This window comes from Salvelinus namaycush, unplaced genomic scaffold (assembly GCF_016432855.1).
Source record: "Salvelinus namaycush isolate Seneca unplaced genomic scaffold, SaNama_1.0 Scaffold1082, whole genome shotgun sequence".
Classification (NCBI taxonomy): domain Eukaryota; kingdom Metazoa; phylum Chordata; class Actinopteri; order Salmoniformes; family Salmonidae; genus Salvelinus; species Salvelinus namaycush.
Window position 1 is genome coordinate 16,250 of NW_024057767.1, and position 72,089 is coordinate 88,338.

General features: G+C 44.6%; 2 protein-coding genes across 2 annotated transcripts; one reads left to right on the forward strand and one right to left on the reverse strand.

The window, feature by feature from the left end:
• Nucleotides 1-8,172: 8,172 nt before the first annotated feature.
• On the forward strand, nt 8,173-19,374 carry LOC120035659 (parathyroid hormone 2 receptor-like; the record flags this gene model as incomplete). Its single annotated transcript, XM_038982234.1, has 4 exons — nt 8,173-8,267; nt 10,731-10,869; nt 17,974-18,015; nt 19,000-19,374. Coding segments are annotated over 4 exons (651 nt in total), but the record flags the coding sequence as incomplete, so codon positions are not given.
• A 20,572-nt stretch (nt 19,375-39,946) lies between these two features.
• LOC120035660 (1-acyl-sn-glycerol-3-phosphate acyltransferase gamma-like) lies at nt 39,947-52,334 on the reverse strand. The gene is made up of 10 exons (XM_038982236.1): nt 52,054-52,334; nt 46,678-46,736; nt 45,992-46,216; nt 44,198-44,367; nt 43,918-44,079; nt 43,231-43,384; nt 43,048-43,150; nt 42,874-42,949; nt 42,559-42,757; nt 39,947-41,007 (listed from the first exon to the last, which is right to left on the reverse strand). Exons 3-10 carry the CDS (start codon nt 46,167-46,169, stop codon nt 40,916-40,918), a joined length of 1,134 nt encoding a protein of 377 aa, XP_038838164.1. The 5' UTR covers nt 46,170-46,216; nt 46,678-46,736; nt 52,054-52,334; the 3' UTR covers nt 39,947-40,915.
• Between the last annotated feature and the right edge of the window lie 19,755 nt (nt 52,335-72,089).

The following is a 72,089-nucleotide window of genomic DNA, read 5'->3' on the forward strand; positions in this document are numbered from 1 at the left end:
TACACCCCATCAACATCAATGACTGTTCTAACTTATATCAGAATTATAACACTTCTATTAGGATTTTCGTTACAATCTTCATTAAAGAAACAGTCTATACATTGAAACATGTAACCGTCTAAATTCTCTAAACATCAAATACAGTCTCGTCCAATCTCGGTTCCTCATAATTAAAAGATCCGGAGTCGTTTTCCACTAGATCCGGGCCCATACATTCATCCTTCCACTGGTCAGAGCTTATGATTGGTCCATACTTCATCATCTGTTGTGTCATCGATTTCTCCATAATCCTGGAAATGAGAACTTTCAAACACGGAATCAAACCACATCCACACAAAACTAACACAGTCACACAGGTGAAGGTAGCCCATAACACAGTAATCATGACATTTTTCCATTTCCCAAACATACTGTCAAACCAATTAGTCAGAGAAGTATCCACCCCTGAGTTCACTGCCAACTCGTGAGCTAGGGTGGTTAAACCTCCAAGGCCTTAGTCACTGATCCATCCAGAGCTGTGTTACTTGGGATAAACGTACAGCACATCGACCCGAATAACACACAAACCCCACCCTTTTCTGCCAATAACATATCTATCTCGATTCTATTCTATTCTGCCAAGCCATTCATTACATCTCTGGTATAATTGATCTAGTCCACATTTTTATTGAGAGTGGACCACTAGAAAATACTTGACTCTAATCCTGCTAAGATCTAATTCCTCGCTTTGAATTGGATCTGAGTAAGGGTAAAGAGCATGCCTAACTGCACTAGTGCATAACTACCGTTCCAATTGGTAGGCAGGTTAGGTCACAGCTTCATACCTCCACACTCTAAACCTTTTCATCTGCCAGTCAGGTCTCTCATTGTCTTCTCAGTTGTAACATTCTCAGTCCTATTGCATGTACTGACTCCCCCTACTTCCCATCCGTGTGTTATGTAGCGATCCATAAAATCCTGTCACTGTGAAAGAGAAAATCTGGATGTAATCGGCACCTGGGGACACATATCACAGATCAATGCAACTGTCATAGTTCAGCTTCCTGCCCTCTTGAACCGCTTTATCATACAGGCCATTTCATGGGTGTAGCAATTCCATCAAATGGAAAGGAAATGGTTATGAACTGAGGTTTTGCTGAGGCATGCCTAACCATAGGTTAGAATCCCATAACAGTTTCCACCTCAATCACTTCCTTAAAATCTTTCATCTGAACCATCCACATCGGCCTTGGCTCTGGACAACTCTACGGTCAGTATCTGCTTTGTCTGGGGCTCTGCTTGTATTCTGGTTGACTATCATCTGCTCTAACTTCTCGTATTCGGAATGGCACTAGGTTGTCAACTGAAACCCTTACTTTCACTACTCTCCATCTTCTTCCATACTGGGTATGTAGATTTATGTATCCCTCTCTCATGATGTGAGCTATAACCTGTTTCCATGAACTACACAAGGACTTGCATAGATGTCTTCCACAATGGCTGCTCTTAGTCCTAAACTTCCAAGGAGTCAGAGGCCCCATTTGGTCTACATAAAACTCCACAGAGACTTCCTTCCCAATCCCACTCTCACTTCCTGTTTATCCAGATCAAGTGATCTCTTATGCTTGGTTAATACAAAATCCTCATTGTCTAACTATGTGTCAATATTACCCTCTGGCCTTCTTGGGGTTCATGGTGTATCAGGAATATGGCTCCCACAACCAGACAGCTCAGGATGGACCGCCCACCTATAAAGCCCCACCCTCTCCCAGAGAAAACATCATCAGCAAGAAGCCAGACACACTTTCACTTCTATGAACAAACACAGGGATGAAATGACGGGAAAAGGAAATTTTCATCCGAGAGATGGCCCCCAGAATTCTGTTAATTCCAGTTCTCCTCTCGGACACTGTGCTTGTTCGACAGTGTCAATGTGTCTTACCCCTCCCTCAGTGTGATATGAATCCTGGTAGCTCTTTCAGCTAGCTGTTACCAGGAGTCCCTGGTATGGTCCCCTCAACAGGCCTCAGGGACTGGATTGAGTGACTTCACCTGTAATTCACCTGTAGTGCATAAAATCTTGGACATACAGGTTTGGTTAAACAAACAACCTTTTCATGTAATTAACAATACTTCTTTCTATTTCTATATCTGCTTGTTTAGCTAGATTTTTTTTATTTATTAGTTTATCATCCAATAGGCCACATCCTATCCTAGACCAACACTTACCCATCCCCCCTTTGTTACCTGTCTCTGCCAGGTAACAACCTTGCCTAACCTAACCAATGACTTAGGTAAAATTAGTGTAAATTATCCTTATGTCTGACATTATCATGTAGGAACGCCCCTTTCATTCGCCGCATGTCCAATTCTCCCTTGGGCGTCCATTCATATCTATCCTTTTCCAATTCTCTGTCAAGTGACTTATCTACTTTCAAAGGTATCTGTGCTGCTTATATATGTTCTTAAATATATATATTTATTGATTTAAACCGTATCCTTTTCCTCACCTAACTTATTTCACAGCCTACCTTGCTCCTGTCCTGGTCCCCCCTCTCCACTCTGCTCTCAAACCTTCAAGATCTCAACAGTGCATGGCAGACCCCTCTGTATGCCTTTTTCTCATAATAGTCAATAACAACTATGTGTTCCATCCAAATATTAACTAAGTGTCTCACTGTTTTGGCTTTAAAAAAAACATGTCTTATAGTGTCAATCTCTAAAGCCCTTACATAACCTTAATCAAAACTAAACCCATCCTATCAATAATCCCAAATCACCTCATATGCCATATACCCCCTGTCAATTTTAATACTATTTAAATAAAAATCTTCTAATGGCCAAAACAAATGGTAACCATATCAAATCCATTCTTTACTAATAAGCTCTCTCCCCCAGGAGTCCACTGTTTTTTACACAATAATAACATTGGCTAACCTTAAACTCAGTCTCATAAATAATTAATATATGTTTTACAGTGTGGAAACCTTATCCACAGTAAATTACCACTCCTAAGAACTAAAACTTATTTCTTCTCATAAATAATTTTAATGCTTACGTATTTTCCTGCCCTATTGGCTTAAAATATCTCCTGTCCAAACCTCAATGTATCATATCTTCCCTAATTTATTATTGATGACAAAGGAGATTTTTCCTGTTGTAATACCAAATCAATAATAGTCAATTAATTTACCTCAAAACTAGTATCCCAAATAACCACAAATGCATTATCTACATGGCCCTCCCCTGAAGCTGATCAGACTTCAAGAGACAGCCATGATAAAGGTCAAAGGTTATACCACCCCTGTATAGTCATGTTCCTAGACATTTTAAAGAACCCTTTATCCTTAAAATCAAAAAATTCACTTGTGAAATTAAAACTCAGAAGATAAAAACTCCATATGTGAGCATGCCCCTTTAAAATTCCTTTGCACTAAAACAAATAGTCCTAACAAAGGTTTTATGTGTGTATATTTGCAAACCTTAATGAAAAAACAAAAACCTTTCAGGCCCTTCCCAATTTGGTCGTTTATGACCTCAATCTCAAACTCCATCTCTCCCCGAGATAATAGTCCCTTTAAACATTCAAGAAGACAATAAAACTCGCACTCTCCCAGGAAAAACACAAAGCGCCTAACTAGCATTCACTGTGCTACATCGATTCAGAAACTCAAAAGTGAACTATTAACCAAACCTAATTATAATTTCCAATTTACCTCAAATCATTAATCATAAGTTTTAAACAACGTCCATGTATATGCCTACTTAAGTGAACATGCTAGCCTTATATGCAATTAACCTGATATTTATTATCTAACCGTATTACTTTTTTCCTCTGTCGCAAATGTCGTACATTTCTCAGAGTAAGAAATCAGTAATTTAATCCCAGGTATTTAATAAAAATGTAAACGTATTTTCCCATGGCTTCTTCAACTTACATATTTTAGATAACTTCCATCCGTCCCGGAAGAAGGAATCCTACTTAAACACACCAGAATACAATGTTTATAATCAATAACCATCAGAATCCATTATTACTATGTTTTACGATTCAGACATTCAGATCTCCCTTCACACAGGTGAATATAGTCCAATAAACACCATAAATCAATGATGCCTACCTAGCGAATCTGTTGCTAGTTTTTAGCATCTTTCCTAACTACCCTGACGATTTACAGCTACTTTTAAAAATGTATCTGGAAATGTTTATCAACTTCTGAAAAGTGACTCAAAAACATAATGGACGTATTTCCCTTCTAAATGTCACAAACACTTTTCTCTGCCACACCCCAGTCACAACATCATTGCCGTGGCGACAAAAGTGCATTGTGAGTGATGTCATCAACATGCGCTCATCCTGTCTCCATGCCACAGCGACTTTCAACGAATTGCACAATCATACTTGACTGATTGTAGCAGCAGTTTTACGGGTTCGTTAAACCAAACCCAACTTATCACAAAAATGTTGGAACTTGTATAGAACTTACAACATCAATCAACATCTCCCAATCCAAATTGTACTTCCAGAAGTACAGAAAAGAGTGTACCTGAACAATGGCCAAATAATTATAATATTCCGATGGGCACAACTTTATCGTATTTCTCCGTTATTCTTTAGAATTCATCAGATTTAGTAACTATCTCTTCCTTGATTCAGCATTTTAATTACGACTATATTCCCAATACATTAACCAAAAACATATAATTTAGGCAACAGACATCGTCTTGCATCGAAATTCGCTTCGTTATTATTTTAAGTGGAACGAATTAGTCTATTAATTTAACCTATACAATCTATTAAAACGTTCAGTTTATATCTTATACAAACACTAGCAACTATAACTTTCTAAGCAAAACATACAAATAGTTTAATTAGAATCAAAAACTCTGATTCTAGTCAAAGCATTTACCGGGAACCGAACCCGAGACTCTCGCGTTCCAGGCGAGAATTCTACCACTGATCCACCAAAGCCATGTAGATAATAACACATTATCCTTATTTAAACCCACTTTACCTTTATCTGTATTCTTGGTGACAACACAGAAACTACAAAAATAGCCTTAATTTAAAAGCTACAAGCCTTATTCCGGCTATATTTCCCCCATGCCAAATTAATAGATTAGCAGTCAAACAATAAAATCAACATTTATAGACTAGGAAACAGATCTCGTGCCTTTTAATAAATGTAGATTATGTTTACTCATGTAACATATTTCTTCCAGCACCGCCATCAAGAACTCAACTGTTTTTTCTCCCGATAGTCGCGCCTGACCTTTCCCTTAGTTATATTACAATCTCGGTGATTGTGTCCAATCCTGTCACAATGTTTGCAGGGAGTGTTACACTCCCGGGCGAAATGTCCAGTTTCATTACAATTAAAACATTTTCTCTTTTTCTTTGGACTCGCATTTCCCACTTTTCTCGACTTATTTTCTTTCTCTACACCGACTATTCCTCCTTCGGCTTCAGCAGACTCCACAATTTTGGGTGGTTGTACCGTTATCTCCTGCAGCCGTATTCTCACCAATACTATCTCATCAACAGTATTACCTCTGTATATCTGGTCTACTAGAGAAGGACATAGTATTTGACTCCCACCCCCCTCCATTCGGCTAACTTTTTCATCTGTGGGAGCGGAGTGCAGCGTATTTTGGCTCTCTTTAGATTTCTTTCTGTTACCACCCTCTACTCTTTTCCTAGCTTCCGAAAGCCAGACTCTAGCTGTGTATAACCCCTGTTTATTCTGCTTCTTCTCATCCTCACCACACTTCTTATGTATCTGTTTGATAAGCAATTCTAGTTTTTCAACATTTAGCCTACCATCAAATCCATAATGCTTACTCCATTTTGGACAGAATTCTAAATTACTCTTATCTTTCAGTTCCATAAAACGCTGGTCTCCCGTTAATACCGGGACCTCCTTGGAGGATTTACTACCCATGTTTGATAAATCCTGGCCTTTACTAGTAGTTATGGTATTATCCCCTATCTATGTCTTTTTATTTATTTATTTATTTCTCTATGTGTGTGTTACTACTTTTACCGCTCTCACAATTTAGGTGAATAGATTTCTATTTTATGTGCGTTCCACTTTTACCCAAGTTATAATCTATGTGTATGACTTTATATGAATCTCTTCCTTGGAAACTTTATCTATAGCGTTGTTATCGATCGGACATTAGATCTTACTTTTAACTATCAGTTATTAGCCAGGGGACTTACTTCCCTGGTCAAACTCTGGTTGTATTTATCCAAATCTCACTTCGCTATATTAAGTTTCCCTCCCACTCTTTTGGATATTCCCTTTCAGTATTGAATAGGATCAGTTATTCCGTTCGCCTAGGATTACCCTGCCTTCTCACCAAACCGAATTTATCCTCACCTGTTTTAATATCTTTCTGCTATCTTTCATAGTCAGCCTACGTCTCCCAGACAGATAGACTATTTAGGTTAAAACTTTATTTGGGTATGTCTTTTGAATTAATGGCTGTCCTATTTGTACAAAACGACCGTCCTATCTAACAACACTTACTATATCCTCCCTAAATAATCCTTACGGCTTGCAAGGCCAGGATCATTTAAAGCAATATTTTTTTTTCGGTCATGCACCCACCATAGGTCTTTTCGGACCTATAACAACTTCCTTGTATTTCGGTCATACAAGTAACCCACAATATGTTTGGAATATCCGAAGCTACTATTATTGATAAATGCTAAACACGTTTAGAATTTAAAATCAAAGATAACTTACATCATACCCCCCACATTCGAGAATAAAGACTATTTACCTTCGTCTTGCAGACTGGGAAAAGCAATGCTGGTTTGATTCCGTCACCGTCTCTGTCTACCTCAGATATATATATATACCGGCCTGTTGTTTAACCTCAATTCAGAGGCCAGGACTTTAAATAACGGGTCTTGACCCGCCCGTGCACGGTTTTCGGCTAATATCTTCGGATGACAGAGGCAAAGTTTGGAAATCCGGCTCGAAGGACCAATTGTTAGTGGAATTAAATCATTCCTCTAATGTACTCATTAATTAAATTCAATCTGTCTATTTATAAGAATTTGTAAGATACTTATTAACATAAAATAGACAGGATACAGTCTTATTAAAATTAGATAATAGAATTTATTCTCGGAGCAAGCTCCCATTTGATCATAAACACAGACTTATATACAATATATGACGTCATAGGTTACAGAATGCGTCTCATTGTCCTAATCAAATAGAAAACAGGTTCAAAAGTTCATTCTAACCTCACAGGGCACTCACATGACACACCATATAATAATTTATCCTGAAGGCTCACTATAATTGATTACCACTTTAGCAGACAACTCAAGATAATGAAAGACCTAAAAAGTGACCCACAGCCTTATCTAAACATCTCAGGCTAAGTTGGGTCAGTTCAACCAGAGTTGAATGACCCTTTCTGCTTACTTTATAACCCACAACACAAATCTCTTTTCACCGGGCATGCAGAGTTCAATTTGTTATATTTTTATTTAAAGCTAGAATTTGTTTTAACTATTTATTAACAAAATTCCTAACACCATGTCATCTACAGAACGGTAGAACTACTACAATGAGACAATCTGACCATGTCACCTACAGAACGGTAGAACTACTACAATGAGACAATCTGACCATGTCACCTACAGAACGGTAGAACTACTACAATGAGACAATCTGACCATGTCACCTACAGAACGGTAGAACTACTACAATGAGACAATCTGACCATGTCACCTACAGAACGGTAGAACTACTACAATGAGACAATCTGACCATGTCATCTACAGAACGGTAGAACTACTACAATGAGACAATCTGACCATGTCACCTACAGAACGGTAGAACTACTACAATGAGACAATCTGACCATGTCACCTACAGAACGGTAGAACTACTACAATGAGACAATCTGACCATGTCACCTACAGAACGGTAGAACTACTACAATGAGACAATCTGGCCATGTCATCTACAGAACGGTAGCCCCACTACAATGAGACAATCTGACCATGTCATCTACAGAACGGTAGAACTACTACAATGAGACAATCTGACCATGTCACCTACAGAACGGTAGAACTACTACAATGAGACAATCTGACCATGTCACCTACAGAACGGTAGAACTACTACAATGAGCAGTGAATCATGCTTGTTTTGATTTGATTTTCAGCTCAACTTTATTTTGTTTGTGAATATTGTGAGAGTGCTGGCCACAAAAATCAGAGAGACAAATGCTGGGAGATTTGACACTCGGAAGCAATGCAGGTAGGGTTGATGTCTCATTAGTGCCTTGTTGCTTTAGTCAATCTCATTTATGTGATTTTGTAGGAAAAAACATTAGATATTGTAAATACCACTTTTCAGTAAATGTGCCTTTTTTATATAAATATCTTATTCTAAATGTGCCTTTTTTATATAAATATCTTATTCTAAATGTGCCTTTGAGTTAACTCATTTTCTTTTATATTCATGATCCATTTGTTTGTGTTTGCAAACCGTTCACGTCATTTACTGAGGCTGAGGATACAGGCTGTGTTATGAATTTAAAGCGGGTTCATCTGTGTCCCGAAACCCTGATGAAGGCAGCTTAGATGTTGGGATTTATTAAATGTATTGTGTCGTAGCCATGAGAGAATGCATATTTTATTTTCTAATATGTGTATTGGAAAAGATGAATTGAACATGACTCCCATAATGCATTACGGTCAGGCAAAAAGCTTATTTTTACGTCAATACGCAGTCTAAACCAGGTGTTTGATGTGTTTGATACCAATCCATTGACTCCGTTCCTGCCATTATTATGAGACGTCCTCCCCTCAGCAGCCTCCACTGGTCTATTAAAGCCAGTTGTGGGCGGCGGGTAGCCTAGCGGTTAAAAGCGTTGGGTCAGGAACCATTTCGGGAGAGAACATTCCGTGGCTGGGGTGAGTGGGGTCCTTGATGATGCTGCTGGACTTCCTGACTACTCTGTTCACTGCAGAGGTTGACAGCTCAGTGTCCCAGCTGCAGTGTTTGTACACGCTCCTCTCATATCTAAGTGCAAGACACATTTTGACATGCTGTGAAGCCATCCCTATAGGGCTGCCTGAGTCTTTGTTTAATTCCCACTCCTGTCTGGGGTAATGTGTTGGTTGGCAGGTCTGTGCCGAGGCTGAAGGCTGAGGGGTTAACCCTCCTGTCAGTCATTAGTAAACAGACACGACATCAGATCCAGGTTGTCTCTTGAGCCGCTCCATTCCCACAGGTGTAGATAGGATTATCACTGATAAGGCTATGGTCAAAAGTAGTGCACAATATAGGGAATAGGGTGCCATTTGGGATGTAGACGGTTTTCCTCTTGCTCTCTCCCTCGCTCTACTTCATATAACTCTTTCTCTAGCTGTGATTTATTCCATTTAAAAAAAACTTCTGAGTGTCTTTGAACAATTTAGATGCAACGGTTGGCTCGATATTGATGTTAACGTGCAGATTGCAATGTGTAATCATCCTTGGCTATTGACATTTGTATCACAAATCTGTTGAGGGGATTGTTTTTGGAAAGTGCTCAAGGGAGTAGTGCTTGACTCGGGCCGGAGCTCACCGGAGCGGAGTACCGGCACCTGAAATGTTCTGCTGCTTGAGCTCCTCTTCCTCTTATAGAATATTACCTCAAACTTAATGCGGAACTCCTGTACCTAAATGTAAACAATACCAGCACCCAAAATGAGTACCGGCATATTTCAGTCCCAAGCACTGCAAGGGACTGTCAGATAAAGATGGCTGCCAAGAAGTTCAATTATTTCAGCTCGATGCCAGCTGCATGTGGTTTAGCTTGACCCATGTTTTTACCATCCTGTCCCTCTCAAACCCCATCACCACCACATGTACTTTACCATCCTGTCCCTCTCAAACCCCATCACCACCACATGTACTTTACCATCCTGTCCCTCTCAAACCCCATCACCACCACATGTACTTTACCATCCTGTCCCTCTCAAACCCCATCACCACCACATGTCTTTTCCATCCTGTCCCTCTCAAACCCCATCACCACCACATGTACTTTACCATCCTGTCCCTCTCAAACCCCATCACCACCACATGTACTTTACCATCCTGTCCCTCTCAAACCCCATCACCACCACATGTACTTACCATCCTGTCCCTCTCAAACCCCATCACCACCACATGTACTTACCATCCTGTCCCTCTCAAACCCCATCACCACCACATGTACTTTACCATCCTGTCCCTCTCAAACCCCATCACCACCACATGTACTTTTCCAGACACACATCACATGCACTTTACCAGACACACATCGCATGCACTTTACCAGACACACATCGCATGCACTTTACCAGACACACATCGCATGCACTTTACCAGACACACATCGCATGCACTTTACCAGACGCCTAACGCATGCATTTTACCAGACACGTATAATGGACAGTAGGCTTTCTCATACAGCCTGATGCAGGGGTGTCAAACTCAATCTCTTATACTTGATTGATCAATCATTCATTGATCATTGGTCATTGATTAAGAACTCCCCTCAGCCAGTTGTATAGGTCTTAAATGGACACAATTCAAATGGAAACAACAACAATCAGCAGACACAGCCCTCCAGAGATTGATTTGCCACCCCTGGCCTTATGTTTTGTATTGTATTAGATTTTTGTCTGATGCTGCACAAAGGATTCCCTCAATAGAGGATTATACAGTGTTCTACTGTCCCTTTCACAGGAAACTGGCTAAGTCCACTCTAGTGCTGGTGCTGGTGTTCGGGGTCCACTACATAGTGTTTGTGGGCATGCCACACTCATTCAAAGGGGTCGGATGGGAGGTCCGAATGTACTGTGAGCTCTTTTTCAACTCTTTCCAGGTGCTCGCATTCACCCCAATTGGGGATCCTGCTTTGTCTTGCATGTAAAATACACATTTACATAAGTATTCAGATCCTTTGCTATGAGACTCGAAATTAAGCTCAGGTGCATCTTGTTTCCATTGATCATCCTTAAGATGTTTCTAAAATTTGATTGGAGTCCACCTGTGGTAAGTTCAATTGATTGGACATGATTTGGAAAGGCACATCTGTCTATATTGGCTCCCACAGTTGACTGTGCATGTCAGAGCAAAAACCAAGCCATGAGGTCGAAGGAATTGTCCGTAGAGCTATGAGACAGGATTGTGTTGAGACACAGATCTGGGGAAGGGTACAAAAAAATGTCTGCAGCATTGAAGGTCCCCAAGAACACAGTGGCCTCCATCATTCTAAAATGGATGAAGTTTGGAACCACCAAGACTCGTCCTAGAGCTGGGCCCCCGGCCAAATTGAGCAATCACGGGGAGAAGGGTCTTGGTCAGGGAGGTGACCAAGAACCCAATGGTCACTCTGACAGAGCTCCAGAGTTCCTCTGTGGAGATGGGAGAACCTTCCAGAAGGACAACCATCTCTGCAGTACTCCACCAATCAGGCTTTAATGGTGGAGTGGCAAGATGGAAACCACTCCTCAGTAAAAGGCACATGACAGACCGCTTGGAGTTTGCCAAAAGGCACTTAAAGGACATGAGAAACGAGATTCTCTGGTCTGATGAAACCAAGATTGAACTCTTTGGCCTGAATGCCAAGCGTCACATCTGGAGGAAACCTGTCACCATCTCTACGGTGAAGCATGGTGGTGGCAGCATCATCCCTTTCACATTAATGGTGCCAGAGGAGATGGCTGCCATTTTACAGTCCCCTAACCAATTGTGCCATTGCGTGTGTTTTTTCGCGTTATTTGCAACTTATTTTGTACATAATATTTCTGCCACCGTCTCTTATGACCGAAAATAGCTTCTAGAAATCAGGACAGCGATTTACCCCGTACTGGAAGAATATTTTTTCAATAACAAGTCAGATGTGACAGATTTACTCCAGACACCCGACAAGGCCCTCATCCCCGTCATTCGCAGGAGAAAGAGACGGAGATATCGGGGACATAGTGGGGAGAACAAGTATTTGAGACACTGCCGATTTTGCAGGTTTTCCTACTTACAAAGCATGTAGAGGTCTGTCATTTTTATCATAGGTACACTTCAACTGTGAGAGACGGAATCTTTTAAAAAATCCTGAAAATCACATTGTATGATTTTTAAGTAATTAATTTGCATTTTGCACAGTTGAAGTGTACCTATGATAAAAATTACAGACCTATACATGCTTTGTAAGTAGGAAAACCTGCAAAATCGGCAGTGTATCAAATACTTGTTCTCCCCACTGTAGGTCTGGGTGCCTTGTAAGGATCTGACGGCGAGTGGGTAATCTGCCTTTACCATCGGTCCTATTAGCCAACATACAATCATTGGATAATAAAATAGACGAGCTACGAGCACGTATATCCTACCAACGGGACATTAACTGTATTATCTTATGTTTCACAGAGTTGTGGCTGAACGACGACATGAATAACATATAACGCACTCAATGAGCTGTATACGTCCATAAGCAAATAGGAAAACGCTCCTCCAGAGGCGGCTCATCCAGAAGCAGCTCTCCTAGTGGCCGGGGACTTTAATGCAGGGAAACTTAAATCTGTTTTACTTCATTTCTACCAGCATGTCAAATGTGCAACCAGAGGGAAAACAAACTCTAGACCACCTTTACTCCACACACAGAGACGTGTAAAAAGCTCTCCGTCGCACTCCATTTGGCAAATTTGACCATAATTATATCCTCTTGATTCCTGCTTACAAGCTGAAACTAAAGCAGGAAGCACCAGTGACTCGGTCAATAAAAAAGTGGTCAGATGAAGCAGATGCTAAGTTACAGGACTGTTTTGCTAACACAGATTGGAATATGTTCTGGGATTCTTCTGATGGCATTGAGGAGTACACCACACCACATGTACTTACATACCCCAACCAGAAGCCATGGATTACAGACAACATCCGCACTGAGCTAAAGGGTAGAGCTGTCCCTTTCAAGGAGCGGGACTCTAACCCTGAAGCTTATAAGAAATCCCGGTATTCCCTCCGACGAAACATGCCGTTGGCCTGATAGGGGAGGTTTATGACCCCCATAAATACCTTTCCCCTTTTTCCTCTCTCTACTCTACCGATGTGACTATTGAACATCCCTTTGTTAACATGGAGAGTCTGGTAACATCAAAAGGTGGGAAACTGAACCATATTTCAGTAATCCAACCAGCTGAAAATATGCGTTGGTACTTAATGAATATGATGTCAGATCAGTTGGCATCTGAGACATTATTACTGATGATAGGACGACATAAAGTGTATCTTGGAAAGTCTACACATTCTAGTTATCAGATTCACATGGAATTGTTGTGGAATTTAAGTGTTTAAATATGAAACTATTTGTTAAAATATGAAATGTAATTTTAGCTCCTAAATGAGAGAATTGGTTTTCATGAGTGAACTATGCTCAACTCAGTGGCCCCGCCCATGTGAACAGACACTGGTTGTAAACTATGAAACACGGCCCTCTCTCCCAATCCTATATAAGCCCCTTTACTAAAATGTAACTTCCTGTTCCGAGGACGTTAGGGCGACGGTCCTACGTTAAAAGGGCTCAGATAATAACCCAACGAAATTAGCATCGAATTTCAACATGAAGATGACGGTCAACACGCCGAAAGGATGAATTTCGACTATACCAGCCAGAATATAGCATGAGCTTAAAAGTATGGCAACTTGGTATGAACTTTGAACTCTTATTCACTCCAGAAGTGATACCTCCTAGCCGTTGAGTTAGCAGCAGTCGCTGTAAACGTGGGCTAGGAAAGGACGGACGACGTATCTGTCTAACACACACAACGATACTACAACGTATCCAGTTTACCACCAGAGACATTCTTCAGAGGACCAGAGATCCATGCTGGACCAACCCGCCTTCTATCGACAACCAATCTACCGAAGCGCAGCTCAGAGTAAATATTTATTGCATTCTCCTTTTTCAAATGGGCGGTTATTTAGAATGCATAAGATACTGTATTTACGATAGCATAGCTGCCTACGGCCCGATAGAGACAAAACCTTTTTGCTCCTCAGTCTTCCCGTTTTCCTTTATGACATAATTTGTAATCAATGTATGATCCATTCTGTGTAGATGTAATTCTGTGTGATTATTTAGGTATTTAGTAAATAAATAATTAAACCAAATTTTGTATTGCTGATTCGACTTGTTAGCCAGGGTTCGTGAAGATAACCAAGAATTTACAACTTTCAGATGAGACTGAATAAGGCAAGGATTAAATATGACTGCTACTGATGTAAAAGATTACTAGATCTTTAAGAGTTTATTCGGAAGATAACAGCTCTATAAACATTCTTTCGCGGTACCCCGACTTTCTAGTTAATTACATTTACATGATTAGCTTAATCAGGTAATATTAATTACAGAGAAATTATTTTTTAGAATAGCATGTCATATCACTTAATCCGGCATAGCCAAAGACATGACAGCGTCAATACAGGACCAAGATTGAATCGTACTACACCGGCTCCGACCCTCATCGGATGTGGCAGAGTTTGCAAACTATTACAGACTACAAAGGGAAGCACAGCCATGAGCTGCCCAGTGACACAAGCCTACCAGGCGAGCTAAATTACTTCTATGCTCGCTTCGAGGCAAGTAACACTGAAACATGCATGAGAGCATCAGCTGTTCCGGACGACTGTGTGATCACGCTCTCCGTAGTCGATGTAAGACCTTTAAACAGGTCAACCTTCACAAGGCAGCAGGGCCAGAAGGAATTACCAGGATGTGTACTCCGAGCATGCGCTGACAAACTGGCAAGTGTCTTCACTGACATTTTCAACCTGTCCCTGACCTGAGTCTATAATACCAACATTTTTCAAGCAGACCACCATAGTCCATGTGCCCAAGAACACTAAGGTAACCTGCCTAAATGACTACCGACCCGTAGTGCTCACGTCTGTAGCCATGAAGTGCTTTGAAAGGCTGGCTCATATCAACACCATTATCCCAGGAACCTTAGACCCACTCCAAATTGCATACCGCCCAAACAGATCCACAGATTGCACTACACACTGCCCTTTCCCACCTGGACAAAAGGAACACCTATGTGAGAATGCTATTCATTGACTACAGCTCAGCGTTCAACACCATAGTGCCCTCAAAGCTCATCACTAAGCTAAGGACAATGGGACTAAACTCCTCCCTCTGCAACTGAATCCTGGACTTCCTGTCGGGACGCCCCCAGGTGGTAAAGGTAGGTAACAACACATCTGCCACACTGATCCTCAACACAGGGGCCCCTCAAGGATGCGTACTCAGTCCCCTCCTGTACAACCTGTTCACCCATGACTGCATGGCCAAGCACAACTCCAACAACATCATTAAGTTTGCTGTCGACACAACAGTGGTAGGCCTGATCACCGACAACGATGAGACAGCCTATAGGGAGGAGGTCAGAAACCTGGCAGTGTGGTGCCAGGATAACAACCTCTCCCTCAGCATGATCAAGACAAAGGAGATGATTGTGGACTACAGAAAAAGGAGGACCGAGCACGCCCCCATTCTCATCAACAGGCAAGTTGAGAGCTTCAAGTTCCTTGGTGTCCAAATACACCAAGACAGTTGTGAAGAGGGCACGACAAAGCCAATTCCCCCTCAGGAGACTGAAAAGATTTGCCATGGGTCCTCAGATCCTCAAAGTTCCAGCTACACCATCGAGAGCATCCTGACGGGTTGCATCACTGCCTGATATGGCAACTGCTTGGCCTCCGACTGCAAGGCACTACAGAGCGTAGTGCGTACGGCCCTGTACATCACTGGGGCCAAGCTTACTACCATCCATGACCTCTATGCCAGGCTGTGTCAGAGGAAGGCCCTAAAAATTGTCATACTCCAGCCACCCTAGTCATAGACCACCCTAGTCATAGTTCTCTCTGCTACCGCATGGCAAGCGGTACCGGAGCACAATGTCTAGGTCCAAAAGGCTTCTTAACAGCTTCTACCCCCAAGCCATAAGACTCCTGAACAGCTAATCAAATGGCTACCCAGACTATTTGCATTGCCCCCCCCCCCCCCCCCCCTCTTTTACGCTGCTGCTACTCTCTGTTTGTTATCTATGCATAGTCACTTTAACTTTACCTACATGTACATATTACCTCAATTACCTCGACTAACCGGTGCCCCCGCACATTGACTCTGTGCCGGTACTCCCGGTACATAGCCTCGCTATTGTTATTTTACTGCTGCTCTTTTAATTACTTGTTACTTTTATATTTTTTACTTAACACTTTTCTTAACTGCATTGTTGTTTAAGAGCTTGTAAGTAAGCATTTCACTGTAAGGTCTACTACACCTGTTGTATTCGGTGCATGTGACTCATGCTGTGGGGATTTTTCAGGGTCAGGGACTGGGACACTAGTCAGGATCGAGGGAAAGATGAACGGAGCAAAGTACAGAGAGGTCCTTGATGAAAACCTGCTCCAGAGCGCTCAGGACCTCAGACTGGAATGAAGGTTCACCTTTCAACAGGACAATGATCCTAAGCACACAGCCAAGACAACGCAGGAGTGGCTTCGGGACAAGTCTCTGAATGTTCTTGAGTGGCACAGCCAGAGCCTGGACTTGAACCCGATCAAACATAGCTCTGCAGCAACGCTCCCCATCCAACTTGACAGAGCTTGAGGATTTGCAGATTAGAATGGGAGAAACTCCCCAAATACAGGTTTTCCAAGCTTGTAGCGTCATACCCAAGAAGACTCAAGGCTGTAATCACTGCAAAAGGTGCTTCAACAAAGTACTGAGTAAAGGGTCTGAATACTTATGCAAATGTGATATATTTTTTTTTTTTAATTTTATACATTTGCTAAAATGTCTGAACCTGTTTGCTTTGTCATTATGGGGTATTGTGTGTAGCTTGATGAGGGGGGAAAAAAGCAATGTAATCAATTTTAGAATACGGCAGTAACGTAAATTCAAGAGGTCTGAACACTTTCCGAATGCACTGTATTGCCCATTGCTAATAGCTTTAAAACTGTAGAAAGCAATAGTGCTGAGCAATTAGTGCTTTTTGAGGTCGAATCGGTTAAATTATTTAAAAAAAATACTTTTATGAATAATTGAATACTATCGATCATGTATTTTCAGGTAGAGATACCTCGTGAAGCAACTGCTCCATCCCTCTTGATTGTGCATTCTTCTCTCTTCTCTTGGTCTCCGGACAAGTAGGCGCACAATGGATTATGGTCATTGTAGTTAATTACCACTTTTTCTGCTCTAAACTATGTTGAATATTGGCCTGTTGTAAACTACAACTCCCTACTACATTGCACAGTTCGGGTTTGATCTGATGTATCTCTATTCGAGAAACTACAGTGAGAAAATGCGCATTGAGCTCACAGAAAAAAAACGGAATGAAATCAAATTCAAATAATTGAACTAATTAGTAAATTATTTGTTTTTAAAAAAATAACAGAAATTTCAGTTAATCGCTCAGCACTTGAAAGCAACATTGATACGATTTTAAATGTGAGAATTTGAGCATTATAGCTTAAAGGGACATTACACTTTCAATTATTTCAGATGTTTTCTGACCTCTAATGTAGTCTTATGTCAAGATGAAACCACATCTCATGACATGTGCAAATCCAGCTATGAATAAATGAATGAAAAGATGAGCACCAGATAAAACCAGGAAAGTAGATGGTGCTCATCTTTTCCATTCATTTGGGATTGAAGTGTATAGCTGGATATACACAACACAACTGATGTCGTGGGACATGGTTTTATCTTAACATTACACTACTTTTGAAAAAAAAAAAAAATACAATCCATTGTCTTTTGTTTTTCTTTAAGAGCTCTCTTTCCTGAGCACATCATGTCGATATTATTCTCTGAAGGTCATGGACACCTCTCATTTGTAGAGAATGTCACATCATTTATACTGTCAGCGGGAATTTGAGCTTTCAACACATGCCTCTAACCTTCCTCGCTTTCATCTCTTCGCAGGGTTTCTTTGTGTCCATTATCTACTGCTACTGCAACGGAGAGGTGAGTACTGTTCACCAGACCTGGCCAGAAGGTTTCAGGTCTTCTACACTCTAGAGCTGCTGCGTTCAAGAATCTATCATGCTGGACTCTCTAATTGAACCAAAGTCACATGCTCATTTGTTGCCCATTTATAAGTGTTCTAGGAACTAACCTAGAACACTAGGGGGGGGGGGGGATCTTATTAGAACTAATGGAACTTAGTGATGTCATTTATTAGAACAATAGAACACTCATGCTGTGCGTACGCATTGTACCCATCAGTGATACCCACAAACAGGGTTTTGAAGTATTGTAAGTAAGTAGGCTACCAGAAAATACCCATTGTTACTACCGCATAACTTGCTGGTCAATACCAGGTATATACCACTGTAAAAACAGTAGCTACTGTAAAATAAAGTGCTACTTTTCCCCCAATAATTTCCACATTTATTAGTCCTATATACAATATTTAGAGTTTGGTCATTTAGAACTTAATGTTCCGAGAGCACCCCTACTCTCGTCCATGTTCGTTGCTAAGTGATAATTGACGCTTCTGGGTTGGGCTGTTTATTTCTGATAGCTTTTAAAACCTCTGAAAAAGTCCAGTGAAAGCGAATATGAAAGTTGTGGGCACCACAACACAATAGGAACTTTGGCATTGGCAATAATATGTATTCAAGTCTCTTGTGTTGTGTTGTCAACAAATTTCATTGTGAATGTCAGTCGGTTAAAACAACATTTGAATTCACTACTCTGTTTTTCTTGTTTGCAGCGAGTAATTTCATTGAGAATGGTCGGAGGCGCTCTTGTATTGTTACATCAACAAAGGTTTCAGGACAAAGGCGCTAACATTGCGTCCATTCTAAAAGTTGTCCGAACCCAAATAAGTTTCTGCCCTGACTGGTACTATAGGCTACCATACAAAATCCTGACCTATACCATGACCCACACAATACCATGACCCATGACCCATACTATACCACACAATCCTCTTGTTCTCTTCAGGTCCAGGCAGAGATCAAGAAGACCTGGACCCGCTGGAACCTGGTGTTCGACGGGAAGGGACCGGCAGCATGTGCCAACTACCGGTACGGCCTCAACCAGAACACTACCAGTCAGCCCCAGCCGCTGGCCGTGATCTCGGGCACCTCCTCTCTCTTCTCCAGCCATGTGTACCGCAGCAGCCAAGCCAGGCACAGCGTCAGCACCCACAGCACCTTGCCCGGCTACGTGTTCAGCAACTCTGAGGTGGATAGCCTGCCCCCATCCATCCTAGAGGAGGCAGACGGGCGAGCCAAGCAGGTGGACGACATCTCCCTCCGAGAGTCCTTACCTGTGAATATCACCAGCATAGGAGAGGACATGGAGGAGACACTGTAGAGAGAGAGTAGAGGGAAAGTGGGAATGTACAGCTGACAACAATTGTGTTTTATATTTTTTGAATGACAGGACAGAGGGAAGGTAGAGCGGGAGATACACAGGAATGAGGACCACAAACAGAAAGTGGCTGAGACCGAACTCAAGACTCGAATTCGCATCGCCAAGGGAATACGTGGTTCGGAGGCGGCAGCCTTACCACTAGACCAGACTCCGGCAGATATGTTTGATGTTTTGCGGATACTGTATATCACCATATCCTTGTCTTACGCCAGCTAGCGCTTAAGAGTTGCAGTTTTTTTCTATATGGTCATTGGTTATTATTTTCATGGACTGTTATTTGTCACTTCGAGTGGTGGCTAGACAATCAGTCAGGTCTGTGGCTAAATATGGACGGGAAGTGCTGCAGCTACAGACTAGTTTGTGTCTGTGTCATTCGTAATGCTGAAGACAATTACAGTGCCTTCAGAAAGTATTCACACCCCTTGACCTTTTCCACATTTTGTTGTATTACAACCTACATTTTAAATTGATTCAATTTAGATTGTGTCACTGATCTACACACACTACCCCATAATGTTAGTGGAATTATGTTTTTAGACATTTTTACAAATTAATCAAAATGAAAAAGCTGAAATGTCTTGAGTCAATAAGTATTCAACCCCTTTGTTATGGCAAGCCTAAATAAGTAAAGGGGTAAAATAATAAGTTCCATGACTATCCCATTTCTGTACCACACAAATACAATTATCTGTACGGTCCCTCAGTTGAGCAGTGAATTTCAAGCACAGATTCAACAACAAGGACCAGGTAGGTTTTCCAATGCCTCACAAAGAAGGGCGCCGATTGGTAGATGGGTAGAAGAAAAAAAGCAGACATTGAATATCCCTTTGAGCATGGTGAAGTTATTAATTACACTTTGGATGGTGTATCAATACTCCCAGTCACTACAAAGATACAGGCGTCCTTCCTAACTCAATTGACTGAGAGGAAGGAAACTGCTCCGGCGTTTCACCATGAGGCCAATGGTGATTTTAAACCAGGTAGAGTTTAAATAATAATAATTTAACCTTTATTTAACTGGGCAAGTCAGTTAAGAACAAATTCTTATTTACAATGACGGTCTAGGAACAGTGGGTTAACTGCCTTGTTCGGGGGCAGAACGACAGATTTTTACCTTGTCAGCTCGGGGATTCGATCTAGCAACCTTTCAGTTACCTGCCGGCCCTAAATGACGAATTAAAGGAAGCCTGTACAGAATACAAATATTCCAAAACATGCATCCCATTTGCAATAAGGCAAGTAATATTGCAAAGAACTTGGCAAAGAAATTAACTTTTTGTCCTGAACACAAAGCATTATGTTTGGGGCAAATCCAACATAACACATTACGGAGTACCACTCTTCATATTTTCAAGCATGGTGGTGGCTGCATCATGTTATGGGCATGCTTATCATTGGCAAGGACTAGGGAATTTTCTTGGATAAAAAGAAAAGGAATAGAGCTAAGCACAGGCAAAGTCCTAGAGGAAAACCAGGTTCAGTCTACTTTCCAACAGACACTGGGAGACCAATCCACCTTTCAGCAGGACAATAACCTAAAACGCATGGCCAAATATACACTGGAATTACTTACCAAGACGACATTGAATGTTCCTGAGTGGCCTAGTTACAGTTCACAGGATAGCAGAGCCAAAAATGAATTGTACATAATAAAACACTTGATTGCATAATGCACATTAACCAAATCGATCACATTCAGTGATAATATAACACATGATCAACTTACAGTAATGTAAGATCAGGCTATGATGTAAGCTAGGCCATTAGAGATTTTTTCCCCTTACCAGGTTAAAGACCCTACTTCAAACCCATGTGTGTAGTACCGACCATATCCATGTTCTATGTCTGTATTAATAGAACCCCATTAGTTGTGCTCCTGCCCTGTCATTTCTTCAGTACACTACATCTGAGCCCCACACGGCACCCTATTCCCTTTATAGTGCACTACTTTGTCCAGTGCCCAATAGAGCTCTGGCCAAATGTAGTACACTATATTGGGAATAGGGTGCCATTTTGGACATGTTCTATATGGACCAATTAATGGCCTTTATCTAGAAAATGCATTCATTACTGCTCAGCCAATTCCAGCCAGTAACACTCTGGTCGCTTTGGTTTCCTGTACGAGTAATAGTTAATGACTATGAATCAGAATACAGAGTGGATTCAACAAAGCAGTGTGAGATTTGACAGAAAAGGCACAATCCCTGCAAATAACAATCTGGTTTTAAATGGAACACCTGGGTGACTACTGACAACTAAAGTATATGCAGTATATACCTGGTTGCTTCACAGAGGAAACTCGTCCAATAATCATGTGGAATTTCACACGGCACAGCTAGTGGTAGTACGTCTGGCATTTTACTTTAACCTGGACCTCTCTCTCAGGTCCAGAAAGATCTATTCTCCAAATGGCACGTGGTTTCAGCCACAGTTTATCTGAACATGTCAATTGGCTAGTTTGTGGTAGTACTGTAGTGAAGTAGGATACCTGTACAATAAAAATGCCCATGTGTTTTAGTAGCTTTAGAATTCATTAGTAGCCGCATCTATACATTTGAGGGTGGTTACATCTCTCCAGTTCCATCCCTCAGCTTACCGAAAAAGTGGTGGGCGGTAACTGCTTTTGTCGTTTGAATACCAGATTTCCCCTTTAACCAAATACCAGGAACACACTTTTCGGTAACACTTTACTTGACACCCAGTGTCATAACCATGTCATAATATTTCATAACAGTTGTCATAGCCTGTCATAGCACTGTCGTGACCCATATTTACACCTGTTGTGACATATATTGTGTTATTTTATGGCTGGTCAAATCCCACATATATTAAAATTAGTTTTTTCTCTGCCAAGAAGTTTCCTTTTGTTTGATTAGTTTGTTTCTTAAATCCTTTGCTGTTGTTTTAATGAATTTTTAAAAGTCATGTTTTTTCATCATATTTGAAATAACTCATAATCATGTAAGCCAGATAGACCTATCACGTACATGCCCTTATGTCAGTCATCAGTCAAAAACAGGGTGTCTTGTCCTGCTCCTGAAATCTGCTCCTGCATTTATCCTAGTCATCAGCAACAGAGCATTGGGGTAGGTGCATGTCTGACATCAATGTATGGGCAATTACAATTAGAATTTAATATGGTCAATTAAAAAAAAATATATATATATATATATATAACAAACATACTGTTGACACGTAGGCTTTGGTGTAATGGAATGTTTTGCCTCGTGTGGTAAGTTTTGTGGGTTTTGATTCTCTTGTATAGGTGTCATAACTAGCCATAAAATAATGCAATAAATGTCACAAGACTAAATATGTGTCATGACCATATAACAGGTTATGACAAATGCCATGACTTTTCCTCCTGGGTGAAGATCAAAGAGAGCCCCCCCCCCCCCCTCTCCCACCAGAGAGGAAGGGGGCGAAGTGGGACGATTTTCTGAATGTTACGAAATGGTTAGAAACTCAACGAGTGAAGAAGAAAATCTCTAGAGACCAAAACATGCCGGGTGGCTGCCAGTGTGTAAAGTGGTCCTAGCTGTACCCTGAATAATCAACCATTGAGACCAGAAAATGGCAAGACCCTCAAACTCTCGACGAGTGAAGGTGACGACTAGACATTCACAGTCTGCAGCTGTATATGTAAAATAGTCTAGAAATCTCGACTGAAGATGGAAGAAGAACATTTCCCTATCATCACCATTGTGGTACATCTGAAGGATCCAGTCTAACAAACACTGAGACAAAGAAGCCTACTACAACTACTAAAGACGTTGTGACCTCTGGTGGACAATCAGAGACCTGCATTGGACGAATCCCCATTGGGCGATTTCAACAGAGATAGATGACAGAGACATACAAGCGTAAATATATACATTGCAATTATTTACGATTGAGCGGTCGTTCATGTGCAAAGTATTCACATTCCATGAGCATAGTTTTCCAACTGTATGTAAGATGGGTCCCCTCTGTTTCTCCCGCTCTTTCTTTCCCCACCCCTTTTTATTTATTTAAAAATATATATATTTCACCTTTATTTAACCAGGTAGGCTAGTTGAGAACAAGTTCTCAATTGCAACTGCGACCTGGCCAAGATAAAGCAAAGCAGTGTGACACAGACAACAACACAGAGTTACACATGGAGTAAACAATAAACAAGCCAATAACACTTTTCACTTTCCCTTTCCATTGTGTAACAAGCCTTTACATCGGGTTAGTCCACTAGGGACATTTCATTGCATTATGTTAGTAATCAATTGAACCTATACTGTGTGTGTTTATGTATTTCTGTGTTATTGTTTAGTTAGTTAGTAAATAAATAATTAAGCCAATTTGTGTATCGCTGAATCATCATTTAGACTAGGGTTTGTGCAGATTTACGAGGCCAACGACATCAGAATGAGACTGATATGAGGTAATAATGATAAATGGATGACTGGTATGATAACGATATATTCTGATACATTCTTGAGTTAATTCGGGAAACGGTAACTCATTAAACAAACTTTTCAAGTGGTGCCCCAAGTTACTAATGAGTTAATTGTTACATGATTAATTAAATTGCGTAATAATTAAACATAGTTAATTGATTTGATAAAATAGCCGTCATCACATTAATGATAATCACGTCACGACAAGTTATGTTGTAACGACTGGAGAGTGATGGGTGTGGAGTCAGACGCAGAGAGCAGAAGGTAAAACGGGAAAAACGCTTTAATGTCCTTTCGTAAAGTAACTAGTCACAAACATGGGTGAAGCCTAAAACACAGGTGCAACAAACCCAAAACCATAGTTACAAAAATACCGGACAGCGAAAACCCAAAAGAACACAAACACCACATACGTCAAAATAACAACAAGCCCGCACAAACACCAGCGGGCTAAAGGAACTTAAATAACACCCATCCCAAAACCCCAACAAGGAACAGGTGAAAACAATTAGACAAAAACAAACGAAAAGGAAAAAGGGATCGGTGGCAGCTAGTAGACCGGCGACGACGACCGCCGAGCACCGCCCGAACAGGAAGGGGAGCCACCTTCGGTGGTATTCGTGACATATGTTAACTGCTATGACATGGTTATGACGTGTTATGATGCTGGAGGTCAGGTAAAGTGTTACCCACTTTTCCAAAATAGCTGGAATTCAATCAAACCTGCTAGTGATGTTTACACAGTGTCTCACACACTTCCTGAAAAGTGAAAGCATAGCTGTGAGAGAGTATCTGGTTGTCGTTGTAGGTTTGTATACAGTACCCAAGACCAACCTGTGATTTTAATTGAACATGGGAAAAAGAGCTGCTGCATAAACTTGTTGATTGAACATGCAGAACCATGGATCAATGTCATTCTTTGGGATCTTAAAACTAAAACTGACTTGGTGGCCTGTCAAATGATTTCCCAAGTCTTTTATTGAATTTCGGACAGATGTTATTAGTTGAACTCTTGGGCTGTGAAAGCAATTGATATATTGACTTGAAACTACACAGTAATTCTGTTAAATATTCTAAACTAGACCCCAGGAGCATGATAACTGTCTTCTCACTTCTTTCACAAAGTATTACCCTTAAACATGAGTAGCACACAGTAAGACAAGATGTCTAAGAAATTACATCGCTGACTAAGAACAATACAGAGTAAATGGCTGTAGCATACTGTGGAAAATCGCCTAACTTTCGCAAAATAATGGAGAGATTAGCCATTAGCAAAATGTATGTCTTTATGTCACTGTGATAATGAGCAGCCAGAGAGTAAGAAAATGGCAGCCACATTTTCACACCAGCAGCTAGGTATCCATCCAATTGGTGACAGATTTCCATGCGAATGTTCTAAAATTCCGCATGCACATTTTCCCACCAGTGGTGTGTTTCCCACCAGAATTTCTTTCCTTCTTAATGCGTTTGAGCCAATCAGTTGTGTTGTGACAAGGTAGGGGTGGTATACTGAAGATAGCCCTAGATAGCAAGAACAGCTGAAATAAGCAAAGAGATACGATCGTCCATCATTACTTTAAGACATGAAGGTCAGTCAATCCGGAAAATTTCAAGAACTTTGAGTTTCTTTAAGTGCAGTCGCAAAAACCATCAAGCGCTATGATGAAACTGGCTCTCAAGATGACCGCCACAGGATAGGAAGACCCAGAGTTACCTCTGCTGCAGAGGATAAGTTCATTGGAGTTAACTGCACCTAACATTGCAGCCCAAATAAATGCTTCACAGAGTTCAAGCAACAGACACATCTCAACATCAACTGTTCAGAGGAGACTGCGTGAATCAGACCTTCATGGTCGATTTGCTGCAAAGAAGCCACTACTAAAGGACATCAATAACAGGAAGAGACTTACTTGGGCCAAGAAACACAAGCAATAGACATTAGACCGGTGGAAATCTGTTCTTTGGTCCGAGTCCAAATTTGAGATTTTTGGTTCCAACCGCCGTGTCTTTGTGAGACGCAGAGTAGGTGAATGGATGATCTCCGCATGTGTGGTTCCTACCGTGAAGCATGGAGGAGGAGGTGTGATGGTGGGGGGGGTGCTTTGCTGGTGACACTGTCAGTGATTTATTTAGAATTCAAGGCACACTTAACCAGCATGGCTACCACAGCATTCTGCAGCGATACGCCATCCCATCTGGTTTGTCCTTAGTGAGAGTATCATTTATTTTTCAACAGGACAATGACCCAACACACCTCCAGGCTGTGTAAGGGCTATTTGATCAAGAAGGAGAGTGATGGAGTGCTGCATCAGATGACCCCCACAATCACCCAACCTCAACCCAATTGAGATGGTTTGGGATGAGTTGGACCGCAGAGTGAAGGAAAAGCAGCCAACAAGTGCTCAGCATATGTGGGAACTCCTTCAACACTGTTGGAAAATAATTCCAGGTGAAGCTGGTTGAGAGAATGCCAAGAGTGTGCAAAGCTGTCATCAAGGCAAATATAAAATATATTTCTATTTGTTTAACACTTTTTTGGTCACTACATGATTCCATATGTGTTATTTCATAGTTTTGATGTCTTCACTATTATTCTACAATGTAGAAAATAGTGAAAATAAATAAAAACCCTTGAATGAGTAGGTGTGTCCAAACCTTTGACTGGTACTGTATATACATACATATACATATATATATATATACATATATATATATATATATGTATTTACCAAAAAATATATGGGGGATTGGAAATAATGCAGACAATTACAATGATGAAAGCTACAATCTATCTGTAATAATAAAGCTGATAAAAAAAAAAAAATGGGGCAGATTGTAATGAACTTGAACATTGCATCAAGATAATTGTTCTTAGTCAGTACAAGTTAATTGCTATGGTTATCTCTTTTGCTTTTCACTGTCCATCCAAACAAATGGCTTTAATATGATGAAAGCGGAAAAATGACAGGGCCGATATAGGTGCATCGACGAACACCCAGAAGGGGCGTCGATGAATGTCCTTAGGTTCAGTAAATGGTGAGTACAGAATTCCTGTGCTGTGGCACGTTAGATTCAATAGCAACTGAGTAACTTCACTTACATCCATGCTTAGGCCTCATCGAGCCACATTACTCGCAAGAAAGCACAAATTGTGATTCTATCAAAACTCCACACAATATAGGAATAACCTGTGTTGATCTCAGCTGTTCCAATCTAGCACTGCATGGTCTATTAGACCATTCACACACAGCAGGTATTCAAATACATGTTACACAATATTTTGTCTTATGATGTGCTAAAAACCTATAGGGAATAACGTGCAATTTGGAACACAGCCATAGAATCCCATGAAACCGCCAGACGTGTTAATGATGAGCTAGATCATCCTGGAACCTCCACCTACCTCTCTGATCATACTGTGTGCAATAATGATAGGAATAGGTGGTGTTATTTTCCATTTATACCCACGCAGATACAAATTCAAACAATGACACAAAGGAGTGTGAAAAGACGACTGTACATTTTTTGGGGGGGGATATAATGACAGGAATGTGAATAATGAAGGTGGAGACCGATGGGGCACGCAGTGGTACACATCTACACACTCTGATCCCAATCATCTGAGGGGTATTGTTAGAACAAATAGTGCAATAAAGCATCAATGAGGAAACCACTATTCTGGGGAAACCGCGCTCAATTGAAGATAGTAATGTCTCCATCTCTGATAAGTGACAGACACAGTACGGTCACACACAGACGCGCACACACACACACACACACACACACACACACACACACACACACACACACACACACACACACACACATAGAAATAATGAGCAATAATCTTCAGTAGTCTACACCCCTTATCTGTAGTTATCATTATTAGTCTCTGTAGTGTATTATTGTGAAATGTGTGAGTGTTGTTTGGATGTCATGCTGTGCAAGCATGTGGGCAACACAGAGATAGTGAGAGGATTTGCTGTTGGCCATTGATCTAATACTCTTTGAGTTAACATGAAATTGAGTGAAACAAACTCCATCCCAAATGGCACCCTATTCCGTATACAGTGCACTACTTTTAACTAGAGCCCTATGGGTCCTGGTCAAAAGTAGTGCACTTTAATTTGGGATGCAGATATGGTTCATTTTAGCAATAAGGCCCGAGGTGTGGTATATGCCCAAGATACCACGGCTAAGGGCTGTTCTTAGGCACGACACAAAGTGGTATGCGGTCCACGGCATCAGCCAATCAGCATTCAGAGCTCGAACCACCCAGTTTATAATTTGCATTAATCCCTCTCATCTCAGAGTGAGAGATATCATTAATAAAGATTTTCCTGACCTTCGCTATCAAGGATGAGAATCACACATTTTTTCTTCACAATTTTGTATGATATATATCAGATATTCCCAAACTTGGATACGTGTATCCCCAGGGGTACATGCAATGCCATCGGGGGTACGCCAAATAAAAATGTGATTCACATGTTTTTTTAAATAATAAAATAAATATTTTCTTCACATTTTCAAACAGTACACGGGGCTATACATTTGGCTTTTTTTCTCGCCTGAGTAGCTTCGTTTCACTGCCAAAAATAAAATTAAACCATCTAGTGTGTAGCGAAATAACAACACAATGTCAAATACAGGTAGTCAAATAATTAACATGCAATCACATTAACCTTTTACTCTCCCGCGGAAAACCTTCACTCTTGCGCAGACATTTAGAAAAATAAGCCATGGGAGTTTTTTTTAGCAAGAATAAAGACGACTTTCGAATAGTAAGACATGTATGAAAGCAACAGATACCATTAATAAGAAGGGGCTAGAAGCGTCTTATATGGTGAGCTACCGAGTGGCTAGGACAGGCAAGCCCCATACTATTGTGGAGGACTTCATTCTTCCTGCTGCCGTGGATATGGCTGGGACAATGCTGGGGGAAAAGGCCCAAAAAACTATACAGACAATGCCTTCATCAAACAACACTGTTTCACAACGCATCAGTGACATGGCAGGAGATGTTTTGAAACAATTACTGCTTCGCATACAAGCCAGTGAATTATATACATTACAGCTGGATGAGTCAACAGATGTGACAGGCCTGGCACAGCTCCTGGTATATGTCCGTTACGTTTATGGGGGGCCAATTAAGGAAGACATCCTCTTCTGCAAACCACTGAAACCAGTACAACATGAGAGGATATTTTTTAAGTACTGGACAGCTTTGTGACATCAAATGGACTTCGGTGGTCAAGATGTGTTGGTATCTGTACTGATGGTGCAAAAGCCATGACAGGGAGACATAGTGGAGTGGAAACGCGCGTGCATGCAGTTGCTTTCGACGCCACTTGGGTACACTGCAGCATCCACTGAGAGGCTCTTACTGCCAAGGGAATGCCTGACAGCTTGAAAGACGTTTTGGACACTACAGTGAAAATGGCTAACTTTGTTAAAGCCAGGCCCCTGAACTCTCGTGTATTTTCTGCATTACGCAATGATATGGGCAGTGACCATGTAACACTTTACAACATACAGAAGTGCACTGATTATCAAGGGGCAAAGTATTGACATGTTTTTTTTATTTGAGAGATGAGCATAAAGTTTTCTTTACTGACCATAACTTTCACTTGTCTGACCGCTTGCATGATGACAAGTTTCTCACACAACTGGCCTATCTGGGTGATGTTTTTTCTTGCCTGAATGATCTGAATCTAGGATTACAGGGACTCTCCGCAACTATATTCAATGTGCGGGATAAAATTGAGCCTATGATTAAGAAGTTGGAGCTCTTTTCTGTCTACATTCACAAGGACAACACACAGGTCTTTCCATCATTGTATGATTTTTTGTGTGCAAATTAACTCAAGCTTATGGTCAATGTCAAATATGATATAGCGAAGCACCTGAGTGAGCTGAGTGCGCAATTACGCAGGTACTTTCCCGAAACGGACAACACAAACAACTAGACTCGTTATCCCTTTTATGCCCTGCCTCCAGTCCACTTACCGATATCTGAAAAAGAGAGCCTCATCGAAATTGCAACAAGCGGTTCTGTGAAAATGTAATTTAATCAGAAACTACTGCCAGATCTCTGGATAGGGCTGCGCTCAGAGTTTCTTGCCTTGGCAAATCGCACTGTTAAGACACTGATGCAGTTTGCAACCACGTAACTATGTGAGAGTGGATTCTCGGCCCTCACTAGCATGAAAACTAAATACAGGCACAGACTGTGTGTGGAAAATGATTTAAGACTGAGACTCTCCAATACAACCCAACGTTGCAGAGTTATGTGCATCCTTTCAAGCACACCCTTCTCATTAACCTGTGGTGAGTTATTCACAATTTTTGTTGAACAAATAAGGTTTTATAGTAAGATGGCTCTTCGTCACTTCCCACGAGCCGGGTTGTGACAAAAACTCACACTCATTATTATGTTTAATAAATGTATCATATAGTGTGTGTGTGTGTGGCAGGCTTGTGTGTGTGCACTGACGCTGGTGCTAAAGGGGATACGCAGCTGGAGGTTTGAAGGGGTACGGGACAATAAAACGTTTGGGAACCACTGATATATATGAATTAATTAAGCATTAGATGCTGAAATACATCTAGCACTCAGATAAAATTCCAAATCTGGCTGCACTGATTCAGGGTGACTAATCAAATCAAATCAAATGTATTTATATAGCCCTTCGTACATCAGCTGACTAATCCTGAAGAACAGTGATGAGATGTTATCAATGGTAGAAAGTACTGGTTGTACTGGTTCAATCAAGGGAACTTGGATCTATTCTTCAGAATATCTGGGTTTATCCAACAATGCCATCCTTTGGGAAGTATAAGATAGCTGTGAGTCAGGAGTGATGGTAACATAGCATTCTGTTATCAGAAGGGCTAAGCATCACATTGAAAGAGGGCTGTGGGGGGACGGTCACTATGGAGGACGGGACGGATGAGGGCAAGAGCTTCCAGGTCATCTACGCCACCTCCCTCCACCACTGAGCCTCAGACCAGTTAAAGCTGTATGCAGACAGCCTGGTCTCAGATCTGTTTGTGCTGCATGATAAAGACCATACGAGTTGGCTATCCAGCACAAAAGATCTGGAACCAGGCTATGAAATGTGTGCTCACACTCCAGGTATTATAGATAGATACAAGCCTTTAAAAATAGAGGTATGTATATACACTGAGTGTGCAAATCATTAAGAACACCTGTTCTTTTCATGACATAAACTGACCAGGTGAAAGCTATGCTCCCTTATTGATGTCACTTGTTAAATCCACTTCCATCAGTGTAGATGAAGTGGAGGAGACAGGTTAAAGAAGGATTTTTGCCTTTGAACAGGGTATGATAGTAGGTGCCAGGCACACCGGTTTGTGTTAAGAACTGTAACACTACTGGGTTGTTCACGCTCAACAGTTTCCAGTGTGTATCAAGAACGGTCCACCACCCAAAGAACATGCAGCCAACTTGACACAACTGTGGGAAGCATTGGATTCAACATGGGCCAGCATCTCTGTGGAACGCTTCGACACCTTGTAGAGTCCATGCTCCGATCAATTGAGGATGGTCTGAGGGCAAAAGGGGGAAGGACCGCCGCGCCATCTTCCTGTTCAAGTGAGCACAGCACAACAACGGTGAGACCAAAAATGTCGTGTATGCTACTGCATAAATGATGTAATATGCCAGGGAGATATGTATACTGTAGCTAAAAAAGTAATACTAAGTTTATGTTGTGTTGTAGCCCATGTGCCTCACACTAATAATTTGGTCTCTTTCCCCCTCAGAACTTAGCCTACTGTTCTGACTTGGTGGTGCACATGTACTGTAGCCTATAACCTGTTTAAGAGAAATGTATTCATTGAATATTGGAAGAGCTTTCTTTGTCTGCTTATATGCCTCCTTTATTTATCCTACGGTTCTGACCTGGTGTACTGTAAGAAAGGCCCATGTTCTGAATTCTGTCGCTGTACATTTCAAAAGTGCTTAACAAATAGTTATATTGACTAACTTTACGTCCGTCCAAGCTCACTCATTGTCTTAAATTACGGATTGCCTCTTATCCGCTTGTCGTCCACTTATGCCATAGTTTGTACATCACAATTGTCAGTAGAAACCACATTTGCTTAAGCAAGTCAGCCATATCAGCTATGTTTTTTTTAAAGGCAGTAAATGAGGCTGAATGAACTGTTTTGCTGCCAGACAAGGCTCCGCTGAAAGCCAGGTGTAGCAGTGGTAAGATGTTAGGACTGCTGTTGGGACTCTACTGTTGGGACAGCTTTATGTAGGCCATAACAGTTGGTGGGCACCGTTTGTCACCATTATAGTACAATTAAGATTTACATGCTAAAATCACCACTGCCTCCACTACACCACTAGCCCTTTGTGTTTTACAAAAAAATGCACTTTCAGACCTACATGTGTGTGCTGGTATTATGGTTGAGGTCCTTTCAGCATCACGAACCTGTCACACATTGAAGGCCCAAAAGGCTCGACAAACAAACATCTCTATAGATATAAAGACTTACAATTTCCCCATCTCCCCTTACTAATAGTGAGCACGCAAGTTTCCAACACATTTCTCCACTCTCCACTCTTGATTCCAGCGAATCAAGGAAAGTTTGACAAAGTTTGACAGTAACGAAAGTAAATGACAGTAATGTTATGAGTAAAGTAGGAATCCCAGATTTCAATAGGCAATAAGACACTGTATTAACGTTTCAAGAAAGGAGTGTATATCTTTGGCCTGGCGAAGAGGTTTTATGTGCTGACTGAATGGAAGCTGATTATTATGAGTTTTGTACTCGGCTGGTCTCGGGAAGAAATTAGGATTCCTCACTATCTGGAGTCAAGACGAGTAAAAACGTATCTGACACAGAGACAAGACCAAGACACTATATGTGGTCTCCGAGACAGGACTCGAGACCAAGACCGGGTCTGGAGTACTACAACACTGCAGGGTACATAGGCATCTGTATGGAGATCGGTCGCACTGAAGTGCATTACCACTCGTTTACTAGTAGGAGTCACTGTTCAGGCAGAAGTCGTTGAACTGTGGCTTTACATTTTATTTCAATATACCTCTTTATTTAGGTTGAAAGCATGACGTTGAAACAATGACGTTTATTCAGACATACCGTTTTACTATCAACATTGATACAAGGTCAAATAAAATGTGTCTAATCAAATCTAAAGTTTTCAACCACCCAATATGTACCGTATATTAAATATAGGATGATAATATATACTTTCTATGTGGAGTTTTCAACGAAATTTCAATGTATACATAGTTCTAATGATTATGTTGAAATTATACTAAACAGAAATATAAAATGCAACATGCAACAATTTCAACGATTTTACTGAGTTACAGTTCATATAAGGAACTCAGTCAATTTAAATAAATTCATTCGGCCCTAATCTATGGATTTCACATGACTGGCTTATGGTAGAAAAATGAACATTCAATTCTCTGGCAACAGCTCTGGTCAACATTCCTGCAGTCAGCATGCCAATTTCACTCTCCCTCAAAACTTGAGACATCTGTGGCATTGTGCTGTGTGACAAAACTGCACATTTTAGAGTGGTCTTTTATTGTCCCCAGCACAAGGTGCACCTGTGTAACAATCATGCTGTTAATCAGCTTCTTGATATTCCACAACTGTCAGGTGGATGGATTATCTTGACAAAAGAGAAATGCTCACTAACAAGGATGTAAACAAATTTGTGAACGCAATTTGAGATAAATAAGCTTTTCGTGTGTATGGACAATTTCTGGGATCTTTTATTTCAGCTCATGAAACATGGGACCAACACTTTACATGCTGCATTTATATTTTTGTTCAATATAGATTGATGTAACAACCTGTCAATCAAGTTAAGTGAATGTAGTTAAGTTGAAGTTTTACCCTAATTTTAATGTTTACAATGCTGGTTGAAATGAAAACAGTGCTGGTTGATAACTTTGTATTTTCCACATTGATTGAAACAATGTTGAACAACATTGATTCAACCAGTGTGTGCCCAGTGCTCTGTTCAATCATGTCTGCGATCAAATTAACCAGAAATGTGTTTAATTTGATTTAATGTTCATTGTTTTTCAGACAGAATGAGAACCTCGAGAAACAATTGGAGAGGCGTGTTGTAATTAAGTGCTGCCCACATGAAAGAATACTATAGTTCACTTTCTGGAACTAAGACTCGCACTTTACTTTCTACCTCTTACTATCTCGGACTTTGCTGATAGCCACTTTATTGAGGAAAAATGTACTTACTATGACCGTGATATGTGGTTGTCCCACCTAGCTATCTAAAAGAAAATTCCACCTAAAAACTATTAGTCCATTGTTGACATAGTCCCAACATGTTTTGCTTGTCAGTAAATCAAGTTTTCAACATATGTAACTTTCAAAATACAGAAATCATCCTTGTATGACTAAAGCCAGCAAAAACACTACAGCGAATACTGTAGTGTTGTCACACTGAATGTTTGTAGCTTGTGTGTGCACTAACGTTTGTAGCTTCACGGTCGTTTGTTGTTTTGTTTTGTAAAAGTGTTCGTTTCGTGTTTCGTCATCTCTAATAAAAGAAGATGTCCTCATAACCCGCTGTGCCTTGGTCCGCTTATTATGATGATCGTGACAAGTATTTACTGTAGCATTTACATATAACTATAGTATACATAATGTAGTAATACTTATTTTCCACCATAATTTGCAAATAAATTCATTAAAAATCCTACAATGTGATTTTCTGGATTTTTTTTTCTCATTTTGTCTGTCATAGTTGGAGTGTACCTATGATGAAAATTACAGGCCTCTCTCATCTTTTTAAGTGGGAGAACTTGCACAATTGGTGGCTGACTAAATACTTTTTTGCCCCACTGTATCTGTCTAGGTTGGAACTGTTGCTGTTAAAATTCAATAAATAATTTTCATTCTGAACTGGAACAAACTGATTGATCACATCACATCACACAGATGTATAACAGAACAGACACGCATGCTTTTTGATAGTGCAACCCTAAGTAACAGTACAGATGAAAAATGATCAGGCCTACTGTACATCTTACTGTAGAAATTGTCAAAAGAAAGTCTAGGTTGGAGCTGTTGCTGTTAAAATAGAAGTCATCATTTTTATTCTGAACTGGAATAAACTGATTGATCCAGGCTGTATCACATCCGGCCGCGATTGGGAGTCCCATAGGGCTGCGCACAATTATCCCAGCGTCGTCCAGGTTTGGCCGGGGTAGGCCGTCACTGTAAATAAGAATTTGTTCTTAACTGACTTGCCTAGTTAAATAAATGTTAAATTGAAATGAAACAAATATTTGAAAAAAAACAATCACTCAGATGTAGACCAGAAAACATACAGTCCTAATGAGAGGTGTGTGGCTGGTTGAAGTTCTCAACAAGCATGTCTATTCTGGGATCAGTTTTTGACAGAGCAACACTGCTCAGCATTGACTGTTTCTGTACTTGTTTTTTTAAGTAATCCAGAGTTGAGAATCCTGACTGACATAGGTATGTGGTGCCAAACTGGACCAGGACATTTACTGTTTTCTCAGTTAGGCAGGAGACTGCTTCCTGCTGTAGATGAGCAACCCAACCCTTTTTGCCTTAAAAAGTATCTGGCTTCAATCAGTTTATTCCAGTTCAGAATAAAAATGATGACTATTTTAACAGCAACTGTTCCAACCTAGACTTGTTTTCAACAATCATTTCTACAGTAAGATGTACAGTAGGCCTGATCATTTTTCATCTGTACTGTTACTTAGGGTTGCACTATCAGTAGCTAGCTAGCTTGCTTTGGCTACCGTTAGCTGTGTACAAGGCCAGGGGATTGTTTGAAAAAGAAACTCACATATACTACTATGAGATAGTACTCCCATATTTCTGCTTATCATCACCTGTTATAAAATGACAATGATGCCTTGCTAGCTGACTTACTTTTCCACTGTCAAAACACTGCTTCCTGAAGCATTCTGCCCTGTTCTGAAAGAATTCCCTGGGTATACCGTCATGCTGTGGATGTTTAATCGGGACGTGTCGTTATAAGAATTTGTTCGTTTTGATTGACTCATAACTAAGCATTTCCCCACACAAAACACATTGAGGGAGCTCCTCGTTATTTCTCAAAGGTTGTATGAAAGAGAGCTAAACTCATCTGTGTATAGGCTTTTCATGACTATTGAGCTCATGTAACCGATGTGAAATGGCTAGCTAGGTAGCGGTAGTGCGCGCTAGCAGCCTTTCAGTCGGTGACGTCACTTGCTCTGAGACTTGAAGTATTGGTTCCCCTTGCTCTGCAAGGGCCGCGGCTTTTGTGGAGTGATAGGTAACGATGCTTCGTGGGTGACTGTTGTTGATATGTGCAGAGGGTCCCTGGTTCGCGCCCGGGTTGAGGGGACGCTGTAAAGTTATACTGTTACACTCAGTCAGAACTGGTTTCTAGCATGAGTCCATTTAAAGACATCAGTGACAGACAGCGCATCATCTGCTGCTGAACGACAGCGCTGCACCATGTGTTGCGGATTGATCTTTAAAAAAACTCCAGAGAAAAGATCCAGTAAACCGCGAAGCACACAGGCATCTCCTACTCGCACAGCTGCCAAACTGAACAGAGACCGCTGCTAAGCAGAGAGAGCACTGAACAGAGACCGCTGCTAAGCAGAGAGAGCACTGAACAGAGACCGCTGCTAAGCAGAGAGAGCACTGAACAGAGACCGCTGCTAAGCAGAGAGAGCACTGAACAGAGACCGCTGCTAAGCAGAGAGAGCACTGAACAGAGACCGCTGCTAAGCAGAGAGAGCACTGAACAGAGACCGCTGCTAAGCAGAGAGAGCACTGAACAGAGACCGCTGCTAAGCAGAGAGAGCACTGAACAGAGACCGCTGCTAAGCAGAGAGAGCACTGAACAGAGACCGCTGCTAAGCAGAGAGAGCACTGAACAGAGACCGCTGCTAAGCAGAGAGAGCACTGAACAGAGACCGCTGCTAAGCAGAGAGAGCACTGAACAGAGACCGCTGCTAAGCAGAGAGAGCACTGAACAGAGACCGCTGCTAAGCAGAGAGAGCACTGAACAGAGACCGCTGCTAAGCAGAGAGAGCACTGAACAGAGAGCGCTGCTAAGCAGAGAGAGCACTGAACAGAGAGCGCTGCTAAGCAGAGAGAGCACTGAACAGAGACCGCTGCTAAGCAGAGAGTGCACTGAACAGAGACTGCTGCTAAGCAGAGAGAGCACTGAACAGAGAGCGCTGCTAAGCAGAGAGAGCACTGAACAGAGACCGCAGTTGCACTTGGCCAAATCAATTTTAGTAATTAATTAAATAATTATACATTTACTCTGACACGTCGCAACCCATACTTTAAGAAAGGCTGTTCTACAACATTCTATAGTAAGTACCACACATGATCTAGGGATGCTATTGTGTAGTAGTTTTGTAGAGGCACGTCCAACATTAATGGAGTACAGTAGAAAACTCACAATTCACAAACATACATGCCAGTGGTTAATTTGCATTTTAATCATTTGATTTACTTAGAGACCCTTGTCAAACATTACCCTCTGAAAACTAGAGGTAGGCAACAGTTGTAGTGTTGTTAACACCATGCTCTAGTACTCTGAGCTAATCAGAACACACTGTTTAGACATTGCCCCAGGCTGTCAGAATTGGAAGAAGTGGTGAGAGGCCTTTGGAAGCAGCGTTGGCATGGAACCCATCTGCCATCTGGTGCCCGTGCCTAGCAAGTCCTTCCTGGCACCAAACCTCTGTCACCTGGTTCCCGGATTATCCACGTAACACATGGAGCCCCTTTCCACCAACCACTCTGGCATGATCAACGGACCCAGAGGCAAATACCATTGCCCACCACCCAGCGTACCCATGTGGCTTCCCATGCCCAAGCCAGAGCCCAACTTCACCCTGGGCTTCTGTCTAGCCTGCTGTGGCTGATCATGGACCAGCAGCTCCATCGGTTGGATATGTTGGTTCTTTTGACTCTGCTGAAGAACCAAGCAGCAGCAGGAGCAGCAGCAACAGCAGCAATAGCAGTAGGAGCAGCAGCAACAGCAGCAATAGCAGTAGGAGCAGCAGCAACAGCAGCAATAGCAGTAGGAGCAGCAGCAACAGCAGCAATAGCAGTAGGAGCAGCAGCAATAGCAGTAGGAGCAGCAGCAATAGCAGTAGGAGCAGCAGCAATAGCAGCAATAGCAGTAGGAGCAGCAGCAACAGCAGCAATAGCAGTAGGAGCAGCAGCAATAGCAGTAGGAGCAGCAGCAATAGCAGTAGGAGCAGCAGCAATAGCAGCAATAGCAGTAGGAGCAGCAGCAACAGCAGCAATAGCAGTAGGAGCAGCAGCAACAGCAGCAATAGCAGTAGGAGCAGCAGCAATAGCAGTAGGAGCAGCAGCAATAGCAGCAATAGCAGTAGGAGCAGCAGCAATAGCAGCAATAGCAGTAGGAGCAGCAGCAACAGCAGCAATAGCAGTAGGAGCAGCAGCAACAGCAGCAATAGCAGTAGGAGCAGCAGCAACAGCAGCAATAGCAGTAGGACCAGCAGCAATAGCAGCAATAGCAGTAGGAGCAGCAGCAACAGCAGCAATAGCAGTAGGAGCAGCAGCAACAATAGCAGTAGGAGCAGCAGCAACAGCAGCAATAGCAGTAGGAGCAGCAGCAATAGCAGTAGGAGCAGCAGCAATAGCAGCAATAGCAGTAGGAGCAGCAGCAATAGTAGTAGGAGCAGCAGCAATAGCAGCAATAGTAGTAGGAGCAGCAGCAATAGCAGCAATAGCAGTAGGAGCAGCAGCAACAGCAGCAATAGCAGTAGGAGCAGCAGCAACAGCAGCAATAGCAGTAGGAGCAGCAGCAACAGCAGCAATAGCAGTAGGAGCAGCAGCAATAGCAGTAGGAGCAGCAGCAATAGTAGCAATAGCAGTAGGAGCAGCAGCAATAGCAGCAATAGCAGTAGGAGCAGCAGCAATAGCAGTAGGAGTAGGAGCAGCAGCAATAGCAGTAATAGCAGTAGGAGCAGCAGCAATAGCAGTAGGAGCAGCAGCAATAGCAGTAGGAGCAGCAGCAATAGCAGCAGCAGCAATAGCAGTAGGAGCAGCAATAGCAGTAGGAGCAGCAGCAGCAATAGCAGTAGGAGCAGCAGCAATAGCAGTAGGAGCAGCAGCAGCAATAGCAGTAGGAGCAGCAGCAATAGCAGCAGCAGCAATAGCAGTAGGAGCAGCAGCAATAGCAGCAATAGCAGTAGGAGCAGCAGCAGCAATAGCAGTAGGAGCAGCAGCAATAGCAGATGCAGCAGTAGTATCAGCAGCACCTGTGTGCTGCTAACTGCTTTGCTTCCTCCACTGTCCAACTGCCCAACACTGGGCTCATCAATACCTGCCTAACTAGCAAAAATCTCGTCGTCTGATCTAATTATTAGACCAGTGGGGTATTAATGCAGATGGTTAACCCCATGCTTCAGCCATCTATATATAGCCACTATGCTTCATCAGTTTTATACACTGTAGGTGATCAGTCTTATTACTTAAATAACACACCTGTCTGATATGGGCCATGTAGGCCTACTTTTTAATATGTTATTGGGCTAATTTCAGGGGGTGGGAGAGGCATAGCATTTTAGAATGACAATAACTGGCCATGCATTAAGTATTATGCTTATTTTTCTTATAAAATGCTGGAAAATCCAATTATGGATATGACAAATCCACTCAGCAAATGGCCTGTGGTCAAAGCATAAATCTATTCTGCTGGCAGCCGAGTTGGATGGCAGGGACAGCCAGTGTTAGTGATGATGTCATCCTCAGACGAGTCCTCAGCTCCTATACTAGCTTTGTGTCACCTTATATTGGGCCTAAAGGCATTCAAACTGTGGTTACAGACATTATATTGCATACACTAAGGGGTCAAATAGACAGGGGACCAGTGTGGTGGGATGGTAGGCCTAACTATCTTACAATTAATTTGTGTTAATTAGATGTTGATCCACCATTGACGAAAAGCACTCATCAAAACCCTTTGAACAATTCTCGCCAGAGTACTGTAGGGAAAGAAATGAAATCCCATCATTCAATCACTTTTGTATATTCATTGGCAACCAAACGGTAAATGTTTTATTGTTTATAACAATCAGTATTTCTGGGATCTACAAGCAACTCAGAAATCAACTCAGGGCCAAACCTGGCTTTATATTAACGTTAAATACTGCATTTCATTGGTGCGAGGTTGGCCGCCACGTCTGTGCTTTTCTGGGAAGGACGGCAGGAGTAGCAGCATGCTCAATCTCGTTTGTGTCAGGATTCAACACAAGTTTCATGAGGAGACGGACAAACAAATAACAGGATGTGCTCAGAGGCGTTAAGATTCCTTCACCTCCACACCCAACCTTCATGGGGGTAAGGGTGGGGAGCTAAAGCATGCTGGGAATCTGTCTTCTCCAGACAGTAGAGCCCCTTGCTGAAACTACAGAGGGACATCTGACTGGTATTGGGCTGGCCCAGTCAGAGATACTGAAGCAGAAAATTAGGATCTTTGATAGGTGGAGAGAACTTATTTAGGGTGGGCTACTGTGGCAGGAAGTGGGGTGCGTGTTGGAGGAAGTGGTACTGCTGAAACATGAAAATTCTGCAGCACGTGGATGAGGTGAAACCACAAGGCTGTGCAGAGGAGACCGACACCGATGGGGGACCTCGAGCTGCGGTGCAGGGAGCGTTGGGTGTTAAAGAGATACACCCCCTGGTATCTACCATTCAGTCCTGCTGTCTGTCACCCCCCCTCTCACCGGAAGGATGCATTCACTGAGAGTCAACTGCAACAATTCCATTTCAAATTTTGTTCTGAGTCACAATCATCATAATCAATATTTTAACTTACGTCTAAAAAGTCTATTCGGTTATATCCCCCCCACCTTCCTGCTGTGTTTTAACATATTTTTGCAGGAGGGTGGCTGCACAGGGTGTATCTGTGCGGGGACCGCAACGACCGCTCAGACCCCGAGTATATTGACAGTAGAGGGACCGTAACGTGACTGCCATAAAGAGTTCTAGTTCTCCTTCTTGCCCTCCATTTTGCCGTAAGTAGAGCCGGTTTTGTTCACCTCAGATACACTGATCAGGCGGCGCACTGCTATGGAGGCTGTGGAGAGAGGAGACAGAGAGATTTGTCAATAATAGTAGAAAAAAAGCAGAGGACAAAAACTGAGGTATAATACAAATTAACAAAGTGCAGATACAGGAGTAGGCAATCACATGTACATACTATACAGGGCTCAACACTGCAACCAAAACACTCATTCAGTCATCATGTGCTGTTTGAATGAACATTTCTAAAGTCTTTCCCAAAAAACTTCCCTGATTTCGAATGTTGACTGCAAAGATGGAATCAGGAAAACGGAATTTACGAAAAGATAAAACAGATTTTTTATAGGGCCCTACAACTGTAGAGTGACTGTTCAAAATCGCTAAAAATAGTATGGGGTCAATTTCACGCCATATGTATTGAATTCCAAAAATGACCAGTTGCACAACGTTCGGCGCAGGTGTATGGCGAACCAGTTACCAACACCTGCGCCGAACGCTGTGCGAAAGGTAATTAATATGTTTACCTAAGTAGTTAGATGGTTTGTCATTAAATGTGTTGATAGACATGCTTCTAATATCCGTAGAGTATTGACCCGTGACTGAGAATTTTGAAGTACTGACGTCAGACCATCTACTTAAGTAGGCAATAGGAAAAAAGCCTGTCTATCATGTTCTTTGATTGGGTTAAGACGAACCGTCACTCCAAAACTAGCGGACCAATGGAGACTAATTGTCTATGCCTCCCTCTAAACCCCGCCCTTCGTGGAAAAATAATGACAAAACATCGAAAGCAAAGATACGAGGAGCGCAACCAAAAGGTAGTACATGCAGGCAAGAGCGTAGGCAAAATCTATTCAATAGGATTGGTTTCTGGGAAAGTTTAACCGAAAAACGATTATTGCATTCATTTTCAAATATTTGTTCAAATCATTTGTCATAGAGTTAGACTCTCGCTTTAAAATTATTTGCTTACAAGTATTTGGGTTTTGCTTTTGATGTCTTATTTTTTATAAATAAAAGATAAAAGATGACTATTCATCATCAGCCTGGTCGTTATTAATTGGCGCTCAGTGGTGAAAAGAATTGGTGCGACCAAATCTTGTGCCATCAACTGAAAAAGCAGCAGAAAAGGGTAGTCTAGAGCCATGCTTTATTTACACTATACATTTAGAGCAGATAAATGTGTATTTATTTAACTAGGCAAGTCAGTTAAGAACAAATTCTTATTTACAATGACAGCCTACCCCGGGCCAAACCCAGACGATGCTGTGCCAATTGAGCGCCGCCCTAATGGGACTCCCAATCACGGCCGGATGTGATACAGCCTGGATTCGAACCAGGGACTGTAGTGGCGCCTCTTGCACTGAGATGCAGTGCCTTAGACCATTGCGCCACTCGGGAGCCCTAGTCCTGGACTAAAACACATGCTTAAATGGAGAATCTCTATTGAAATAGCTTTTTAGTCTAGGACTAGGCTTATTCTGTGTTCGGGAAACGAGCCAATAATGAGTCAAAATTAGATTATATAGTACAGGAAGGTCCTAACAACAGAAGAACTTGGAAAAAGCAGTAGGCTTAGCGCAGGCTAAATGGGTGGCATCCGCACCGATGATGCAGAAGATCAGGAAGCCGACGATGAGGAGGGGAGAGCCGCTGACAAACACCCCACAGGCGAAGTTGAGGAGGGGGGTGAGAAGCAGGGTGGCCCAGAAGAGGAAGTTGAGCAGCGTCCACAGCCGACGGGGGGGCTTGATGGTGGGACCGGGGAAACTGCCCTCCTTCTCGTAGTGCTCCTGCAGTGCATCCTACAGAAAGAGAAAGGAAGAAAGAGAGAATGTTGTCAATATTATATTAGTGGAGAGTCATTGACTTATGGCTAGAAAGGGTAAATAAATGGGAGGGAAAGCTGAGTTCCCGGCACCTTCCGCTGGTAGAGCTTGTGAAGCCAGGTTGCACACTCCTTCTCGTCCTCTGGGATTTCCTCCACTGGGTACCGCCTATACAGGAAGGAGAGGAACTGTCAGTTCAGTACAACGCTACTAAAGGTCAGCAAGTCACTGCCTTTGTTTGTGGGAGAAGGATAGGCGCCACCTACTTGATATTCATATCCGCCATGTACTTCTTTCCACTGACGATTCCCAGCAGCGTTGGGACCTTCTTGTCTCTGAAATTCAGTGTCACGTCGTACACAGCAGATACTGAGAAAGGAAAGAGTGCGACCATGAGTGTGATGCTGCAAATGTGTGTGGGCACTTGCTTGTGCGTGTGCGTGTCCCACCTGTGCCTTTGAGACAGCTCAGTGTTGTGGTGAAGCCTTTGGTTCTGGGCAGTAGATGGTATTTGAGTTTCGGTAGACCTTTACTCTCTGCTATCTCCATACTGATCTCATGCTTCTTCGGTGTGAAACGGGTGCCTTCACAGTACAAGAGGAACTGAAGAGAGAGAGAGACAAGTCAACAAACACACACACTGTTGATGTCTTTGGAGGGCAAACACTTAACACACTAAAGCTCATGACCTTGTAATCCCCGTTTGTCCCACTGGAAACTACAGAAGGTAGGAACGCCAACAGAGGTGAACTACCTCAGACACACCCTGCCTTTCTGGAAACACTGTCCACAGTAACACGTACACATGCACAAACAACACACACAGAATCTCAGTTGTATTTCTTTGGTTCCTCCTCTCAGATCCTCTCTCCCTTGCATTTCCCCCCCATGAGAGTTTGTCAGATTACTGGCTTAGATTGTGTGCACGTACCCACCAACAATTCTTGGGCCGTGTTTATTTGGGCACTCAGCGGAAAACAGATGAAAAACGCATATTTCTGTTTACCGATATGCGTTTTTCATCCGTTTGATGCCTAATGAACACGCCCCAGGGTACAACTCCATACAGAGACGCGGTGACGGTCAGGGGGAGAGGGGCAAACGTCATTGTGTTGTCGGTTTGTCGTCCTACTCACCCACATAAACTCAGGGTAATCCTTTAGCTGGGTCAGGCCTTTGAACACGGTGTCTCTGTCCTCCTCCCACTTCCTCTTACAGAAGACAATCTCCAGGAAGTACCAGGTCCAACCAATCAGAGGGACCTTCAGCAGTTCGTACTTGGCCAAGACCTTTGAAGCCTGAGAAGACAAGACAAAACGACTTCGTTCAGCCAACCTACAAAACATTTTATTTTCATAAACAGTAGATATAGACGGCTAAACTCAATCCCCCTCTCTCACACACACACGTACTCACTCCAAGCACGCCGTAGCGTTCACACATGGTCCAGCCGCAGAGGAAGTCGATCTCGTAGTTGTGGTTGAGGATTATGATGACGTGCTCCTTGCCAAATTTGTCCACCGTGGCCTGGTCTGCGAATATGGTGCATTCTGTACCCGACCACCACTCCAGCAGCATCACCAGCTCTACAGGACAGAGAGGGCCAGCAGAGAGTTAAGACAACGAACCAGTGTAAACTCCGTCACAATGAACCACCCAGTCACATCAATTTTGTCCCCCCACACCAGACGTGATCAGGTCACGCAGGTTGAAATATCAAAACCAACTATATTAATTTGGGGACAGGTCGATAAGCAAATATTTATGACAATTTAGCTAGCTAGCTTGCTGTTGCTAGCTAATTTGTCCTGGGATATAAACACTGGGTTGTTATTTAACCTGAAATGCACAAGGTCCTCTACTCTGACAAATAATCCACAGATAAAACGGTAAACCCGAGTTTGTTTCTCGTAATCTCTCCTCCTTCAGGCTTCTTCTTCTTCTCTGGACTTTATATGGAGGTTGGCAACCAACTTTAAGGTGCATTACCACCACCAACTGCTCTGGATTGTGGACCTCAGTTCGTCTTTCAATCACCCACGTGGGTATATGCTCCTAAAAACCAATGAGGAGATGGGAGAGGCAGGACTTGCAGCGCATCAAGCGTTACAAATAGAAACAAGTTATATTTTGGCACCTGGCTACGCAGACGTGGGTGCAATGACTGAATAACATGTGTAAATGTATTTTGCCACGTTCGCGCACGCGATGGGAGCGGTGTGGTCAGAATGTAACCAGTCGCAACGAATTACATTTTACACCAGTGTCAATTCCCGGCACAAAACATTGAACCTGTAAAAATCACATCAGTGTAAACTCAGTTCACACCAACAGTGTATGTTTATGCTAGGAAACAAGCCATGTTCTTCCTAATGAAAATAACACCCTGTGGGTGTAACCAATAAGTAGGCTGAAGTGAACCAGATTCCCGTGATACAGGCTTCTCTCACACAAACACGCAGGTTAGAGCGTTGGACTAGTAACCAAAAGGTTGCAAGGTCGAATCCCCGAGCTGACAAGTTTTTAAAAATCTGTCATTCTGCCCCTGAACAAGGCAGAATGTTCCCCGGTAGGCTGTCATTGAAAATAAGAATTTGTTCTTAACTGACTTGCCTAGTTAAGTAAAGGTAAAAATAAATAAATGCTACAGCGTTCACACTTGGTCGAGCCACAGAGTACTATCTGCGCATCAACCAGTCAATCCTTAGCATGTTCATAATTATTAAACACACCATCAACAATTAACCAAATTATTTTTATGTTTGATTATTACTTGAATTCCATTTAGATATTTTTTGTGTGTGAGCACAATGCCCGGTTCTCTAGAGAGAAATCCTATCAAGCACAAGAGACATCAAATCAAGAACGAACTGTGGGATGCTGTAGGGAGTTGTAGTTTTCAACAGACAAATATTCAACCTAGTTCAGTGCAGAAAACGTGGTAATGAACTACAATGACCAAAATCCATTGCGCCCATTGTTCACCGGCAGCCCCACACACAGACCGCATGAGAGAGGAATGCACACAACACAGCAACGAGAGGGATAGAGGGGAACACCAAAACCAGTACACTATGTGGGTGGAGTTTGCACTGCATTTAAGACTGGTTTGTTTTGGGACAACAGACAGAATGTGCTGCTCTGAGCCGAGCCCCCCCTCTCACACACACACACAAACAAATACACGACCCAAGACTGAGTGTGACTCACGGCTCCAGAGGGAGTAGGAGAGGCGGGTGTTGATCTTTCTGTAGAGCTGCCTGTCGATGGGCCATAGGACGCAGGTGCAGAGCTGAATGAAGTTGATGATGAGGCCGCTGACCACAAACACAAAGCCAACGAGCAGCTGCAGGATGAACAGGCTCTTGATGTACGCTATCAGCCCCATGGCCAGGGCTGTCTAGGGGCTAGCAGGGCCACCAACACACTACCGACCTGGGGGAGAACACCACAAAAAAACAATACATTTCCATTTAATCCTGTGGAAATTACCACCAGGTAGCACCGGTTCTCCATATGACGTTGAGAAATAGTGCATTGTGGGTAGTTCCGAAGATATCCAAAAGAAGTTAATAAATATGTACAAAAAATAACATAACTATGATCATGACTAGAATTAAGTTACTAAGTATTTGACCACACTGTTGTTACTTCGGTGAGTAAAAACCTCATGCTTCCTACCCTTTAAAAGAGGATGTTTATGAATATGAGTAGGGAAAGGAGTTTCCCCTGACCATCTGATCTGACCAGGAATAGGTCTGAGCCTTATTGGCTATGACGAGGACCCAGAGTTTTCTTAGTCTGGTCCCATGGTCAGGGAAAACTTCTGACCCCTTCGATGAGGCTGGGTTAATAATGGAAGGGTGATAATGTTCAGAAATTCCAGTGCAACTAACCACGGTGGGTTCCCTTTCACAAGCCCCGTTTGCACGGTCCGTCAGCCAATACCACAGACCTGTGGGACAGAGAAGAACATCATTACAAACTAGTCACAATCAGTTTAACAGTCAGCCATGCTCAAGGTCCTAAACGATATCCTTACAGCCATCGATAAGAGACATTACTGTGCAGCCGTATTAATTGACCTGGCCAAGGCTTTTGACTCTGTCAATCACCACATTCTTATCGGCAGACACAACAGCCTTGGTTTCTCAAATGATTGCCTCGCCTGGTTCACCAACTACTTCTCTGATAGAGTTCAGTGTGTCAAATCGGAGGGCCTGTTGTCCGGACCTCTGGCTGTCTCTATGGGGGTGCCACAGGGTTCAATTCTATGGCTGACTCTTTTCTCTGTAACTATCAATGATATCGCTCTTGCTGCGGGTGATTCTTTGATCCACCTCTACGCAGACGACACCATTCTGTATACATCTGACCTTTCTTTGGACACTGTGTTAACTAACTTCCAGACGAGCTTCAATGCCATACAACTCTCCTTCCGTGGCCTCCAACTGCTCTTAAATGCAAGTAAAACTAAATTCATGCTCTTCAACCGATCGCTGCCCGCACCTGCCCGCCCGTCCAGCATCACTACTCTGGACGGTTCTGACTTAGAATATGTGGACAACTACAAATACCTAGGTGTCTGGTTAGACTGTAAACACTAATCCAAATTTAAATCTAGAATCGGCTTCCTATTTCACAACAAAGCATCCTTCACTCATGTTGCCAAACATACCCCCATAAAACTGACCATCCTACCGATCCTCGACTTCGGCGATGTCATTTACAAAATAGCCTCCAACACTCTACTCAACATACTCGTCGCCAAACCCACTGGCTCCAGGTCATCTACAAGTCTCTGCTAGGTAAAGCCCCGCCTTATCTCAGCTCACTGGTCACCATAGCAGCACCCACCCGTAGCATGCGCTCCAGCAGGTAATACTCACTGGTCACCCCCAAAGCCAATTCTTCCTTTGGCCGCCTTTCCTTCCAGTTCTCTGCTGCCAATGACTGGAACGAACTGCAAAAATCACTGAAGCTGAAGACTCATATTTCCCTCACTAGCTTTAAGCACCAGCTGTCAGAGCAGCTCACAGATCACTGCACCTGTACATAGCCCATCCAACTACCTCATCCCCATACTGTATTTATCTTGCTCCTTTACACCCCAGTATCTCTACTTGCACATTCATCTTCTGCACATCTACCATTCCAGTGTTTAATTGCTATATTGTAATTACTTCACCACCATGGCCTATTTCTTGCCTTACCTCCCTTATCCTACCTCATTTGCACATACTGTATATAGACTTTCCCTACGGTATTATTGACTGTACGTTTGTTTATACCATGTGTAACTCTGTGTTGTTGTATGTGTCGAACTGCTTTGCTTTATCTTGGCCAAGTCACAGTTGCAAATGAGAACTTGTTCTCAACTGGCCTACCTGGTTAAATAAAGGTGAAATAAAATCTATTAAAAAAAAAACATCTTAACTCTTTCCCAAAACAGAATCTAACTTGCACCAAATGGCCGCAAACAATTCTTAAAAAAGACTGCAAACATACAACTGAATAAAACAGAGAACTGTGACAAAAAAGAAAAGAGCAGGTTCATTCTGAGGAGTTCAGCAGACAACCAGTCAGTTTCTGTGACTTATTTCCATTTATATTTCCCCAATATAATATAGGAAACTATCAGGTTAAAAACACAGCTTGCCCACAAAAATAAACGCCCTTCCACCCAAATGGCGTTGCACATAACCTCCCTCTCACTGATATGTACATGTCCGCATACCCACACACACGCTCACACACCCTTTCACCTAGTTGGAACAAGGCCAGCAACTCCTTACTCACTCCCTTTCTTGCTCTCTTTTTCACACACACACACACACACACACACAGTGTCCAACTCCTAAACTAGCCCCATTCAGTGTATTGCCAACTTTTTTTTCAAAGTCACAGCACAACCTGCCTTGCTGCAACACAGCTGCGGTCCCCAAAGTAGCGTTTTCGCACACTCTCCCCTTTCCTCTATGCCTGTCAATCTATCAATCAAATATATTTTATATAGCCCTTTTTACATCAGCAGTTGTCACAAAGTGTTAACTCTTTGTGTGATGTTGCTGTGACTTCTGTTGCAGAAAGATAATCCCAGAATTGAGTGGGAAAAGTCTCCAAATGCTATTAAAACCCCTTGGTGGCAAATCTCTCCAAGGCAGCCTGATAAGTAGCTGCATTTGTTGCTAGGCTCTGAACAATAACAGTCTCTGGAGCAGTTTCAAAACTCTCCAAGGCAGCCTGATAAGTAGCTGCATTTGTTGCTAGGTTAACAATAGTCTCTGGAGCGGTTTTAAAACTCGCTAAATATAGAGACAAAGTCTCTAAATTGGCAACACTTTCCCCATTCAACCTCTGGGATTCTGGTGTGTCCTCTTTGCTAAATCTAGACCCCACACACACCCTCAAACAGCAGCCCTGCATCACTCCACTCCCTTCCACATATTACTATCATTAGTAATACTACAGAATTAGTAATACTGTATCCACTACAGAAATGTCACCTACTGTGCCCCAATTCCTATGTCCAATCTCAATAATAAAATAGGCTACTTTCCAAAGCTATACCGAACCCATCCTAAAACAGTGATAACTACAGTGGCCTAATAACGGAATGAGCATTAAGTCAAAGTCACACTGTTTTTGTCAAATCACATCCTAGAAAGAGTCAAATCAATGTCTGTGTGTGTGTGTACTACAGGCCAGCTGTACCAACTCCACAGGAGGTCCCACCCACAGAGCGTGGACTTGAGTAACCTCAGTACCCACTGAACCAATTTCAATCAATGTTGGCACCAATGCTTATTGTTGGAACCCACTGAATTGTTTAATCACTATGACCTTGACCTTTTGTCAATATTCCAGCAGCCCAAAAGGCATTTTCTGAGATAAAAAAACAACATGTATCTGACCAGCATCTACTCAAATATAGGGCTGAGGGAACATAGGGCTGAGGGAACATAGGGCTGAGGGAACATAGGGCTGTGGGAACCGAGGGCTGTGGCAACCGAGGGAACATAGGGCTGTGGGAACCGAGGGAACATAGGGCTGTGGGAACCGAGGGCTGTGGGAACCGAGGGCTGTGGCAACCGAGGGAACATAGGGCTGTGGGAACCGAGGGAACATAGGGCTGTGGGAACCGAGGGCTGTGGGAACCGAGGGCTGTGGGAACCGAGGGAACATAGGGCTGTGGGAACCGAGGGCTGTGGGAACCGAGGGAACATAGGGCTGTGGGAACCGAGGGAACATAGGGCTGTGGGAACCGAGGGAACATAGGGCTGTGGGAACATAGGGCTGTGGGAACCGAGGGCTGTGGGAACCGAGGGCTGTGGGAACCGAGGGAACATAGGGCTGTGGGAACATAGGGCTGTGGGAACATAGGGCTGTGGGAACCGAGGGCTGTGGGAACTGAGGGAACATAGGGCTGTGGGAACATAGGGCTGTGGGAACCGAGGGAACATAGGGCTGTGGGAACCGAGGGAACATAGGGCTGTGGGAACATAGGGCTGTGGGAACCGAGGGAACATAGGGCGGTGGGAACCGAGGGAACATAGGGCTGTGGGAACCGAGGGAACATAGGGCTGTGGGAACCGAGGGAACATAGGGCTGTGGGAACCGAGGGAACATAGGGCCGTGGGAACCGAGGGAACATAGGGCCGTGGGAACCGAGGGAACATAGGACCGTGGGAACCGAGGGAACATAGGACCGTGGGAACCGAGGGAACATAGGGCCGTGGGAACCGAGGGAACATAGGGCCGAGGGAACCGAGGGAACATAGGGCCGTGGGAACCGAGGGAACATAGGGCCGTGGGAACCGAGGGAACATAGGGCCGTGGGAACCGAGGGAACATAGGGCCGTGGGAACCGAGGGAACATAGGGCTGTGGGAACCGAGGGAACATAGGGCTGTGGGAACAGAGGGCTGTGGGAACAGAGGGCTGTGGCTGTGGGAACATAGGGCTGTGAGAACTGAGGGAACATAGGGCTGTGGGAACATAGGGCTGTGGGAACATAGGGCTGTGGGAACATAGGGCTGTGGGAACTGAGGGAACATAGGGCTGTGGGAACTGAGGGAACATAGGGCTGTGGGAACTGAGGGAACATAGGGCTGTGGGAACTGAGGGAACATATGGCTGAGAGAACATAGACTTGGTCCCTCTGAACACACTAACTCTCACCCTCCTGTGTGTGTGTGTGTGTGTGTGTGCAACGGAGTTGGATTCATAACCTCACTACTTAACGTGGGTGGAGACATTTCAAGCTATCAAACTGCTAGCTATATGCTAGCTATAGTTGGCTAAGACACTGTCAAACGGGCAGTCTTGGTGCCGTGACCCAGATCTAAAGCTGCACTCTGCTCAACGACTGGGGTCACTGTGGAGTGAGTTTAGGAGGTGTGAGTGTAACCGAGTTGGATTCATAACCTCATTCCCCAGCTTGAAACGTCTCCACCTGTACTTTCGAACTGCTATCTTTTCAACAGCGTAGTCAAGCGCGGGTCACTTGTTTGAGAAGCAGAGGATCCGAGATCAAGGGTCAGTAAGGACTTGTGAGGAAGGAAGCTATACTGTTGAGCAAGCACAGTGACACGTGTGCATATTTCTCCGTGGGCTGACTAGGATTTCCCAATCAACTTTCTCAATAGTACAAGGTTCTGTTCTAATTTCACTGCCCTGAGGAGTTGTGATAGATGCCATACAGCCAAGGCATAACAGGGTGTGGTGTAGGTCTCATGTTTTAAATGGCCCATTAAATGAAGGACGTTTCCTGCAGATAGCGCTGAAGGCAAGAAAACGTCCTTTTCCCGAAACTCAAGAATCAAGCAGACATCCACAAAGGCGGGTGACATTCTCCACGGATACTGATCTTTGGTATAGGCTATCAAACTTCAGCTTTTCCCCCACATTGACATCAGGTTGCAAAGCGTTGGACTGCTTCCTTCACCAAACAACCACGGCAGTCAAACGTAAAAACTGTAGCAGGCAATATCAACTCTGCAAACAGTTTAATTATAATACGAACAGTTGATACAGTGCGTCTGGCATCGGCAAGGAGATAATAGCATGCATCCTTAACATTTTAACTACCGGTATAGCCTATCTATTTCTCTACAGTAGGAGCATCAGTTCACAGTCAAACAGGTGATTGAGTTAACACGGAGACATTTTTTCTTTGACTAGTAATTCCATCGTCCAACGATGTCAATATTCGTAAAATAACATCCCATTCACACCAATAGCCCCTGGGAAATGAGCATAAATACCACTAACCTTGTTCTGGAAGAGAGAGCAAGTAGTTTTGTCAAAGTGTGAAGCCTTCGCTTTGCCCACAGACAGGAACAGAGTGAGAATTACAAATAGTGGGAAAGAGAGCTCGAGAAACACCAGCGCTCCTCAGTAAACATGGGTGAACTTTGGAGTCTTGCCTAAGAGACTAATGACATCTCACAAGGCCGTCCATCAGCAGAGTGGGAAACTTGTCCCCACACAGAACAAAAAGGAGCGAGAGACAAAAGGAGAGGGAGACGCTCCCTCAGCCTGCCTGCCAAAGCGCTGCCTGGTGAGGGGGGATGGGGAGAGGGGGATGTCTGCCATCACCTGATCCCCTCAGACGAATGGCTGGCCGTCAATACTGGGCCAACGAACTGAGTGACACACACGCACACAAAGAGGTTAAAAAAGTTCAGCCATAATTTTCCCCAGGTATAAGGAGCGTGGGGGAGACCACGTCCTGCTTTCGTCTCCCCTGACACACACTATTCTAATCACTGAATTAAATTGAGTGGAAGAAAAAGAACACGTGTTTGGTTTTTTTAAGTCTATACACAGGCCTATACATTTTGGGGATGTTCAGTTGTCAACTCATCTCTTGCTTTCTATGGGCATGGTGCCCATAAGGCTGCTTTTCTATTAGTTTGAGACCAAATGGAGTCATCGTGTTATTTGATGATTTACCCAAACATATCCTAAGAAGTCCACTGTTTGCCAACTAGGAGGCCTCAGGCAGATTTCAGTAGATACAACTACAAACATCTCACATATAGTATGTATGTAGGCATTAACACATTGTGAAATGTCATTTTTATAAGTGTCTTAATGTGATTTCTGATGTAGGGGGTCCCCATATATTTGTTTAAGCGTTTCAGTGAGTCTTGAAACAGGAAAAGATTTACAACCCCTGGCCTAGCCTACATAGCAGGCAAAGGATGTAAATTGCCATTGATTATGTACCAGGTTAATGCTATTTAGCAGGCTACCAAGTATGCAAGGGTAAACACACACACACACACACACACACACAAAAGGCCTGATTGGATGTGGGATGTGGCAGAGATTAGCAATAGCCACTCAGGGCTAAACTGATTAACAGGGAGAAACAGCCTGGCCTCCATTGGCCTTCCGAAACAGGCTAAACTTGGCCAAGATGTTACTCAGCAGAAGGTCCCGAGCCACGTCTGAACAAATAAGACAAACCCACAGAAGTCAACAACCAACCAAGCCCAGTCTACCAAAACCAGAGTCAGGCAGTTGAATAGATTTTAATTTATAGTTTGTGGTTGCCCACATCCTCACGCAGTTGGAGTCAACAAACGTACCAGTCATGTCTATAAAGTTCTTATAAGTTCTGGCGCGATCCTCGACTGCTCCCTCAACAGGACTTACCAGTAGGTATAGTAGGCGATCGCCAGCACCACCAGTGCCCCACACAGCCCTGTAAAGAGCATCACGGCCCCCTGGTTCAGCATCTTCACCCCCCTCCTTGATTCCCCCCCCCCCCCCAAAGGAAAGAAAAAAGGATCACGGAAAAGAAAAAGAGATGAAAATCTCCAAAGCGTTTTAAGAGGAGGACGAGGAGGAGTCAGTGTCCACGGTGCCTGAGACTCATGCTAATACGCATAGGAGACAAATTATGATGACAGCATGAACACTAAATCCCAAGGAAAAGAGGAGGATGAGGAGGGAGCGTCCATCTGCGCAACAGGAAAGCAACTCAGGTGAGAAACGAAAGAGCTAGTCGGCGACGGCTTCGCACCAGATCCCCACGAGACGAGAACAATAATCAAGACATACTGGTTGAAAAGTGTTCAAACAGAGGGAACACAGAAGGAGCCTCCTTTGTAGAGAGAGGAAAATGAGAGATGTAGGATAACAAAGCGCTAATCTGGCCCAGAACAGATTAGCACTGATTAGTGCTCTTGCAGCAGCACCTTGGATAAATCACCATCCATTTATATGGGGGGATTGGGTGGAGAAGCTCAGCTGCTGTGATGAGTCCAGCAATGAGGAAGGGCCTGGGTCGTGTTCAATAGTCAACAAAATGGAAGAAAGCAGATGGAAACTGGGAGTGCCTGGATTGGTCTGATAAAATGAAAATGTTTACTTTCCGTTGCTCAACGTTTTAAAACGCTTTGTTACAGTGCTTTCATGGAGGTGATCAGGCCCCACACCACTGTCCTATCTAAACGACCAACCCTCATCACTGTCAAACGCTCCCTAAAACACTTCAGCGAACAGGCCTTTCTAATCGACCTGGCCGGGGTATCCTGGAATGACATTGACCTCATCCCGTCAGTAGAGGATGCCTGGTTATTCTTTAAAAGTGCCTTCCTCACCATCTTAAATAAGCATGCTCCATTCAAAAAAATTTGAACTAGGAATAGATATAGCTCTTGGTTCACTCCAGACCTGTCTGCCCTCAACCAGCACAATAACTTCCTGTGGCGGACTGCAATAGCATCGAATAGTCCCCGCGATATGTAACTGTTCAGGGAAGTTAGGAACAAATATAGACAGGCAGTTAGGAAAGCTAAGGCTAGCTGTTTCAAACATAAATTTGCATCCTGTAGCTCTAACTCCAAAAGGTTCTGGGACACTGTAAAGTTCATGGAGAACAAGAGCACCTCCTCCCAGCTGCCCACTGCACTGAGGCTAGGTAACACTGTCACCACCGATAAATCCACGATAATCGAGAATTTCAACAAGCATTTCTCTACGGCTGGCAATGCTTTCCTCCTGGCTACCCCAACCCAAGCCAACAGCTCCAAGCCTCCCCAGCTTCTCCTTCACACAAATCCAGATAGCAGATGTTCTGAAAGAGCTGCAAAACCTGGATCCGTACAAATCAGCTGGGCTAGACAATCTGGACCCTCTCTTTCTAAAATGATCTGCCGAAATTATTGCAACCCCTATTACCAGTCTGTTCAACCTCTCTTTCGTATCGTCTGAGATCCCTAAAGATTGGAAACCTGCCGCGGTCATCCCCCTCTTCAAAGGGGGTGACACTCTAGACCCACACTGTTAGAGACCTATATCCATCCTGCCCTGCCTTTCTAAAGTCTTCGAAAGCCAAGTTAATAAACAGATCACTGACCATTTCGAAACCCACGTACCTTCTCCGCTGTGCAATCTGGTTTCCGAGCTGGTCACGGGTGCACTTCAGCCACGCTCAAGGTACTAAACGATATCATAACCGCCATCGATAAAATATTGTACTGTGCAGCCGTCTTCATCGACCTGGCCAAGGCTTTCGACTCTGTCAATCACTGTATTATTATCGGCAGACTCAACAGCCTTGGTTTCTCAAATGGCTGCCTCGCATGGTTCACCAACTACTTCTCAGACAGAGTTCAGTGTGTCAAATCGGAGGGCCTGTTGTCCGGACCTCTGGCAGTCTCTATGGGGGTACCACAGGGTTCAATTCTCGGGCCGACTCTTTTCTCTGTATATATCAAAGATGTCGCTCTTGCTGCGGGTGATTCCCTGATCCACCTCTACGCAGACGACACCATTCTGTATACATCTGGCCCTTTGGACACTGTGTTAACAAACCTCCAAACGAGCTTCAATGCCATACAACACTCCTTCCGTGGCCTCCAACTGCTCTTAAACGCTAGTAAAACTAGCTTCAACCGATCGCTGCCCGCACCCGCCCGCCGACTAGCATCACTACTCTGGACGGTTCTGACTTAGAATATGTGGACACTAAAAATACCTAGGTGTCTGACTAGACTGTAAACTCTCCTTCCAGATTCATATTAAACATCTCCAATCCAAAATTTAATCTAGAACTGGCTTTCTATTCCGCAACAAAGCATCCTTCACTCACGCCGCCAAACATACCCTAGTAAAACTGACCATCCTACCGATCCTCGACTTCGGCGATGTCATTTACAAAATAGCCTCCAACACTCTACTCAGCAAACTGGATGCAGTCTATCACAGTGCCATCCGTTTTTGTCACCAAAGCCCCATATACCACCCACCACTGCGACCTGTATGCTCTAAATCGGCTGGCCCTCGCTACATATTCGTCGCCAGACCCACTGGCTATAGGTCATCTATAAGTCTTTGCTAGGTAAAGCTCCGCCTTATCTCAGCTCACTGGTCACGATAACAACACCCACCCGTAGCATGCGCTCCAGCAGGTATATCTCACTTGTCATTCCCAAAGCCAACACCTACTTTGGCTGCCTTTCCTTCCAGTTCTCTGCTGCCAATGACTGGAACGAATTGCAAAAATCGCTGAAGCTGGAGACTTATATTTCCCTCACTAACTTTAAACATCAGCTATCCGAGCAGCTAACCGATCGCTGCAGCTGTACATAGCCCATCTGTAAATAGCCCATCCAATCTACCTACCTCATCCCAATATTGTTTTGATGTACTTTTCTGCTCTTTTGCACACCAGTATTTCTACTTGCACATCATCATCTGCACATCTATCACTCCAGTGTTAATTTGCTAAATTGTAATTACTTGCTACTATGGTCTATTTATTACCTTACCCCCTCACGCCATTTGCACACACTGTATATAGACTTTCTTTAAAAAAAATCTATTGTGTTATTGACTGTACGCTTGTTTGTTCCATGTGTAACTCTGTTGTTGATTGTGTTGCACTGCTTTGCTTTATCTTGGCCAGGTCGCAGTTGTAAATGAGAACTTATTCTCAACTACCTGGTTAAATAAAGGTGAAATAAATAGATAACACCATCCAACCCCACCTACTGGTGGACAAGCTGGTGAATTTGGGTGTCAACTCTCTACTGAGCAAGTGAATTAATAGTTTCCTTGTGAACCGTACTCAACAAGTGAAGTTTAAATCTGTCATCTCTACACCTAGAATGGTAAATACGGCAGCCCCTCAAGCTTGCGTACTTTCACCGATACTGTACACAAACGATTGTCAAACCTCTGACGCAGCCCACACATTTCTTTTAATATGCAGATGACATCGCTGTTGTGGGTTTCCTCCACTCAGACCAAGCCTCTCTTCAAGGTTGACAGAGAAACAGCTAAATTCATCCAGTGGTGTGCAGAGAACTTTCTTGAAATTAACGTTAAGAAAACAAAGAGATGGAAATTGATTTCTGAAGGAATAGAACTCCACTACCCCCTACGAAGATCAATGGGAAATCAGTCGATAGAGTGAGATAAGTTCCTGGGAATCGAAATAGACAAGCTGAAATTCAATGACTGTGCCTTTGCAAAGGTCTTTTTTTTTACGCAAACTGAACCATTTTACTGTTGACCGCCATATCTTACAAATGTTCTATAAATCTGTCCTGCAGAGTGTGCTGTCCTTTGGTCTGATATGCGTGTTTGGAAACATGCGAATGCAAGACCAAGTCAAACTTCAGCGCTTGATTAGGACGGCAGGAAGGATAATTGGTATAGATCATGAATCAGCCACCAACCTGTACACAAAACACAAACATCCTCCTAAAACTTGACAGCATTTTACAGGACAGTACCAATCCCATTCACTCAAAATTCAGTCACAGCAGCAGCCGGACAAGGGGAAAGAGAATTCTTCAAAAGAAAATCAAAACAGAAAGATATGGGGAATCTTTTATTCCAACAGACAATAAATAGTCTGTTGATCCCTTGAGTACACAACATATTGCAATTTTATTGAAATGTGTAGCTATTGCACTTTAAATGAATTGTATTGTTTTATGTACGTCTTTTTAGGCACATGACCAAATTAATTTCCCCCTGGTGGGATAATAAACCTGATCTGAATAAGTAAATGCCACAGGCAGTGACTAAGTCCAATTCATATTCTAGACAACATAATTTCACAGTTCCACATTACGTCTTCCTCTATAAGTGACGTTTCACCCTTCTCTCCCCATCCAAGAGCAAACATGGCTTCTAAATATCTCTGGCATTCCAAGCAGTGGGGAAGAGGGTGGGTTTCAAACGTGTTGAATGCTGTGGAGTGTGGAAAAACAATATCACTATGTATCCTAAATGGTATTTCTACTGACAAAGATATTCCTAACAAACACATTTGTTAGTCAACTCCTCTTTAGAGGAACAAGGCCTATATAATTATATGACCCACTGGCACTAATTACAAGGTTAACCAAATTTACAAGGTTAAGTTATCTGAATTTATTATGGCAACATGCAAATCTGCAAACTCCTGAAAACATCTATGCAACCAGACAATGTGAAAGATTAGGTATAAAGGCTTCAAATTAGAAGTACACAGTGTGAGATTGAGACGTTTTATGAGATTAGTATGGAATGACGTTTGGGTCTTTGCGTGTCATAAAAGATACGTCAAATAACACTATTTGACACACCAAATAAACTTGTTGACCAATCAGGACCTGAATATGACTGCACGTCACATAATAATTTAACACGTTCATAATTGTTTTATGTCGTTATTACACATTGATTACAACATCACTCGTATTTCATATGTCACAGCGATTCACCGACACGTGCTATGATGCTGGTAAAGTTGTCTCTTGCACCTGCCGCACGAGACAGACACACTTCCCCAAACTCTGGGACAGTACTGGTCAGAAGAAAAGCTAACTAGCTGATGGATGCAAACAATGTTCTCCCCCCCAAAACATTGCAATTCTACATCAGTTTCAGTAGCTATAGTTAGCTAGCTAACCATCTAGATAAGTGTCATCATCTTAAAATACCCCTAATTTATAAAACAGTTTTCGTATTTGGTTGATGATGGTCGGACCCGGTCAAGCCACACTAGCGAGATTAAGCTAGCTCGCTGCTTATAACGCTAGTTCGGGGCAACAGTGCTAGGTAGCTGACTAGCTTGTTTAGTTTGTTAGCTAGCTAGTTATTTTCATGAACTGAAGTTCGATTTCAATAGAACAACAAGTGGCTGGCTAGCTAATACGTAGTCACATATATTCCTAAATCATTGCTAAGAATATTGAAAATGATTGCAGTTTGATTATTTTTCCTGGCTGGTTGTATTGGTTCTAGCTAAGTACCAGGCTAAAGCTACTTAGCTAGCTACCCCAGAAGTTGCTAATAACATCTGTATCAAAGACATTTGTGATTGACTTTGTCATACTGCAAACCGAAGTCAACGCAGTAGGGAGACAGCCTACCTCCAGTTTCCAAACTGTTATCAACGTTGACAAAATGCTTGATTATTATTCTGTATTTCGACTAGCTAGGATTAAATCAGGTGAAACTGCTTGGGATGTGGTTGGCAGGCAGACAGAACCAGCAGGATTAATCAGGTGAAACTGCTTGAGATGTGGTTGGCAGGCAGACAGAACCAGCAGGATTAATCAGGTGAAACTGCTTGGGATGTGGTTGGCAGGCAGACAGAACCAGCAGGATTAATCAGGTGAAACTGCTTGAGATGTGGTTGGCAGGCAGACAGAACCAGCAGGATTAATCAGGTGAAACTGCTTGAGATGTGGTTGGCAGGCAGACAGAACCAGCAGGATTAATCAAGTGAAACTGCTTGGGATGTGGTTGGCAGGCAGACAGAACCAGCAGGATTAATCAGGTGAAACTGCTTGGGATGTGGTTGGCAGGCAGACAGAACCAGCAGGATTAATCAGGTGAAACTGCTTGGGATGTGGTTGGCAGGCAGACAGAACCAGCAGGATTAATCAGGTGAAACTGCTTGGGATGTGGTTGGCAGGCAGACAGAACCAGCAGGATTAATCAGGTGAAACTGCTTGGTATGTGGTTGGCAGGCAGACAGAACCAGCAGGATCACCATCCTTTCTCCCCTGCCTCTGGGATGGTTGCATGTCGGGGAAAATGTCTGACAACCTAGCGAACATTTGTGATTCTGCTTGTTCTTTTAACCCTCCCGTTGTCCTCCTATTATGCCTAGCACACAGTGTCCCCCCCGGGTCACCCTGTCCCGTCTTGGCTAAAGGCCCAGTGGGCACAAGTGTGACAGTATGGGTGTGAACAGCCTTTGCAGATGTATTTCTTACACCTGCAGCACGCGGTGTGTGTCTTGGCGTCCTTCTTGGGTGGGCAGAGCTGACACCTCTTCCTCTTACTCGCCCCCAGCCGGGCGGCCGGGGCTGGGTCGGCGGCGGCGGCCGGGCCGGCGGCTTGCTCCCGGGCTTGCGGACGAGCCTCGGCGGATACACGCTCGCCCCGTATGACTTTGACAAGTGCTGAGGCGGCTTCGGTGCGGGGGAGACGCTGCCTTCTTTGGATCAAGGGCTTCACGAGCGCCTTTCCGAGCTGCTCCAGGAACACCCTCCTCTTGTTCCGCTTCCCAGGCATCCAGTCGGGGTTGATCTCTCGCCATATGACAAAGGCGTTGTAGGAGGACACGTCGAGGATGTTGTGGAAGATGACCAGGGGCCAGCGGGCGGTCATCCGTCTGCAGCTGTAGGTGCCGACCACCTTGTCTAGGTTGTCCACACCGCCCTTGTTGCAGTTGTAGTCTAGGATGAGGGCCGGTTTCCTGTCTCGGCGATCGCTAACGTCGGGCTCCGCGTGCCGCGTGCTCAGAAGCAGCACGTTCTTCCAAGCGTAGCTGGACTTGGCGTCGCAGGCCACCCACGACTTGATGCCGTATTTGGCCGGCTTGCTGGGAATGTACTGTCGGAAAGGACAGCGTCCTTTCGGCGAGGGAGAGGGGAGGGAGAGGAGAGGGAGAGGAGATTAGCAGCGTCATCGTTACCGGCTCACCATCGGGGCGCACTGCGTTTACGTTACACGCAGCCGCCGCCGCCCGTGCTACTGCCGATTGCTACTACTGCCGATTGCTACTACTGCCCGTGCTACTACTGCCCGTGCTACTACTGCCCGTGCTCTCTACGCTACACGTACATACACAGATACATAGACTGCTACCGCTCTCTATGCACAGATACATTGACTGCTACCGCTCTCTATGCTACACGTACATACACAGATACATAGACTGCCCGTGCTCTCTATGCACAGATACATAGACTGCTACCGCTCTCTACGCTACACGTACAAACACAGATACATAGACTGCCCGTGCTCTCTACGCTACACGTACATACACAGGTACATAGACGGTACCTCTGAACGGGACCAGTTGTTCGTCCACCGTCACTTCGGGCCCCGGGTTGTAGAGGGCCTGCAGCCGCTCCTCCCACAGGTCCCACACCTCTCTTACGGCCGCCAGTCTGTCGGTGGCGAGTCTGGCGGGTCTCGACTGGCGGTCGTCGAATCGCAGCAGCCTCGAGTACTTGTGAAACGCCTTGAGCGGCATGGTGGCGCGGAACACGGTCCTGCCGCTCTCGGCGTCCCACAGGCTGGCCGCGGCCTCGCCTCGGGACCTGTAGACGCCGGCTAGGATCAGCAGCCCTACGTAGGCGCGCAGGTCGGTGGAGTCCATGGGTCGCCAGCCGTCGCCGTATTTTCTCACCCCCTGCAGATTCGTCATGTCCACGATGATCCTTTCTATCGCCGGTGTGACAAACAGCCGGAAGGCGGACGCGATGTCGAGCGCTCGCGACGCGGCGTAGGCCGTGGGGCCCGGCGTCACGGCGGGGCAGGGCCGGCGGATGGCGCGGGGCCGGTCCGGGCCGCGATAGGCCACGGAGGACCATTTGATTTTGCCGGTTTTTGACAGCAACGTCTCCCTTTCTGGCTCTGGCTCTCTGGCTCTGTCTCGCTCTCGCTCTCTGTCTCTGGCTCTCTGTCTCGCTCTCGGCCAGCGGCCGCGTCTCCCTCTCGCTCTCCCTCTCGCTCTTCCTCCGAAGAGGAGCACGACCGCGAGGCCGAGTCGTCTTCGTAGTCGTCCGCGTCGCGCTCGGGGTTGTATTCCTCACCGTCTTCATCTTCCGAAACGTCCTCCTCTTCGTAATCGCAGTAGTCTTCTTCGTCTTCTTGGTCGACGCTGGAGGATATCTGTTCCAGGACCTGAGCCGCGCTAAAACCAGGACTGCGAGGCGTCGTAGGCGGAGGCAACACGCTCGGCGGGGTCGTATTCCTCGTCGTCGTCGTCCTCATCTTCTTCTTCTTCTTCTTCTTCTTCTTCCTGACAATATTAGTAGGCTCTCTACGCCCTGCTTACTGTCGTAGGCGGAGGGCTCACGCTCGGCGGGGTCGTATTCCTCCTCGTCCTCGTCCTCGTCGTCTTCTTCTTCTTCTTCTTCCTGACAATATTAGTAGCCTCTCTACGCCCTGCTTACGTGGCCACGTGAATGGGACGAGGCACGCGAATGGACGAGGCGCGTGGTCGGCCCTGCCTGCTCCTTCGGCCCTTCGGTCCCATCCGGGACGCTCGGCTGGCCTCCCCGTGTGATAGCACCGAGGTCGTGCACTGAGTTGTTGGGGACAACTGGTCCCTGCCGGGGTCACTCTGACCCGGCCCAGACAGAGGGGAACAACTCCTAATACAGGGCCGGGGTCACTCCGACCCGGCACAGACAGGGGTAGGAGGGTTACAACATACACCTTGCTAACGCTGCCAGGGTCACTCTGACCCAAGCCCCCGGGACAGAGGGGAACAACTCATAACACAGGGCCTACAACAGGGCCCGGGTCACTGTGACCCGGCCCAGACAGGAGTAGGAGGGTTACAACATACACCTTGCTAACGCTGCCAGGGTCTTTCTAACCCACACAGACACTGGGAATCGACTCGTAACGCTGGCCGGGGGTCACTCTGACCCGCCGAGGCAAGGGGAAGGTTGTGTAACAACAGCCATACCCGAAAGGCACAATATCCACAACCAAGGGAAAGTAGTTTGTAGGGGGGGGCGTTTTTAGAATCAACATCCAAACTCACACGAGGCCCAAGGGCCCGTTTTGGGCCCTTGCCCGGAATGTGGCGCGTGTCAATTTTGGGGCAGGACCTTTGACTAGTATCCAGCAGGTGGTAGTGTTGGGTCACTATGACCCGGCCTGCCAGGGTCACTCTGACCCACACAGACACGGGGGAAGCGACTGGTAACGCTGCCGAGGGTCACTCTGACCCCTCTGACGTCACTATGACCCCGCCCACACAGGGACAGGAGGGTTACAACATACACCTTGCTAACGCTACCAGGGGTCACTCTGACACATCTGACGTCACTATGGCCCCGCCCACACAGGGGCAGGAGGGTTACAACATACACCTTGCTAACGCTGCCAGGGTCACTCTGACCCCTCTGACGTCACTATGACCCGCCCACACAGGGGCAGGAGGGTTACAACATACACCTTGCTAACGCTGCCAGGGTCACTCTGACCCACACAGACACAGGCAATCAACTCGGAACTGCCCGGGGTCACTCTGACCCGCCGAGACAAAGGGAGGGTTAAATGCTCACACATGTTTTTTCATTCGGTCTAACAAATAATGGCTTATTACCAACGCAGTATTGTAAACACATTGTGGCCGGTGTGTGCGCTTCTTTGTAGCCCAATTGATTTTTTGATTGTTTGTTTTACAGTATTGACAGTGCTACTGACCTTAGGTGGTGGCACTTGGCTTAGTTGCGCATGCAAATTCAGCACGCACAACATTGTATAATAGAATTTGGCTAATTGGCGCATCAAATTAAAAGCTTATTTGATGTCGTCTTTTTTGACACGCAAAGACCCAAACGGCGTCCATAAATACGTGTTGGAGTTTGAGGCGGTGTTGTCAACTCCTCAGTAAGGAAAGTAGCTATTGGCTGTCCCAAAAGTCGCTAAATGACGTCATCACCTAATTTGCATAATTGGCAATGTGCATGTAATTGTGATGGACTTTGTAGAAGAGAGGAATAACGTCGTGGGAGAGACAAAAAGTGAATAAAAAACACCCTAAATATGTTTAGAACTACAAATTAACTTTCTTCTGTAGATTTCTTGTTTTTTTGTAATGTCACAATTCCAACCCTCTTTTTGCTTGGGACCAGCAAAAGTGACCCAAAAGAGACACTCTGGCGGAGTTACTTAGTTTTTTATTTTTTTCAATTATTTTTAGTTTTTTAGTTGAGTTTTTTACATTTACATCCCGCCCTGAATGTAAGCCAGCGCGGTATCAGCCAGCGGCGGCTTCCCGCATGTGCGAACCATTTGCAGTCTGGACGTGGAGGGGTGAACATCTCCTGCTCTGACTGCAGCTGGGAGGGACTGCTGAGCGAGTACTGGGCCGCCTGTGAGTGCTTTGGGACAGGGGTGGGGCCCACGGCAGCACCCGCTGCTTGTTGAGAAGAGTAAGAACGATACGAGCTTTCACGTCAGAGTCTCCAAAAGTCTCCAATAACACCAGAAAAAGTCGCTCGATTTGTCGCTAGCCGCTTTTTTGAAAATGTGTCGCTAGAGGGGTCTGAATACTCGCTAAATACAGCAACAAAGTCGCTAAGTTGGCAACACTGGTTTGGGGCAGGCAATGTGCCATCTGGTCAGTTTTGAAACTGAAATGGTAGACAGCCAGGGCACTGACAACCCCCATCTGGTTTTCAATGTAATTGTTATTTGGGGGATGTGAGAAGATCTATCTTCTTTTCTCCAATGGTCATTTTGAGTTATGAATTTATTACGTTTAATAAAAAAAATATTTAGGCTAGTACTTTGAAGGTGATTCTCTAAACTCTTCAGATACATACTACTGTAACTAGTTAGCTAAATAGTGTAGTTTGAGTCATGAATGCTGATTGGCTGAAACAGCATTCCAGCAGTGTGTATATCAGACAATATACCATGGGTATGACACAAATCTACCTGTTTAGTTACATTTTGTTGATAACTGACTTATAATAGTAATAAGGCACCTCGGGGGTATATGGCCAATATACCATTGCTAAGGGCTGTATCAAGGCACTCCGCTTCCGTGCAGTGCATAAGAACAGCCCTTAGGTGTGGTATATTTAAGCAATAAGGCCCAAGGAGGTGTGGTATATGGTCAATATACCACAGCTAAGGGCTGGTCTTAGCCACGAATTGCCTTATTGTTATTATACTGAACAAAAATATAAATGCAACAATTTCAAAGATTTTACTGAGTTATAAAGATCATATAAGGAAATCAGTCAATTGAAATAAATGCATTAGGTGCTAATCTATGGATTTCACATGACTGGGAATACAAATATGCATCTGTTGGTCACAGATACCTTAAAAAAAAAATAAGGGGCGTGGATCAGAAAACCAGTCAGTATCTGGTGTGACATGTCCTTTCTATTGACAGTCAGTATCAGTATCTTGCACGACACATGTCCTTTGTATTGAGTTGATCAGGCTATTGAGTGTGGCCTGTGGAATGTTGTGCCACTCCTCTTCAATGGCTGTGCAAAGTTGCTGGGTATTGGCGGGAACTGGAACATGCTGTCATACACGTCGATCCAGAGCATCCCAAAAATGCTCAATGGGTGACATGTCTGGTGAGTATGCAGGCCATGGAAGAAGTGGGACATTTTGAGCGATGTTGAAGGCGGTTATGGTAGAGAAATGAACATTAAATTCTCTGGCAACATTCTCTGGTGGACATTTCTGCAGTCAGCAAGCCAATTGCACGCTCCCTCAAAACGAGAAATCTGTGGCATTGTGTTGTGTGACAAAATCGCACCTTTTAGTGTCCTTTTATTGTCCCCAGTACAAGGTGCACCTGTGTAATAATGATCATGCTGTTTAATCAGCTTCTTGATATGCCACACCTGTCAGGGGGATGGATTATCTTGGCAAAAAACTAATTTGTGCACAACATTTTAAAGAAAAAAGCTTTTTGTGCGTATATAACATTTCTGGGATCTTTTATTTCAGCTCATGAAACATGGGACCAACACTTAACATGTTTGCATTTCTATTTTTGTTCAGTGTATAAACTGGTTACCAACACAATTAGAACAGTAAACAAGTAATTTTTCATCATACCTGTGGTATATTGTCTGATATACCACAGCTTTCAGCCAAACAGCATCCAGGACCCAAACTACCTGGGGTGTATTCATTACTTCCCTTTTTGTCATCGTGCTAGCTAGCAGTAGTCACAGCAGGCATTATAGATTGGCACATTGTGGCTGTGGTAACTAGTAAAAACCACACAAAGTCAAAATGGCCCATCTCGTAAAAATTCATGAAAACAAAAATGTGCTTTTTGGTCTTAATTTAAGGTTATGGTTAGGCATAATGTTAGCAGTGTGGTTAGGGTTAGCTTTAAAATCAGATATTAAGAAATGGTAGAAATAGGCGGGGTTTATGACTTTGTGGCTGTGGTAACAAGTGACGACAACGTCGTGTTCAACAACAAAAGAGCTGATTGGCTGACACTGCCATTCCAAAATTGCTGCGGTGGCTACTACAAACTAGCATGAGGACGAAAAGAGCTGTTTTCCTGGAAAACTAGCAGTATTTTAATCTTTTCGATGGAGCAGTGTTGATAAAAGTAAAACCTGTAGTACAGAGGCATATCCCATCCCTGCATTACGGTACGTTTTCCGACCCATATCTCGCGCCGGCTCCACTGTGTAATAATGTAACCAGGATCGCATTCTGACCCCAGTGCAGCTCAGTGTAAACAAGCGTAACGGTCGGTATCTTCCGGCAAGCTACTGGGCATGAGAAATGGTGGTGCAGCGGTCTAAGGCACTGCATCTCAGTGCAAGAGACGTCACTACAGTCCCTGGTTCGATTCCAGGCTGTATCACATCCGGCCGTGATTGGGAGTCCCATAGGGCGGCGCACAATTGGCCCAGCGTCGTCCGGGTTTGATCGTCATTGTAAATAAGAATTTCTTCCTAACTGACTTGCCTAGTTAAATAAATAACAATATATTTTTTAAATGACCTAGATGTTGATTGACTAGTAGGCGGCATTCTGCCTTCTTCCTACAGTTTTCAGCCATTGGCTTCACCCACCACTCTCATGTCAACTACAATCTGTGTTTTAACGTTTAGAAACGTCCATAATCATCGCTTGCGATACTGCTTTCGAAATACATGGCCCTTATCTTTCATCAGCGAGAAAGAATCCTTCAAATAAAAGATACACTTACTGTAGCAGTTTTGCACAGATCCATACCAGCTAAGAGTGCCTCCATCCGATGAAGCTACACTTCCACTACACTTCCCAAGTTACGCTTACACACAGTTGTTCAGAGCATGCTAGATAGCTTAAAACGTCTTATGGCTGGGGGCAGTATTGAGTAGCTTGGATGAATAAGGTGCCCAGAGTAAACTGCCTGCTACTCAGGCCCAGTGGCTAATATATGCATATTATTAGGAGATTTGGATAGAAAACACTCTGAAGTTTCTAAAACCGTTTGAATGATGTCTGTGAGTATAACAGAACTCATATGGCAGGCAAAAACCTGAGAAAAAAATCCAACTAGGAAGTGAGAAATCTGAGGTTTGTAGTTTTTCAAGTCATTGCCTATTGAATATACAGTGTCTATGGGGTCATATTGCACTTCCTAAGGCTTCCACTAGATGTCAACAGTCTTTAGAACCTTGTTTGATGCTTCTACTGTGAAGGAGGGGGGAAGGAGAGCTGATTGAGTCAGGGGTCTGCCAGAGTGGCATGAGCTGATCACGCGCGCTCACGTGAGAGCGACCTGCGTTCCATGGCAATTCTAAAGACAAAGGAATTCTCCGGTTGGAACATTATTGAAGATTTATGTTAAAAACATCCTAAAGATTGATTCTATACATCGTTTGACATGTTTCTACGAACTGTGATATAACTTTTTGAACTTTGTCTGAACATTCGCCTGGACATTTGCGCGTCGTGAGTTTGGATTTGTGAACTCAACACGTGAACAAAAAGGAGGTATTAGGACATAAATGATGGACTTTAGCAAACAAAACAAACATTTATTGTGGAACTGGGATTCCTGGGAGTGCATTCTGATGAAGATCATCAAAGGTAAGTGAATATTTATAATGCTATTTCTGACTTCTGTTGACTCCACAACATGGCGGGTATCTGTATGGCTTGTTTTGGTCTCTGAGCGCTGTACTCAGATTATAACATGGTGTGCTTTTTCGGTAAAGCTTTTTTGAAATCTGACACAGCGGTTGCAATAACCCTCCCGTTGTCCTCCTATTATGCCTAGCACACAGTGTCCCCCCCGGGTCACCCTGTCCCGTCTTGGCTAAAGGCCCAGTGGGCACAAGTGTGACAGTATGGGTGTGAACAGCCTTTGCAGATGTATTTCTTACACCTGCAGCACGCGGTGTGTGTCTTGGCGTCCTTCTTGGGTGGGCAGAGCTGACACCTCTTCCTCTTACTCGCCTCCAGCCGGGCAGCCGGGGCTGGGTCGGAGGCGGCGGCCGGGCCGACGGCTCGCTCAAGGGCTTGCGGACGAGCCTCGGCGGATACACGCTCGCCCCGTATGACTTTGACAAGTGCTGAGGCGGCTTCGGTGCGGGGGAGACGCTGCCTTCTTTGGATCAAGGGCTTCACGAGCGCCTTTCCGAGCTGCTCCAGGAACACCCTCCTCTTGTTCCGCTTCCCGGGCATCCAGTCGGGGTTGATCTCTCGCCATATGACAAAGGCGTTGTAGGAGGACACGTCGAGGATGTTGTGGAAGATGACCAGGGGCCAGCGGGCGGTCATCCGTCTGCAGCTGTAGGTGCCGACCACCTTGTCTAGGTTGTCCACGCCGCCCTTGTTGCAGTTGTAGTCTAGGATGAGGGCCGGCTTCCGGTCTCGGCGATCGCTAACGTCGGGCTCCGCGTGCCGCGTGCTCAGAAGCAGCACGTTCTTATTTCTCTTTGCCAGGTAGGACACTAGAGTGGCGGTGGGCGTGAAGGCGAACCTGGAGGACGAGACCTGTCTGTCCTTGGACTGGAGCAGCTCGGGAGGGAGCTCGGGCTTGTTCTTTCGCACCGTGCCCACCATGGTGAGGTTCCTCTCGAGGAGCCGCTGCCCGAGTTCGTAGGAGGTGAAGAAATTGTCACACGTGACGTTGTGACCGCCCGGCAGTCCCTCGGTCAGATCGAGGACGACGCGCGCGCCCTGGTTCTTCTCGGGGCCTCCGCCGGCCGCCTTGCCGGTGTACACTTGCATCTTCCAAGCGTAGCTGGACTTGGCGTCGCAGGCCACCCACGACTTGATGCCGTATTTGGCCGGCTTGCTGGGAATGTACTGTCGGAAAGGACAGCGTCCTTTCGGCGAGGGAGAGGGGAGGGAGAGGAGAGGGAGAGGAGATTAGCAGAGTCATACACAGATACATAGACTGCCCGTGCTCTCTACGCTACACGTACAAACACAGATACCAGCGTCATCGTTACCGGCTCACCATCGGGGCGCACTGCGTTTACGTTACACGCAGCCGCCTCCGCCGCCCGTGCTACTGCCGATTGCTACTACTGCCGATTGCTACTACTGCCCGTGCTACTACTGCCCGTGCTACTACTGCCCGTGCTCCACGTTGCTACTCTTGCCGATTGCTACTACTGCCCGTGCTACTACTGCCCGTGCTCTCTATGCTACACGTACATAGACAGATACATTGACTGCCCGTGCTCTACGCTACACGTACAAACACAGATACATAGACTGCCCGTGCTCTCTACGCTACACGTACAAACACAGATACATAGACTGCCCGTGCTCTCTACGCTACGCGTACGTACACAGATGCATAGACGGTACCTCTGAACGGGACCAGTTGTTCGTCCACCGTCACTTCGGGCCCCGGGTTGTAGAGGGCCTGCAGCCGCTCCTCCCACAGGTCCCACACCTCTCTCACGGCCGCCAGTCTGTCGGTGGCGAGTCTCGCGGGTCTCGACTGGCGGTCGTCGAATCGCAGCAGCCTCGAGTACTTGTGAAACGCCTTGAGCGGCATGGTGGCGCGGAACACGGTCCTGCCGCTCTCGGCGTCCCACAGGCTGGCCGCGGCCTCGCCTCGGGACCTGTAGACGCCGGCTAGGATCAGCAGCCCTACGTAGGCGCGCAGGTCGGTGGAGTCCATGGGTCGCCAGCCGTCGCCGTATTTTCTCACCCCCTGCAGATTCGTCATGTCCACGATGATCCTTTCTATCGCCGGTGTGACAAACAGACGGAAGGCGGACGCGATGTCGAGCGCTCGCGACGCGGCGTAGGCCGTGGGGCCCGGCGTCACGGCGGGGCAGGGCGGGCGGATGGCGCGGGGCCGGTCCGGGCCGCGATAGGCCACGGAGGACCATTTGATTTTGCCGTTTTTTGACAGCAACGTCTCCCTTTCTGGCTCTGGCTCTCTGGCTCTGTCTCGCTCTCGCTCTCTGTCTCTGGCTCGCTCTCTGTCTGGCTCTCTGTCTCGCTCTCGGCCAGCGGCCGCGTCTCCCTCTCGCTCTCCCTCCGGCTCTTCCTCCGAAGAGGAGCACGACCGCGAGGCCGAGTCGTCTTCGTAGTCGTCCGCGTCGCGCTCGGGGTTGTATTCCTCACCGTCTTCATCTTCCGAAACGTCCTCCTCTTCGGAATCGCAGTAGTCTTCTTCGTCTTCTTGGTCGACGCTGGAGGATATCTGTTCCAGGACCTGAGCCGCGCTGAAACCGGGACTGCGAGGCGTCGTAGGCGGAGGCAACACGCTCGGCGGGGTCGTATTCCTCGTCGTCGTCGTCGTCCTCGTCGTCGTCCTCATCATCGTCCTCATCTTCTTCTTCTTCTTCTTGTTCTTCTTGTTCTTCTTCTTGTTCTTGTTCTTGTTCTTCTTCTTCCTGACAATATTAGTAGGCTCTCTACGCCCTGCTTACAGTCGTAGGCGGAGGGCTCACGCTCGGCGGGGTCGTATTCCTCCTCGTCGTCGTCCTCGTCCTCGTCCTCTTCTTCTTCTTCTTCTTCTTCTTCTTCTTCTTCTTCTTCTTCCTGACGATATTAGTAGCCTCTCTACGCCCTGCTTACGGTGGCCACGTGAATGGGACGAGGCACGCGAATGGACGAGGCGCGTGGTCGGCCCTGCCTGCTCCTTCGGGCCCTTCGGCCCCTTCGGTCCCATCCGGGACGCTCGGCTGGCCTCCCCGTGTGATAGCACCGAGGTCGTGCACTGAGTTGTTGGGGACAACTGGTCCCTGCCGGGGTCACTCAGACCCGGCCCAGACAGAGGGGAACAACTCCTAACACAGGCCCCGGGTCACTCCGACCCAGCTCAGACAGGGGTAGGAGGGGAGGGTTTACAACATACACCTTGCTAACGCCGCCGGGGTCACTCTGACCCCAGGCCCCCGGGACAGAGGGGAACAACTCATAACGCAGGGCCTACAACAGGCCCCGGGTCACTCCGACCCAGCTCAAGACAGGGGTAGGAGGGTTACAACATACACCTTGCTAACGCTGCCAGAGTCTCTCTAACCCACACAGACACTGGGAATCGACTCGTAACGCTGGCCGGGGGTAACTCTGACCCGCCGAGGCAAGGGGAAGGTTGTGTAACAACAGCCATACCCGAAAGGCACAATTTCCACAACCAAGGGAAAGTAGTTTGTAGGGGGGCGTTTTTAGATTCAATATCCAAACTCACACGGGGCCCAAGGGCCCGTTGGGGGACAGAGGGCCGTATTCGACACAGGCCCTTGCCCGGAATGTTGAGCGTGTCAATTTTGGGGCAGGACCTTTTACTAGTATCCAGCAGGTGGTGGTGTTGGGTCACTGTGACCCCGGCCTGCCAGGGTCTCTCTGACCCACACAGACACGGGGGAAGCGACTGGTAACGCTGCCGAGGGTCACTCTGACCCCTCTGACGTCACTATGACCCCGCCCACACAGGGGCAGGGGCAGGAGGGTTACAACATACACCTTGCTAACGCCGCCGGGGTCACTCTGACCCCTCTGACGTCACTATGACCCCGCCCACACAGGGGCAGGAGGGTTACAACATACACCTTGCTAACGCTGCCGGGGTCACTCCGACCCACACACAGACACGGGCAATCAACTCGGAACTGCCCGGGGTCGCTCTGACCCGCCGAGACAACGGGAGGGTTATTACATTCATTACTTGCACCACACTACCACCAAGTGGATACTAGTCAAACATCCTGCCCCAGAATTCACACACGCCACATTACGGCCAAGGGCCCTGTGTGCGAAGTGACAGGCTGTCCCCGATTATCAACTAACTATTTCCTAAAGTATTGTAAAACTATAGAAATAACATATCTGTTGTTTAGGACCACTGT

Excerpts from the sequence above, each read along its gene's own strand:
- LOC120035660 (XM_038982236.1), bottom strand. The coding sequence starts at position 46,169 with ATGGGGCTGATAGCGTACATCAAGAGCCTGTTCATCCTGCAGCTGCTC. Across the intron at positions 44,368-45,991 it reads CTCCTACTCCCTCTGGAGCC|AGCTGGTGATGCTGCTGGAG; the intron begins GTGAGTCACACT and ends TCTGTCCTGTAG. Across the intron at positions 43,151-43,230 it reads GAGCTGTCTCAAAGGCACAG|TATCTGCTGTGTACGACGTG; the intron begins GTGGGACACGCA and ends TTCCTTTCTCAG.